We start from the raw sequence: 72,089 nt of genomic DNA, 5'->3' as shown, positions 1-72,089 counted from the left end.
ATGACACATTTCATTACATGAAAATACCTTCTGCTGTAGCAGGGAAAAAACTCAACACTAGGAAATGTGAAAGGAAGATATCAGTGTGAGCTGCTTATACAATGCTGGGTTGCAGTTACATTATTTCCACCACAGCTTCTTACAATGTGAGGAAAAGACACTTGGCTTTATGATTTAGGAAAATCACTACAGGAAAGACGCCCTGCTCCTCTCATCTTCAAAGAGCTGGATTTGGATACTACTTTTAAGGAAAACAAATTCTGGTGAGTGTCCTCCTTAGTCTTAATTGTCACAAAACAGTCAGGGTGTGGCCTGCATGGTGGGTGGTTCCTCAGAGGGTCACCAGACCAAATAGATGCAGTGGTGACAAGGGTGACCACAGCAGTGTGAGGTTCACCTTGTAGGAACAAGCCCCCAAGGGCTGGTCGTGCAGGTGCATGTCTTTGCCTGGAGCTGTGTCTATATTTGCCATGGCTGCCTCTCTTTTTCATACAGGGGTAAAATGGAGGAAATGCTTTCACTTCCTTATTTTACAGTTGTAGCCATCCGACTGAATGCCAGTGGAGCACATTCGGAGATGCTAAAGTTGGTAGCTGACAGCACAGCTCGGGACTGCGAGTGAGCAAGTTTTTCACACTTGGAAAGCTGTTAGGGTGGGATCCAGCTTTCTCTCTGTAGGTGTCGAGTCTCAAATCAGACACTGCAGAGTACCCACTTGGCTAGAGCTGCTGCTGTGGAGCAACACAGGTCTGGATGGGTATGTTAACCCAAGACTGCCAGCCCCATGCATGTGTCTCAGATACTCTACAACACTTTAGGTGGGTTCAGTCAACAAATCCCACCTGTTTTCACAAAGAACAATGGTTCTCATAAATTTTAAAACACTGTCATGCACAAGAAATCATAGAATCATGAGATTGGCTTAGATGATCTAATAGTTAAAAACCCTGTTTTTCTCTGTAGATATTTGGAGTACGTTCAGCTTGCATATTTAAGCTTTTTCTCTCCTACCATATACTCAGAAATTTTTTTCATGTCACCTAATGTGCCCCTGTGCTCATGGAAGTAAAATTAAAAGAGTTCATAGAATTCTTGAGAAACTTGGGCAAATTGACAACAGGAATTCAAACTGTTATCTGTTACCATGTTGTAGGGAGGAATGAAGAAATATTGTAACACTTTAGTATGCAGTATTTCTTCAGGCTTAACCTTCATATGGGCTTAATTCAATTATTATGCCAATGAAGGTGTGATGTTGTCAGTATAACTTAGGCTGAATGCAGTTGCAATGGGATAGACTGTCCCTGTATGCAAATAAATTGTTCTGTTTAACATGTGAAATGACTGTACCTTACTCTATTCAATTTAGTTAGGTTGGTTTAATTTCTCTGAGTCTTGATAACAAGCTGTCCCTGAACAGGCGTTAGGTAGAGCCTACACGTTCATTTCTAGGTTTAAGATAAATGATGAAAGGCAAGAGTCCCATTTTGTGTCCTTCCTCAAGTCAAATGTGCTCAAAAGACAAGCTACATAAGCAAGTACAAGTAACTGAGGATTCACATGGAAAAAAGTGGTCAGCCTTAAGCAGATCTCAGTAGACTTTCTAACTACAGGATGGGATAGAAAGCATTTTCCCTTTCTATTGACCTTAAAAGTGATTATTTTATACTCATTCTAGAGGAAATAAATAAAGTCGAACTCTTCTCATAGAAAATCAGTGCTGTCCTCTGAGGGTCTGAACTTCCTAAGGTCAATCACTGGACTAAATCCCTGGGTTGATGGTACTGTCTGCTCTTCATCTGTCTTCTCGGAATCCATGGTAAGTGCTTATGGGCAGCAGTAGAAGCATGCTGGAAACCCCTGCTGTGGCCTGTGGACTTTTTGTTTTATTTCCTTTTAACTCAATCATGGGAGAGGCTGGACTTACTCAAATCCAGTTTTATTTGGAGTTGCAGGTATGTAAGGGGGACTTTTGTTTGTTGTTTTTCTGCCCAACTTATTTGTTAGATTGATCACTCTGGGGTCCCCAACAAAAGAAGGATGTGGACCTGTTGGAATGAGTCCAAGGGAGGGCCACAAAGATCATTAGAGGGCAGGAGCACCTCTCCTGTGAAGACAGGCTGAGAGAGTTGGGGCTGTTCAGCTGGAGAAGAGAAGGCTCCAGGGAGACCTCCTAGCAGCCTTTCAGTACCTAAAGGAGGCCCATAAGAAAGATGGGGACAGACATTTTAGCAGGGCCTCTTCCAATAGGACAAGGTGTAATGGTCTTAAACTAAAAGAGGGTAAATTTAGATTAGATATAAGACAGAAGTTTTTAAAGTGAGGGTAACAAAGAACTGGAACAGGTTGCCTAGAGAAGTTGTGGATGCCCCATCTCTGAAAACATTCAAGGCCAGATTGAACACAGCTCTGAGCAACCTGGTCAAGTTGAAGATGTCCCTGCCCGTGGAAGGGGGTTGGACTAGATGACCTTTAAAGATCCCTTCCAGCCCAAGCCATTCTATGATTCTATACAGAGAGCCTATAAAGCAAATGAAACCAAATTAAATCCAATTGTCAGCCAACTTGACCCTTTCTTACTTGCAGCCACTCTGTCAGGTGTAGCACAGTATGGATTGCCTGAACAGTGGCAGTAGTTTCTTCTGAGCATACTTTTCTGTGTGGAGGCAGAACAGAAATATGCTACTACCACACAAAATTCAGGCCTTTTGCATTCAGCCGCAGGCTTCCTGTATAAGCAAATGGAGAGAGAGTGACTGAGGCTTTGCTGGAGGACAACAACATTCAACTTCTAGGCAGGATTCCCTCTTCTGAAGCCTTTCCAGCCCTGCAGCCTATGGAAATGCCTAATGTGAGTCCTCCGTCAAGCTGGGGCACACAGCAAGGTGCCATGCATTCACATTCCTGCCTCCAGATCTTTCTTGCTCTGTGTTTCCCCCGAGCTTCTCTTCCAAGCATATATGCATCATGGGAACCCCATGCCACCTGCCAGCTTCTGTGCCTTTATTTTTGTCTGAGAGTGGTTGCTTTTTTAAAGCATCTTATTCCCCTTTTCTTCCTTTCATTCTAGAAATGATACAGGCTTTTATACCATCATATGGTTGAGGAGCACATCGTGGTCCTTGCACCATTGCAGCGCTTTAACAGGTGCAATGAATTGTTTTATCTTGCCATCACAGACTGAGCACACTGCCTGAAAGGTGAGGAGATGATTTGTAAGTGACCTGTTTTACAGTAATCAAATACCTTACCCCACCACTACATAAGTACATTAATATGAATCCTTTACTGTTTAAAGAAACTTCAGGGGGAAAATGTCCTCTTGCTACTTATGAGTAAAGCATTAGCCAATCCTGTCCCAATTTGTGGACAGAGGCCTGATTCTGCTGGTCTTTCTTAGGAGACCCTTGGATCCAAATTAAGAGCCATGCTGCACTTGAGTACACAGAGAAGTTCCTTGCAAGGTTATGAAAGCCTGTGTGAGTCACTTAAAGTAGGAATGACCAGATGGACTTCATGGCTAAAGCAGGAAACCACAACAGTCTAAGCATTTAAAGCATTGTTTAATTATGGATTTCTTTTGCATGGAAGGTAGAGTGGTCTAAACCTTCATGGAGAGTATCTGAGTCTCATGCAAGCAATGTCTCATCTGCTCTGTCCAACATTTTATGGTCAGGGAGAAGAGAGATGGAGCTGGCTGCAATCCAGGCTGGCTGCAAACAAATACCCACTTCAGCAGCAGAAGCAGCTCCCTGATTATAATTATTTGACCAGAGAAATTTTCCAGTCTCTCCCAGTGAATGCTGTCCACAGGAAAGGTTTTGATGAGAGCTCATGGGTATGGTGGAAACCCAATGGAAAGCAGAAGGTGTAGAGCAGCAAGGGGACATCATGCAGTGAGGAGCCAGCTGGTGGAAACTAAGTGCAGTATAATTATCCTCTTATTTGCCTCTCACCTCCATCTACATCAGATGTTCACTCTAAAAGGCGTTCCACCACTTTCTTGGTGAAAAGGACTTTCTTTTAGACCTGGCATTTTGGAGTTTTACATCTTTTCTTGTTTGTTTCCTCTCCCTTTGTTTTAATTTTAGCCATAATGCAGATGATCTGCTGCCATATGAGACCAGCCTTCAGGCTTTGGTGAATGCAGCAGATAATTACTCCTGAAGAGGAATGTATCAGAGGAACTGCTTTCAAATCCAAGTTTCCTGTGCAATATAATCATTCCTATTTAAATAAAGGACTCCAGCAGTGCTACTCAGCAACGTCTCTATACAAAGTGAGGGTTGTTTCCTCTTGACACAGCTTTTTCTGCTCTTCTCAGAAAATGACTCCATTAGAATCAAACGTTAGTCCATCAAAGTGCCTAAAATCAATTATCATTTTATATTCAATGGAATCCTTTCTAAAAAATATCACAATGAAACTGCTCTATTGTCCTTCCCCTTATTGTTACTATTATTACCTCATGAATACTGCAGAGAGAAACAGCTGCCTCTCCTTTAGTTTTCAGCTTCTAAGACTTAGCTGGATGTGGCTTCATGCTCCAGGAGTCCATAGAATCAAGCCAATTTGCAATAAGACTGATAAAGAAAATGGCCCTGATAAAATATGGTATTTGTAGAACTTGGATTTAGCTTGCTCAGCAATGCAAATACATCCCAAGGTGAATTTTATCCAGAAATGCATGTTGCAGCATTGTGGTGTCAGAAGCTCACATTAATGGGGCTGATGCCCATTGAAACATCCAGACTTTGTAGTGGGGCCTCTCTGCAGCAAGACCTGCAGCAGCTGGATTTCACTGGGATTAGAAATTTATTACTGGAGCTGGATGCACAGCTGCAAGGAGTAGACTCAGGTTGAGTTACTTGAGCAGGGTATTAGGATAAGCTAGTGTGTGGATTTATGGAGACTACCTGTGCTCTGCAGGAGCTACGGGTAGCTGCTCTGGAGTGAAAAGTGTTCTGGTTTCAGAAATGGAAGCATCTCATCTTTTTAAACTTTTTTTTTTTTCAGGATCTCAAGGTGTCTACCTGTCAGTGGCAATCACCACAGGTTGGCTGTGAACAAGCCATAGAAAGTCTTCTCAGGTGCCTGGTGCTTTGTCCACCAGAGAGATTACTAGATTTACTACAGGAACATCCTACAGCCTCCTGGCAGAGCTGCAGGCAATGGGAAGGCCCAGAGGAGGAGACTCAGAGCCACAGCTGGGGGGATGTGTCTTTATCCTGAGCAGTCCAACACATCCCTGTGGCAGACACTTAACAGCCTCACCAGCTATCCTGTTCCTGCACATGCAAATTAGTATCACTGTAAATAAATAAAACCCTAAGTCCCCTAACCTTTGGCATCAGAAGTAGCAGGGCCCCTCTGGGAAGCTAGAAGGAAAATCTGTTGTCTCTACAATAAGTTCTGTTGGCTTCTCCTTGTTGGGATTTCTGCTGCCAAATCTCTGGTGGAGAACGCTGGCTGCCCTGTAGCCATCCCCTTCTGCCATATTTCCTCCTTTAAAAATATGGGGGAATTGGAGCAAATGCAAAGACAGAAATATAGAAATGTCTCTTTCTACCACACTTGGAAAACATCCTTTGGAGGTACCTGGGGGAGCGAGTAGGTTTTACAGGGCCCGTTCAGCCAGCTGAGTTACATGGGAGTCTCCTCAGCTGCAGCCCCTTAAGGAGCCTGAGGCTTTTTTTAAATCAGTAAAATTAGGAAGACTGGGGGCTTGGGAGGCTGATTAGCTCCCACAGGGCATTTACAGATCTTGGAGGCAGCTGAGGTTAGACAAAGCTTGCCTGCAACACACCTGCCTGTTTCTGCCCTGAGCTCTCCTTGGCTGTTGATGGCACCTGCTCTGCTACTGTCACTGACAGCCAAAGTGCTGTCGAAGCTCCATCCCCTTCAGAAGAGAGACCTGGCTGGATTTGTGTGCCTTAGGCCCTCATTCTTGCAGCCATCCCGCTAACTTAATGCTGGTGACACAGGCTCACGTCCAGCTGTTCACTCAGCTTCAACCCAGCCCTCTAGCAATTGCTCCTCAGCCTTTCCCAGTGTCTCTCCACACACCTTACCTACACATGCACAGGACACAGGGCTTGGCTCACTGCATCTTTCCCGTGTTAGAGAAAGCCCAAGACTCTTTTAGAGTCTGTTTAGAGGCAAACTTTGAATTTGTTTTGATGAAATGAAAATAGCTGGAGGTTTATGATGATAGCAGCCTGCAGATATGCCTGCTGGTACAGCAAACCTGCTGCGGGGAGGAACGGCTCTGTGCCTCTGCTACTGCTGCCAGGAACATCCCAGGCACCTCAGACTGCTGCCTGTTTTCCTCTGGATAAAGCTCAGATTGGCACCTTTTGCCAATTCTCAGCTCTCAAGGTTTGGATTCATCAGTGCCTCTTTTATCTCAGGGGAAAACATAAAACAATTTGAAAAGCCCATTATTCAGGCATTTACATTCCTAACAATTTAGCCTGCTCAGTTCTGTCCCTGTGTGTCCATCCACCCACCCATTGCAGATGGGCACAACTGCACAGGTAGAGCTGGTGGGGATTATTTGTTTGTCCTGACCCTAAGGAAACATCTGTGTGGGCACGGCGGGCGGGCTGCAGCACTGCAAGAGCAGCACCTCGCCCCTTCGGGCTTAGCCTCTGGAGGACTTAGACAATATATCAACATTGTTGCTGCCGTTCTGCATTTCTCCGCCTCCTTCTGTGTCACTCCAAAGGCAAGTGAGGGGCTTGGAGAAACTGTAGTGGTTTGAAACAAAGTTTTCTTGTCGTGCTAGAGATTCCCCAGAAGTGTTTGCCCCCCTACTGAGTACTGAAAAGTCCTGCCACTGCCTCTTTTGTCCACCAAAAAAAAAGGTGCATTTTTTAGCATGGCAGTGAGGAGACAGCTTCTCTCTTTATCAGTTTCTTCATCTGCAAGACAAAAATGGCAAAACCCAGGTGGTGGGTTTGCTAGGGAGAAGTGCAGAGCTGCTTCACACGATGCTGCTTAAATCAAGCAGTGACACATAAGCATGGAGCCAGGACTGTACCAAAAGCATTATTTATTTTGACCCTGGCAGGTTAAAGACTCTGGTATTTACACAGTGGTCCCACAAATCCTGGAAGTCATCTCCTTGGGTCACATCAACTAGCGCAGCTTTAAGATATGGAGTTCGTGCCAATTTATAGCGGCTGAGACATTGGCTGAAGGCTTTCAAGTCCATGGAAAACATTGCAGCAAAGATTGTTCTTGTTTTTTAATTTCATTTATGTGTTCTTAAATACAGACACACACACTTACACATATACACACACAGTACTTAGACAATATATACAAATTAAATTATCACTTTTTAAAATACTACACCAGCACACTTTTAATAATTTCAAAACTTTACTTGTAAGAGTGCTTTATGAAAAGCCAGTCCTTAACTAGACAGGTGGTGGCTGATTTGTATGGTTAAGAGAACATTACAGGGCCACAGCGACCGGTAATTTTGCTGCTCATATCTCCCTCTGTGTAAGGAAAAATATGTTGCCTGATAGAAATGTATTTTCTCTAAACCGGCGTGATGCATGCCAGCACAGTAGCTACACATATAACCACAGCTAACACACACACGCACCCACACCACCTTCAAATGAGATGGAGCTCCAGTACCCAGACTACAGCCCCGTAGAAAGCAGGGGGACACACATTTATTCCCCCTGGACACAACACAGACACACCAGGGTGCATCGCCACACTCCCCACACGTGCAGTTAGCCCTAATATGAGCTACAGCCATACCTACACCAAAGTGGAGATGAATAGGTATAGCCCTGTTCTGGATATATCACCACCTGATACGTAGCACTTTTGTTCATGGCTGATCTGGACCTACCACTGGCTTGGTTTCCCTTCCTCCCACATTAACCTGCAGCTATTTTTTCTTGTGAAGAATTATTTTGGAGCCCTAAATGATTATTTTCTGGGTTTTGTTCCAACTTTTAAAATCCCTGAGGGACACAGATGCCCTACTGTAGCCCATTAGAGACTGCATCCAGAAAGCTATACAGGATAACATTTCTCAAACACTCGAATGACTTAGGAGCTCTTGAACAACCTTCACAGATGATTTAAGTACCAAAGACCAAGAGCCACAGAGGGGTACTGCAGGAGACCCCTCCACACCAGGGCAGTGCAGAAATATCCCTTACCCCATGCTCTCCCAGCTCAAATCTGCAGTGATTTATTGCCAGCTGTCATCCACCAAGCAGGTCTCATTTCCTTTTAGACCACCAATTTCCATGATTCCTCCCTGGGTACTTATGTGATGTCCAGATTATCTGCTGCCTGCATACGATCTGATGCCCTCCCAGCTGAAACTACTGAGAATGGCCCATTAAAATGTTTTTAACTTAAAAGAATGACTGGCATAAAGCAAGGGATCAGCTGAGCAGCCTCCAGCAGACACTGCCCCTGCCTTCAGATGTCCTTGCATCCAATTGGTGTGAGAAGCATTGATGGGGGCCAGGATCAGCAGGAAGCCTGACCAAAGAGCACTGTGACCACACAGCACCGACCTCCACAAAACCACTTACTCCCTTAGTATGGTGCAAGCACCACTGCATTGCTTCAGGTCCCAAAACAGAATATTTGGAGCAAGCACAGGGAGTCTGGATCCTGTGGCCCCAAGTCTTTAGACTCTGGGTAGTCTCCCACAGGGATAACATAGGTCGCTGTGGCCTCTGTATTTACATTGGATGCTTGTATCCTCATCCAAAGATAGCAGTAAACATAACCCGGGATTTTTTCAAGATCTCTCCTTTGCATGGATGCAAATCAAGAACATCACTTGTAAGCAATCTTTAGGTTTGATGCAAGAGCGGTTTTGATGAAACAGCAATGCAAATTTTAGGAAGTAGAAATAAATATAAGGAAGTTATATTGCAACACATATTATTAGGCTTTTTTATTAAACAATTATATTTTACTAACAGCTGCCAGGATGGGATGTAGTTGTTGGGGTGAATTACGTCCCAGCTCATGAAAAAGTTGAGTCATCATAATTTTTACCTAAAGGTTGGGGGTTTTTTTTCACTTTTACAGTGATAGGATAAGGGGGAACAGCTTTAAACTAGAAGAGGAGAGATTTTTGGTTAGATATTAGGAAGAAATTCTTTACTGTGAGGATAGTGAGGCAGTGGAATGCATTGCCCAGAAGTTGCGGATGCCCCATCCCTGGAAGCGTTCAAGGCCAGGCTGGATAGACCCTGAGCAACCTGATCGAGTGAGTGGCATCCCTGCCCATGGCAGGGGGATTGAATCCAATAAAAAACATTCTATGAATCTGTGATTCCATGGAAAGAAAAACAAACAAACAAACAAAAAACACAAAGAGGTAACACCCTTGCACTACTGCATCAAACTTTTTCTTTAAGTAAAAATAAAAAAACATTGTGTATTTTTCCCCCATTGTTGAGTAACTGGAAAAGAGATTCAAGTGTGAGAAAAGAAAATTGACTTGGAAGATGACAGGAGAACCAGAATAAAGACAGAAAATCACAGACACTGACTGCCTTGAGAAGATTGTCATGCAGTAGTTCTAGCATTTTCATCAGTCATCTAATATGCCCACTATGTTCATCCCAAATCCATGAGGAAATCTTGTTGGAATCTGTCCCAGAAAAGCTATCCTGATAAAGTTCATCTCTGTGCAATGAAAGTTCCAAAATAATTCCGGAAAAATCTAATATTATGGATTTGTTTGGTGTGTTATGGATTACTCCCAAATTATTTTGCAAGCATCTATCTGTGATTGTATCAGCCCTCACTGAAACCCCAAGAGGAAGTGCCAAGAGGGGCTGGAGCTAATTGTTTGTATTATTTTTCTCAAGCAAATGAGCTGTGTTTCTTAAAGCTGCTTGCACAGGCCTCCCACTATAACATAGCTCTAAAAGTTTGCTGGAACACAGTACTCATAGTGTTGCATTCATGTACAGCACTGAAGACCTAAAGAAGAGTATGAGAGCTTTGTATACCTTACAGATTCAGTTCCTTTTGGTTTTCCCTTTCATGAATTTTTCCTTCAGCCTTTAGAATGGTTACTTATTTTTAGTACATCCATATTCACTGTTGCCCAAACTTCTGATTTTATCATAAAGTTATGATATTGGGTCATTTTAAAGCACCAGATACTGGAATCAAGAACATGAGATTCCTGGCTTCTGTAAAAAAACCCAAACACTTAATCTGTAAGGAAGCAGCAAAAAGAAGCAACACTATCTAAAGACCAAAAGGCAAATCCAATAGTCAGTGTTGGGACACAATGACTTTCAGGCCTTTATGTTTATCTCTGAAGGCCAGCAGTTAGTAACTTCTGTGTTGATAAAGATCATATATAAAACTCATGATTCTGAAGCGTTTAGTTAAAATTTCCCGTTCCACTAACTAGAGGTTGGGCTCAATAAGCTCCTAGAAGTGGAAACTCCAAAAGACCTTCAGGTAGAAAGAGACAAGTTACTCTACAGGTGATACCTGCCTCCCCACAACCATGTTATCCCCAAATTACCTCCTCTCTGTGCAATCACTGAGGAAGGGAGGGCCCATGCTTGAGCTGGGTGCAGTTATCCACCTATTTGTGTATGGAGACAGGGTCAGCATTTGCTGGCAAACTGGTTGCTGAGTCTTTTTCAGGGGGTCTCACATCCCCCAGGCAGTGGCCAACCCCCTTAACACCTGCCTCTCTTCAGGGACCCTTCAGGGGTCTTTCACCCTTTGATCTAGATACTTGGCAGAGCAACTGGCTTCACTGCCTACAACAGACGATGTAAATGCAAACATCCAGGACAAATCCATGTGTTCAGACATGCACCAAAATGACCTACTCAGTTATCAGTGCATGTAGTGAATTGAACTCATCTAAGTTATGATTTGAGTACATGAGATGAAGATTAAATGCTGCCCCTCTTTATGTGAAAAGCATATTGGAAATCTTATTTTACTTTACAGTGTAACACAGCAATTAAAGCATCTTGAATTTCAGTTCTGAATATTTTGCTAAAAATAACCATGTAAAAAGAAAATATTATTGTAACTGTAATATTATTTTTTTTATTGATGCTTACAAAATCTAATGTTTATGAAATACAAGTCCCCAATGCTCATACGCTGATTATTAAAACAAATGACTTAAACTTATTTCAAGTCTGACTCAGAAAAAAATGGCTGTGAGACTTGTGACAGATATTGCAAGACTTTCGTACCTTAATCAAGACAGGCTATCATCGTCTTCACTTTCTCTTAAGTCTTGAGATTGATCTATTTTTGAACATCATAAGGAGAAAGAATGAAAGAGTCAAATGGAATAATAAATTACCCGGGTTTAGTTTATTTTGCTGTGCTTTTTTTATATCCTGAAATTGACTTCCCCTGTTTTGATCCTACATCTGAACAACAGCTATTTAACTTAACTTTACTGGCAGGTGAGTATTTCTTACAAAACTTGAATATGCAATGGAAGTTTTCCTTAAAATTATAGCACCATCAAGGTTTCTTATTTGCTTTACAGGAGGCAAGGAAAACTTTGTTGTGAAATGCCATAATACATCAGCAGAAGTCCACCAAAATTCCACTGAAAACAGTAAAAATCAGGTGACAAGCTAAATCATACTATTTTCACTTAGATTTCTTGGCATTTTGGGGAACAGTTCAATCAAATTTTCACTATTAATAAAAAGAGGGGCCAGGAGCAATTATTCTTTTTAAATTTAATCACCATCTTCAAGTAAATACAACCACCTTATTACATAACAGGGATGGCTATCTGACTGCATAAAATAGTTATAAAAACATCAGTCCTCCCCCTCAACAAGTGATCCCCTTCCTTTGAACAGTTAACCTGCAATGACAGGAAAGATCAATAATGAGAAAGCTGTGGGGATCTGCAGACCTATCAAACTGGCCCTCCTCTGAAATTAACCCATGAGACTAAAGCCACCTTAATGCTCCTTTCTGGTTAGAAAATTAAATTATGACTGAGAGAAGACTTTGGTACGCCTATTCCTATTGTCTCAGTCTCTTTCAAAGTGTAAAAATCAGAAGAACCCAAACCCTGGGGACTGGAGCACACAATTGAAAGTGGCAGGTACAGCAATTTAATAAGTATCTATTGGTGGAGCCACAGTAATTGTGTTCACACTTGTTGTCCTCTCTAGTTGTAAGGTAAAACGCATTAATTGGATCTCATTCTGCTGGAATGTATTCTAGTTTGTTTTCCTTCACAACACAAAACAGTCTCTTGGGAATCAATAGGTGGGGGTTAAACTGTTTCAGGTTGAGGATGGTGTTAACTCTATTCCTCTTTCATGGCTGAGCCCCCAGCAGCTAGCAATTATATAACGATTTGTATTTGTAGTCTGGATTCACTTTCTACAAATTCAGTGAGCTGAAATAGCCCAGCACAGTTTTAAGAGGGAGAAAAGTGGTGTGTGTGGGTCTGGGCCGACTGGAGGAGCTAACACAGCAACCTTGCAAGGTTCCCCTATGTAGTCACAGGAAGTGTAAGAGACCACTTCAGATTTTGGCTCCCTGACTCTCAATATGCTTAAGTGAAGGCTATAAGCAATACAAAGTGAGGAGAAAAAAGCTGCCCACAGAACATTTCCAATCAGCTGTTTTAAGATATTCCCACTCAGCATGCTTGATTGCTGGAAATGTGAGTGCTAAAGTCTCAATTTTGCCAAGATTTACCTCAGCTTTGTGAATTGACATCCCAAAAACAGAACTAAAGCATGACAATGCTGATGACCATCACGCTTGCTTCACTTCATAGATGATCTGAGCCTCAGCCTCTGTGCACCCTAGTTTACCATCTTAGGGCTCTGAGCCCAAGATGCTACAAGGGAACTCCCTGCACAAAGGGAACTGTTAACCCCAACCAATGCTGATGACTGCAATTCATCACTGCAAATTTTGACTCTGATCTTACAATGAGATCTATGGAGAGCTGCTACCTCATCCTTCACAGAGCACCTCTGACTTCAGTAAGACTTGACACAGACACAGAAGTCATCTCACTCAGAGCTCACACAAGGCTTCATCACCACAAAAAACTAAAGCACACCTACTATACCTTCAAAAACAAGTGCTTAGATTTCTTCAAGAACAAAACAAAAAAATCCAGCAAACCCAAACTGGCCTGCAAGTAGTGAAGTTAATGAAACCTTACTTCTGTAACATGCACTTTGAGCATGGTAAGTTAAATCTCAAACCGTGCACCCTGCACCAGGCTGGTGATGGTACTGGCTGTCCCTGGTTGGGCTATTGGGTGATCATATTGTCACCTGACTGCTGCCAGACAGGATGGAGGAGGTCCAACCTCCTTTCCCTTTACAAGTACACTCAGGTTTTTTCTGCTCTGATTTAGAAAGCATGAACAAAGACATTAAACACGTAAAATTTTGCAGTTGGTAAAAAAAAAAAGGACAACATTACTGCCAGTATGAAAGGGAAGTTAACGGTGTGATCACCTGAAAATGCTAAAGGTAGGACAAGCAAAGTCAGCTACACTTCACTACAGCTAGTTGTGTCCTGACTTTGATAACAACTTCATGGACAGTACTAATAAAATAATTAATTTAGCAAGAAATATTAAAGACTAAGCAAAATCTCAACCCTTAATGCTTCCTGAATAATGTAATGACACATAGTTAGGAGAAATCAGTGTGATGACAGAACTGCATTGATAGTCTGAATGTAAAGACACGATGGTAAGCAAGGACAGGAAATCATGTTGTTCTACTAATAGGCACTTAAAAGAAAACTTGACAATGGAAAACAAAATATACACCAGAGCAGTTTGTTGAACAGACAAGCTTTATTTCACACATTCTCTTGTGCTTCAGTGTTAGAAGACCATCATCAGTTCTCAGGGTGAGGGGGCTATGGATTCCCTCATTTTTTATATTGCTACACTTTACATCTTGAGACTGATACTGTTAGTAGTGAAGAATTAGCAAACCCTGGCTTTGGAATGAAAACAGATGTTAAAGGCCTTTTTCCTCTTTCCCTAATGTATAGTCAGAGGCTACCATAGCTAGCAAAAAAAAAAAAAAAGAAATATTGTGTTTGTTGCTGCATAAGATAAACATTTAATATTTACTGAGAAACTCCAGGCTATCGTAAGATGGTGCGGTTAGCCACAGGCTGCTGAAGTTTGAAATAAGACAGTTCAATATAAGACATAAAAAGACTTGAGAAGTGAGCAGTAAAACTGTACTTCCTAAATCCTAGGAATCCAGCAAAAACCCAGCTGTCCAGCACAAAGGGACTAGATGACTCTTGAGTCTCCTATGAGAAGCTACAAAGGAAGTCATGCTGGGAAAGCATGCTGTGGGCTGAGATACTTGCCTGCCAAGCTTTGCCCAATTCAATCTTTTACGGCAGGAAGTTTCTCTTTCCCTGAAATTTACTACTTTTTTTTTTTTCTCCTACTCTTCAGTAAAGAATAGCAAAAGTATAAGCAACATGCATAAAAGAAAGACTGGCAACACCTAAGTGGCCCCCTATTCTCCACCTCGCTATAAATAACTACATAATTGATACTGTATTTGTTCTTAGGGCTGAGGCTGAGCCTCCAACATTTATTAGCTGAATTTTCAATGTTGTCGTTCTCGTCAGATGATTCAAAACCAAAAAAGAAGGCTAGAAAAACAGAGCAACAGCGAGATGTTCAGCCTAACAACTGAATGGTGAGATCCTTGGTAACAGCCATCCATTCAAGGCATCCAGCACCTCCTCCAGTTGACCATCCTGCCTTTTCTTTTATATCCTCCATGCTATATACACCCTTCCTCTGTATTTCCAATCTGTAAATTTCTGAGGTCCCGGCACACCCTATTAAGTGAAATAACATTTTGCTGCCCGTCAAACCAATGAGACTGAACACCTGGTGAAAAAATTTCCAGTGGTAGCATTCCTGTTACCTCTGTCTGAACTGCTGCCTTCCCACTAATTACAATCCTAGTCATGACCCGGCAGCCGACAGCTTTTTTTCTGAGAATCTCCAAACATCGGGAGGTTGTTCCAGTCTCAGGATGAATAAGAAGGTAAGCCCAAATCTCCTACCTTCAGCATTGATCACTTAAATCTATTTTGCATGATTGCACATAATCTTCCTATTCTGATATGCAATACATTTTAAAGCCTGCTAGATATGTTCATCTTTCACTGTTCTTCACAACGTTGAAACCTTCACTGCACTGAGATAGGGCTTAATTTTCTGTCTAGGCTATAATCAGTTTAGATCCATGCTCTTCTACCGATGTTGTTCATTAGTTTAAATGCCTACTCGCTTGAGCTTGACTCCACCCTGCCTTACTGGTTGCTCATAACCCTCCCTTGCATTTGCTTTTCCTAGGTTAATCAGACAAATACTCCCAGAGTACTCTTGTAGATAAGCTTTGTTCATTTCCAGTAACCCTCCCAGATGTATTTCTGTACAAGTTTCTCTTTCTTGGACATGATTTATCATTACTGGACACAGTAATGTCTCACCAGTAATCCGGAATCTTGACTGTATGGATACCACAGTTACATTTGTTTTTCACAACCACATTAAACTGGCAGCTTCCTTTCACTGTTGACTAATAAACCCAGGTATTTTCCCATTACTCTGATGGAGGGTTCCTGGACTTACACTACAAATAGTTATTAATCCATACATGCAGTATCTTGCATTTTGTGCTATTACATGTTCTTGTAGGCTCATTTCTTTTACTTGAAGGTCTCGAGTCACTAACAGAAATTAGATTATTCATTGAAACTATTACTCAATTCTGACTAGACTGGCCAGGCTCTGCAGCATTTACAAAGGGATTCTGACAGTCCTGTACAAATTCTGTATACCTCCTTGGTACTGAATATACTTAAATCGCTCAGATGTGTGTGCTTTCCAGTTTGCTTTGGTGGTTTTTAACTGCATGGGCATTGCAAGAAGCCAGCAAACAGTCTTCTTTCTTCTAGACAGACCTAAGCTATGGGCATCCTACTAACATATATTTGTTTTAAAGCTTTGTAGTTAAGAAAAAAATAATCAAAAGTCAAAAATTGACAGAAGAAAAGCCAAACAGAATGCCCAAGCAAAACATTGGAAAGCTTAAAATACTGCACATGGCAAGCATTTAACCAAAAGACTTGGACAGAGGTCAAATGTGCTCCAAAAAGCCAGAAATATATTTGCCACTGTTAGATCTGGAAACATGAAAACAAACCAACAAGGAAGCAAAACCAGACTTGCCTGGAAAGCAGGCCGACACCATGGGCCTTACTTCAGATGAAGATATGACAGCACAAAGGGAAGAACAGCACAGTCAGAAATGCAGCACCAGGAGCGAGCTCCTTTTCAAACAGCTTTCGGAAAGCATCTGAATAGCTGACTAACCGCTCTGGCTGACCCTTAAGCCTTTAATGGAAAGCAAGTCTTTACTCCCTGTATCAAATCATTCCAAGCAGTGATGTTTGAGAAAAAAAAAAAAAACAATAAAAAAAGAAAGGTTAAGGATCTGTCTCATAGCAGAAAGACAATCGTACAAGTGTGAGCATCTTTCCAGAGCGCTACTGGTTGCCATGAGGAACTGTGAATGCCATCTCATCAACCATTTTCATTTTCCTTACTGTTTTGATTGAGCGCTTGTCCCAAACTGTACCACCACCTCTCCTGTGCCCCTCTCTCTGTCAGAAGGGGACGAGAAGGCAGACACCCACTAGCAACAAACGCCTCTGGCCATCCCTTGCAGGCACGACCGCAGTGCGTCCACATGATCCAAGGCGCACTGGATCGCTGCAGTGGATTTTATGGATCCCATTTGCTTTTATACCCACGAGCAGGATTCACACGGTGGCCGTGGGCACGTCCGGACAGCCGCCAGGTCGAAAACTGCACGAACTTACCGCGCCGCAGCCACCTCCCTCCCCCAGCAGACAGGAAAGCGGAACCGTGGGAGCGCCAGCCCGCGCTGCCATTGGCTCGTCCCGCCCCCGCGCGTGACCGTCGGTTGGCCCTTCCCGGTTGGAGAGGCCCGCGCGGCGGCGGAGCCGGGCCGAGCACGGGGGGCGGGTCGCCGGTCGCCGTGTCTCCAGGGCGACAGTGCCGGACGAGGGACGGGACGGGAGGGGAAGGGACAGGACACAGACACAGACAGCACCAGCACCACCGCCACCGGCATCACGTGCGACCGCCGCGCCCGGGGGGGAGCACGGGGCCCACGCTCCACGTGACGAGGCAGTGCCCGCCCCCCTCCTCCTCCTCCTCCCCGCTCTTTCTTCCCCCCCGTCCCGCCCCGTTGGCTGTTGCCGTGGCGACACGGGAAAGAGGAGGCGGGGCCGCTGCCCCACCCCGGCCGCGCCGCAGCCCGTGAACGCGGCCCCGCCGCCGGCAGCGCCGCCCAGGAGCCGCCGCGGCGGCCGGGAGCATCCGCCGGGCGGGGAGCGGAGCGGAGGCGGCTGCGGCGGCGGGCACAGGGCGGGGCGGCCGATGGCGGGGGGGTGAGGAGGGGCCGTCGGCAGGTGCGAGTCGGGCGGGCGGTCCGCGCTGACAGGAGGATGCGCGAGTACAAGGTGGTGGTGCTGGGCTCGGGCGGGGTGGGGAAGTCGGCGCTCACGGTGCAGTTCGTGACCGGCACCTTCATCGAGAAGTACGACCCCACCATCGAGGACTTCTACCGCAAGGAGATCGAGGTGGACGCCTCCCCCTCCGTCCTGGAGATCCTGGACACGGCGGGCACCGAGCAGTTCGCTTCCATGCGGGACCTCTACATCAAGAACGGGCAGGGCTTCATCCTCGTCTACAGCCTGGTCAACCAGCAGAGCTTCCAGGACATCCGACCCATGCGCGACCAGATCATCCGCGTCAAGAGGTGACTTGCCCGGCGGCCGCTCCTCCGGCGGCCGCGCCCGACGCCCACCTGCGGCCCGGCCCGCCCCGCCGGGGCCTGCTGGCCGCCCGCCCCCCCCCTCCGTCCCCTCCTCCCCCGCCCCGGTGCCCGGATCTCCGGCCTGGGGGCTGCCCACGCCCGCTCAGGTGCTTGCCCCGCGGCTCCCTTCCTTCGCCCGCCTCCCTCCTGCCTTCCCCCGGGCGGCAGGACGAGCCCCCATCCCGCCGCCCCCTCCGGTGCCGCGCCCGCAGCCCCAGGCTCCCCGGGGGCGGGCGCCGGCCCGGGGGCGGCAGAGCGGGGACAGGGGCCGGGGCTCCGGCGGCTTCCGCCGTTTGCCCTCCCCCCGTTCGCGTGTGCGGGGAGTTCGGAGCGCTCCCCTGTGAAATGCGGCGGAGAAGCTGGGCAGAGGCTGGAACTGGGGGGGTGGAAAAGCAGTTCCCCGAATGTTGTATCAGGTCAGCCCTCGAGTGCACTTTCTTCGGGGACGTGCCGTGGCCGATGTGTAAGGGGAGTACCTGGATGCTTTCGTGCGGCAGACAAGAGATCTGCCTGTTCGCATACCTGCATAGGTATTTCCATGAACTTCCCACTCTTAAAAGTGCAGGACGGCAGCCTCTTTCTCAGTGGAAGTGCCGGCTGTGAGCTTTAGGCCTCATGTATGCTGGTGTTTCCCTTAAATTTCCCACGGTCTCGTTGCCAGCCGCTCTATTAGGAGCAAACCCACGGTGGTGAAACACTGGTGCCTACTGCCAGTTTGTTTTTCTGATCGTTGCGTTGTTTAGATGTACATCAATCAGTCAGATGTCAGCGGCTGAAATGCAGCCGATCGCGCTAAAATAAGGGTAAATGCACCATTTGAAATCATAGCAACCGTTTGAACCATAGCATAGATGAGAAAATGCCGCTGGCCAGATCGTCGCAGACAGGGATCTGTTATTGCCCGTGGAGAGAGGTTGTAATTATATCGCAGAACTGGTTGTAGCTTTGGCTTGGACATCTGAAGGGGAAGCCCTTGTAAATAACTTAGTTGGGCCACAGCCGTTGGATTTGCATCTTAATGTAGAGTAGAGCATAAAAGGGGATGATGATGATGATGATGATAATAATGGCTAATTGTATGGTCGGGTATAGTCTGTTCACAGAAACTGCCATTCCAGACCAAGGCCTGGGGAAGATGTATTTTGAAACTGGGGAGGAGAGTGAGTAGGGGAAAGGGGAGGGAGAAAGCAAAGCACTGCTATTTTTAGAGACTTGCAACTTTTTCATAGTGGGTATTTCTTAATATGTGTCCAAACTTTTTCAGTTAGGAGATTTCTAAAGACCAATGTAATGGAGTTATTTTGAATTCATTTTGAAAAATCCATTTTCAGTATTGTTGCCGTCCTTACACTGCACATACCTTACAGAAGAACATTTTTTATTTAAGCATTAGGGTAGACTTTATTCATTAATAAATGCTTTTGGTTTTCCTATATTGAGTCAGCAATATAAATTCATTTAGTCTCTGAATATATATGTGTAGCTTTTGCAGCTTGCGTTGTACCTTGCAGTGGAGCATCTGCATTCAGACCCCAGCTGACAAGCTGTAGATAGGTGAAGCAAAATAGGAAGCAAGTTTTACTTCCATAGTTACATTGACTCAGCACTGATGAGAGTGGGTCTAAATGCTGCTCTTATTTTCCTTCTCCAGCTCTTTCACTCAACACTTCAGCTTTAGGCTTTTGGTTAGTTACTTTGCGAAACATATGAGCAACATTGTAATCCTAAATTTCACTTATGCAACGTAATTTAGAAGCCCCTGAAATCCTGAAAGTTTTAGCAAATCCAGATAATTTTAGTTGAGTTGTAGTTGAAAGGAGTCATGGCAAGGCTTCGCGAATGAAGATTTGGGAAAGGCTCTATCCACATTTGTTACAAACATGCTGTTGGCTAATAAGGCCAATATGAGATAGACATGTCCAATTGGAAAAGGCACAGCAGAAAGACTCCTTAGGTGGTGTATTCTGCAAGACACTGTTCTTTCTGCGTTGTCTTTTCTCCTCAAGAGTGATCCTTCATGCCTTCGCAAAGGAAGCAGCAGCATTATAGATGGTGTGTCTCCAGGCCTTCCGACTGGAGGCCAGAGTAGACCAGTGATGTTGATCAATATGGCCAAGGCTGAGATGTTGTTTCAGGGAGTCCTTGTATCTTTTCTTCGGGGCTCCTCTCATGCGGTAACTAGTGGCAAGTTCACCATGAAGTTGAAAGGAGTATGGTATATTAAAAAGATGTAGTTTCAGCAAGGGTACCAGATTTTTACTTGTTAACTTCCCTTATCTTATATTTGTGGGTTGTGGTGGTAGTGTTACGTTTGAAAAGTTAAGTTCACAGGCAGTGTAAGACCTACTGTGCTACAGACTTAAGCTTGCATACTTTTTACCAGTTAAACTTGAAAAATGCATATTTACAGATAAAATATGTATTTGTACAAGGACTCCCAAATTGTAATTTACGGTTGCACAAATGCATTTAATCCATTGTCCTAATCATCTAATCATAGTCTGTTTACTTAGGGTTTTTCGATGAGATGTACCTGAAAATGACAACTTATATGCTATTCTTGATACAAACCCATGATCTAAAGATCTCTGAACTTTCATTGTACTTGAAAACCAATTGGCCAAGTCTCTAACTGGTAGGTATTTCTGCATTTTACATATTGTCCTTGCTATTTTGTTTTATTTTTGGGTGAAAGAATCCCTGTGTTAATACATAATTAGAGAGTAATTTTGATTACTCTCCCAAGAAGTAGAAAAGCCAGGTGAAAGTCCCTCTTCAGGTTAAGAGATGCACGCTTGAGTCTTCTACTTCCCTTGTCTAACCACCACATACCAGGCTAGCCAAGCTAAGCGAGTCCTTTTCTCCACCTGATGAAGCTGAGTGACCTTAGAGGAATGAATGACATGTTTATGAATGAAAGAAGGGAAACAAGTGGACCTTCACTTAGCTCTGAAGTGTAGTGGTTAGAAGAGATTGAGATCACTCTTGCCGCTATAGTTTCTGTTCTCATTAAATGGCTGTTTAATATTAGTGCATAAATAGGCTTAGAAACAGGTCTGAAATCCACGTCTTCCAGCTTGCAGAGAACGCTCCTAATGGCAAAACTATAAAGTTGAACTTCCTTGTGTAGTGTATGTAGGCCTTGCATCCCTTTCAGTCGTGGTGCACAGCTTTATCAAGAGTGGAGGATACCTCCATAGCTTTTAAACAGGTGATTGAAATTCTTTCCTGGGAAATGTTTTAAATGTAAACAATATTCCTCTTTTCAAAGTAAGTAAAACATTTTTGTTTAGATCTTTCTAAGAGTGAATCTGAGTGCTTTAATCATCAGTAAGGGAGCCGTGTCAGTTCTGAGTGGATAGGTGCACCCCCAGCAGCTCTGCCTAGACAGAAGATGAGGAGGAGGGAAAGATTTCAGAAGTGCACACTGTACTCTGGGACAGAGTTTCCCGCTGCGCAGAGTGCTGCTGCTGTTGGATGAAGAATCATAGTGGTGCAAAATCACAGCTGCCTCTCTTCTTCCTGCAGATGCTGTGTCTTAGAGCAGTACCTACCCAAGGAGTGGCTTGGCAGTTTCTTGTGCTGTACAAAGCAATCACTTCTGCAATCAGCTGTTCTTGCAGTGCCTGCAACTGGCACTGCTTGTCTGGAACTTGTGTGTTAGTATCAGTATATGGGGGACAGGATGGTGGTGGTGCCCTAGGTGAGTGAAGCTGTGGATACCTTGTTTTGCTGGATAAGGAGTGTAATCACAAGGTAGGAGGACAGAGGGATTGTGTCCTAATGTTGGTCGGTGGGTTGTGCAGAATGATGCCAAAGGTGTATGTGCATATAAATATATACCTTTATATATATAAGTACATATTTAGGAACTTGGGAGTGCCTCCATGCTTCTTTGATGCTGTTATCCCTAATGATGATAGCTAAGCAAACAGTTTGGGAGGTCTTATTCATTGTACAATTGGGTGCTTATCTGAAATGCGCTGTTCCAACCGCATTTCAGGCACCTAATACCAGGTTCTGGACCCTTCTTGTGCCAAATATGTCCATTAAGCATTGTTTCTTCTGATTCTTCCATATGCTGAGGATTTGTACTACAGGGAAGATGGAGTGTACGTAAGCATAATATTTTTATGTGGTAGCTTTGAAACCTACTTACTTTCTGTATTCAACTGGTGCTTTATTTCCTCCTGGTGAGGTAATACACAATGTGTGTTACCTGTACATTGGTAGGTGCTGCAGCTCCGGGACCTTTCTTAGATTTACAAGCTTGGCAGCAAAGAGCTGTCTCGTTTATGCTGCAGACAGAACTCCCTATAGTTTCAGAATGAGCTGTTTTCTGGAGAAGCCTTTTATTTGTGAGAGCGAGGCTAAATTGGATGAGTGGGCCTGTGCCAGTGAAGGTCTGCAGTGAAGGAAGAACAGAAGCTATGAAAAGAAGCAGGTTGGAAGTGGTACACTCTAGTTAGATATCAAGGTTCAGAAGTAAGTAGTGAATATGCAGATTAAGCAGTGTAAATTTTATTTTTGTTTGTGGAAAAAGGAGTTGGGTAACTTCTAACATTTTTCTGTTTGTCTCTTGTGTGATTAGAAAGCTTTCTGAAGAGAATTTGCTGATATTTGCCAGATACTGAGTTTTAATTTTGAACATGACTTTGCAATGTTTTTCTATTATAAAGCTAAATTTAAACCTCACTGGGTATCTATTCCAGTTGCTTGTGTAGCCTTCAATAATGTAATTACTCAGCTTGTCCTACAGGCATTTACTTTTTTTTTTAAGTTGAACCCCATGAAATAGGGAGTATTATTATTTCTATTTAAGAAGAAAACTAGAGCATAAAAATAGAAAGAACTCAAAGTTAACTCAGAGTTCTTCACTTGCAGTAGTTTCTCTAGATGTCTGACCAGCGCTTTAAAGACAGGACTGTCATGTTCATGTTTTAGAGACTAACAGAGGCTACTTAAAGCATTTCTCAAAAATACTATTTTATTCCAAGTAGTGGAAAAAAAACCCCTTTTCACTGATCTGTTGCTTTTTCTCTAGAAGACAAAGACTAGAGAATTTATTTATTTAGATTGGCTGAAAATGCAAACTAAATTATCTAAGTATATTGCTATGAAATGTCACAGAAACATTGAGTTTCTTTAAGAATGTTCTTTGTGGCAGTGGAGTTTATTATTAGGATGACAGTCTGACTCCCAGTCTAGGGATTCTGTGTGGTAATTTAAAACATTTCGAAGTATTGAAATTTATTAATTGTGAAATCATCATCTTCAGTCAGTAGTAACTGATGTATTTAGTGACTTAATGGGGATTAAGTCTGGAAGACTATACTTGAAATTACAAATTGCTCAAATTTCTAGTTGAAAATATTGCTTTCTTAGTAGTATGAAAACTAAGAATGGTTTTTATTCAAAGAACATAAGTCCTCTTTAAACAAGGTTGAATTTTTTGATTTTCTGAAATTCTATGTATTTTGCATCTTTATTTTAAGAAAATATTTTCTAATTTTAAGAACTGATTAGAGAATTCTTCATAGGCACTGCTATAACACATTCAACCACAAACATGGCTCCAGCCTTCCAGGAAGAAACACTGAAATGTTCAGTAGAAGTGAAACTTAGAAAATTCTATTTCTTCAGTAGTGTACTGTATGCAAAGCTTGACAAATGTCTAGGGACTTTCGTAGGTGGTAGCTGTGTGGAAGTGGTAGAAATAAGGGCAGACTTCAATCCTGAAGTCTTTTTAAAAGCAAGTGTTCTTTTTCTTGCAATAATCTTGATGTAGTGTATTGTTTCAAGTACAGTACTCATCTTTACATGAAATAGGTAATAACCATGGCCCAATTTTCCACAGGATGCTTGGCCAAGCTGCCAGCCACTCTTGTGCACCCATCAGATGAAATTTAGGACTTCATTGGAAGAACAGAGTAACAGATTTTAAATCTCAACAAACACTTGGACATATTTCTGAGAAAATGCAGGAAACTGGATGAAATTCTGACATGGTGCAAACTTTGACCATGGTGTTAAAATATTTAAGTATAATAGAAAAGCTCTACAAGTCTCTCTCTTTTTTTTTTTTTTTTTTTTTGTTAAGGGACACCTATTAATGGCTGTTTCTGAGGTGAGAACCTTATCGATTTATAAGAACAAAATGCAAATATTTTAAGCATCAGTCACGCATAAAGAGGTGGTAAACACAAGTAGTCAGTCGTACCTAATTGACTGTATAACCTTCAGCTGTCTGGCCACCTCTTGTGTCTTATTGGGGAACTGATACATAGACTGTGCCCTAGAAAGTGTCTGTAACAGAAAGAATGCGACTTAGATTTATGCTCTGGTGTTTTCAAAATAACTAGAGACAGAAAGAAGTGTTGTATTGAGTTTAGATTTTTATATGTTTTTTTTGTGAATCTACTTTTGTTTTAAATTTAAATTAATGAACTGATTCTATCAGATAAAATTATAGGGTTCTACATACATTCTACAATTCATATATGGACAATCCTCTAAAAATGTCTCGGACGGTGTGCAATTTTAAGCTATAGAAGGTTATTTTAAAGATGCTTGACTTAGTCTTAGATATTTCAATGTGCTTGTACATCTTTGGAATATATAACCTTTAATGTTTTCCTGTAGTAGCATTTGAATTAAATTACGTACTTGAAGAGATTTTTTGACTCTTTCCCCCCACACACTCTCCCACTCTCACTTTCTTGATAATCTGAAATATTCATAATACTTTGGGTTTCTTTTCAGTGGAAACCATGAAAATTGGAGACGATGCTTGTAGCCAGAGTCTTCTCTGGGATTTTTTTGCATGTTCCCAACCCCCCCACCCATCTAGATAATTGTATAGGTATTCCTTTCCAAGTTTTACTTATTTTTCTTTGTAAGGTAAAGTGACATAATAGTTTCCATGTGAGGACACTGAAAATAAATCTTTTTATCCCCTCCTACTTTTTAGGTGTTCTTTGGACTTTTATTGAAAAAGCCAGGTAGGCAAGCTCCTTTTTATATGTGTGTTTAGTTTAGATTGTGCTAGTTTAGAGTGTAGCTTTTTTTTTTTTTTAAATGATACCTGTATTATTTTGCATCAAATTCTGGTTTTGGGTCTTAATTGCTGCTGTACCTTATGTTGTAGAGTTGTGTGAATAAATATGGATAGTTGCAATTGTCAAATAGTAGAACAGTATGTGGCAAGACTCTTAAATATGTTTTTGGTTGTGCAGTATTGCTTGATTGTGCCTGTGTTGTAAAAATGCTATTTAATGTGTTAAAGACCAGATATAACAGTGACTTTAATGGCTTTCATAGCTTAGTTCAATAATATAGCATTAATGCTTGGAGTTGAATGTGTTCTGTCTTGCTCTTCATTAAGTTGTTTTGGCATACATTTTTTCAATGAATATTTGGAAAATTTTATTTTACAAAATTGTTGCTTGTTAGAATTTCTGGTTTTCCTTCTGAATTTCTGTTTTGCTTAGAGGACAGTAATTCTTTAAATATTGTTTTTTATAGCGAACACAGTTGGGAGTAACTTTCATCTTTTATTTCAAAATAATTATTCAGTTGGATAGTGTGTGGATAGAAGCAAATTTAGTTGTTTGGTCAAATATAAAACATTCTGGGTAATGTTACGTTTAGTTAAAACTCCTGTTAGCAGAGATACTTTTTAGACTGAAATTTCAAAAATAGACATTCTTTGGCTATTGAAAGTTTTTGGATGAAAATGTGGAATATCTGAGAGGGTAGATCTCCCCCAAAAAAATCATTAAATTTATCCCTTTTCTAGTTTTCTTCTTAATAATTGAATGTCAGGTTTTTATTTTTTGCACCTAAGAATAAACCTGGAGTTACTGGTTATTTAATTTCTGAAATATTGCAAGTGTTGCTCAAACTTTTTTTTTTCCTCCGTGTAGATTGTGTAGGTGGTATGTGATAACGTTTTGAGAGAGAATAGGGAAGCAATTGGGACTGCAATGCTAAATTATCCTGACACGTAGTGACTTGTACAAAGATTTACGTGATTGTTAAGGTAACAAGAGCTATAGCTATCTGCTTCTGTATGTTCTCTTATTCACTAACTTCCTGCTGCTCTGTTTTTTTGTTTTGGGTTTGTTTTGTTTTGTTCTTGTTTTGTGTTCCAGAGGTTTCTAGTACAGGACTAGTATTCAGTTTTTGCTGCACTAAGGCAAACACTATAATTTAGGTACAGTTCACAATGATGACTGCAACTCGAACACTTTCTTTGTCAATGGGTTGGATGCATTTTGTTGTCTTAAATCCTAGTCTAGACAAGAGAATTAAAGGTGTGTTATGAGCACGTTATCCTTTCTCAACATTAACGTCATGGGACTCATTCAATTAGTTGATGCTGGACTCTTTAAAAATGCAATGGTGACAATATTTTAATTCTTGTCTTGATTAGCCCTAGAGTAGGTGAAGGACAAAAAAAAGCAGTGTGCGTTTTTGGAGTTGATTAACTCTTTTTGAAATACCACTTTTGTCTTGTAGATAGCGCTTTAACAACTTTAAAAATATTATCTTCTGCAAAAGTCAGGGTAATGAGGCAGACATTGAAGCATTTTTAAGATATTAGAATGTAATAGCATGGAGTAGTGGTCTGGGGTAAAATAAAATACAGCTCTTACTTTACAGAATGATTTAGGGACTTCCCATTATTATTCGGGGTAACAGGTAGCCAACTTAACTAAAAGATTAATAGTGTTTGAGATTCCCATGCGAGTTTCAACTAAACTACAATTTAATTTGAACTAGAAATGAATTGGATAAGGATGCTGAACTAAAGTGCTTGAATGTTGTGAAGAAGAGCTTTGGTCCTGGTTTTCTGTTTAATTGCAAGAAAAGGCACTTTCAAGAAATAGCCACAGAGATCACTGCTGGCCCTATATGCATGTTTGCTGACTGATGAGCAAGTTTGGGTAGGAGAATGTTTAAATTATTTTCCCTCTTAATTCTAATATATTTTACTGTTTGAAGTAGAAGCTAGGACTGATCAACCTGCTTAATCTGATTAGATCTGGTTGCAGTTTCCAGCACTTCTATGACATCTTTTTAACTGATGTACAAAATGTTACTTGAAACATTTTGTAAATGTGCAAATAATTAGAATGCTTTTCTCTTTTTCAAAGCCATGAGCTTTATTAGACCTAAGTCTTTCAAGAATTTGTTTTCTTCTGAATTTTCCTTACCATGTTTTTAATTTCATTTACAAATTTTAGAAACTCCTTGATTTTTGTTAGAACAAAACAGTGAATACAAAATGTTGGGGTTTTGTACCATTTTCCCCAGAATTTATGAAAGAGTGGGGAAAAAAATCTGGTTTTTATTCACCCACCTCTGTATTTAATGATACAGAATTCTGAATGTGTGTATTTTTTTGAACTACGTGACAGCACTCCTTATTTATATACTGCTACTGGTACATACCTGTTTTTAAGAAGGTATGTTTTCAGTGTGTGGGTTACTTTCTACTGCCAAAAGGACTTGATGTATTAATGGCTTTTCCTGGTAGTAGTCTTCTATATCCAGGTTCAGAATTTGACCCCCTTCTACTGTAATAATTCTGCTGAAGGCCGGTCACACAGTGGTGTTTTAGTTTTTTGGGGGGTGGGGGTGTTAACTTCAGGAATACAATTTCTTTTTTTGAAAATGATTTGGAGGTCAGAAGATAATCATGTTGAACTATTTCTTCTGGAGCATTTTATCAGATGCCTTTCATACCCCTCCAACCCCTCCACCCTCACAAAGGAAAAATCTAACTGCTCTGAGTGTTTCTCAGTCTCTGATCAAATCCAGGCTCCCCATCTTGCTGCTTAAAGAAGGCATTTGCTCTGTTAGTCTCAGATGCAGTTAGATTCTTAGTAGCTGACATGCAGGTTACTCCCTACAATGCCTGTAAGACAGAAGAATGACTCACATTCTGCAGGGTTAATGCTACAATCCACTATCGAAATTCAAGCAATAATGTGGAATGAATTATCCCATTGCTTTTGTCCATTTGGGTGTGGTGTTAGGGTTGGGGGAAATGGAATGGGGGATTGTGATTGTGGTACCATGTTAATCCGTGTGATTTTCTTGGGTTCTTTAACAGATAACCTCCTCAGTAAGCAGTGAAGGTTTTGGGGGTAGGAAAGGTTGGTTTTGGTTTTGTACCAAGTGTGCAGGATGCAGGCAGACAATCCTGGCATCGATCTTCCAGTGCTCTGGAAGAGATGCCTTTTTTTAATTTTTTTTTTTTTGCCTCAATGCCAGCCTTCTCTTTTCTTGCATTTCATTGACAAATAAATGAGGAATGAGTCTTGCAAAATAGCTTAGTGTTTCTTTTCTGTATTATTACTTTAGGAATCTGCTTTGCTTTGAGGGGTGTTTTCCTGTTACAGCAAACTACTCGAAAAATCAACTTGTATGCAGAATCTCTACTCTTGAGACACAGGCCCACTCATTGGTCAAAACACTTAAATTCTGAAAGAATGGGAGAAAAATGCAAGTCAGTATGTCATCGTGGAGCAACATCTGATCTTTCCTGAAATATTGTGGTCACGTGGACTAGGGAAGTCTTCTGGTGACCACTAACTGTATGGAATATCTATTTTGCATTTTTGCAGTGACTTCTTAATCTAAAGTGAATAAGCAGTTCTGAGAAATCACCAGGTTTCAATCCCTGATATCTTTCTTCAGCTTGTACATCTGATCTTTTCCTGTTGCTCCCCTGGGATTTGTGAATTTGCTTTCATGTACTTGTATGTACCTTCATAGTGGCTTATCTTCAACAGGAAGATTGAAGAGTATTTTCTCAACCTCACTTGTAGCTTAGTGGTTAGAACAGTCTGCTGGAAAAAGCAGATGTGAAACTCCTATGACCAAAGAAGTTGTATGGTGCAGGTCTATCACCTCAGTGATCAGGGCTGTAGTTGCTGTACTGCTACATTAAATGTGAGAAACAGCATTTGCCACTATTTGCTTTTATTCTCATGGCTTTCTGTGGAAGTGATATCTGTTCTGTTTTTGTTGAGTATCTTACTGTTGTTGTGTTAGTAGACTCATGGAACAGTGTTTGGTGAATTAGGCCTCTCGAGGGACTTGGCTGCTTCCATGCCTCATCTGTAAGTCCCCAGAGAGCTTAGGTGTGTTTTGGTTCCAGTAGATGGCTCAGCTGGGCTTGCACAGCTGTAGGCCGTCAGACTGCTTGCTACCTTGTTTTGACAAAAAAGCTTCAAGTGGGTGCAGACTTCCAAGAATTTAAGTGGGTAGGTAAGAAATTTCATGGGCCTCTAAATTATTCTGGAGTCCCAGTATATTTAGCTGCCTCAGTTTTGCTTTCAGACCCAGAAATATTTGTCATCAAAAATGAATTTTTCTCTTTACTTCCTGTTTCTTCACATCAGTTTCATTCTGTATATTTTGAGCAGTGAATTTCTGAATGTCTTTGTATGGATCTTGTTAGTACAGAATATTGAGTAGACCACAGACTTGATGATCAGGTCATCCACAGCATGAGCTTATAACAATTCTTGTACTTCAGATAGCTTCCTTCTCTAAAAAAAGAGTTCTATGCACACATTATATTACTGATTGTAACATTTAATTGGAGTAGAATCTGCTTAGGTGGCTATCCTTATACAAATAGCTGTCTGAGGGATGGCAGACTCTTTCCTAGGAAGAACCTGGAGGAGCAGATGATATCAAGATAGCCTGTTGAGAGTCCATGTAGTTTTAAACATTTTTTAATTGATTGAACAATCAATTAATCTATTTTTTAATAGATTGAACAAAGAGTTCCATGTTAAATATCAAACAGGAAGAAACTTTGAGTAGTTTTCCTTCATAGGCATCTCTTCTGTCTGTCATTAGTTTGGTTGTCTGCAGCCTCACTTAACATTAGATGCTGCAGATGCTCAGCAGTCTATTTTCATACCATCTGTTTCTCCAGTAGCTGTTAGAGGTTGGCCATGTGAGAGAATCAATAGCCTTCTGCTCTTTGGCTCTCGATGTTCCAGAAAATTTAGGCATGGTGTCACATTCTAGAATTTCACTCCATTCAAATATTCCTAAATTTCATTCAAACTGTGGAGAAGCTAGGGTGCTGGTTGATGTGGTGTATTGGTGGCTATGTTTTGATGGGATTAGGGTCGAAAAATCCTCTCCTGCCTTTAAAGATAACATTATGGATCAGCTGATAATTTTGGACTGGATGACTGGATATCTAATGGTCTTGCCTGTAGTCAGGCACCATAGACAACATAGTTGTTCCATGTGGGATTGTGTAACCTCCGTTATTTACTGAAGTATCAGTCTTATGTAGCTGCTGCAAATTTCTGATTAGTCTGTTTACCATCCAACAGTTTTTAGTCAAGCGTCTTGTAACTCTTTTGAGTGCTCTCTGTAACCAGATTTCATAGCAACCAAAGTCAGATACTTGCCATCCATCAGATCAGTCTGACAACTGTTGGCAAGGAATGCTGTTCCTATTACCACTCTTGAGTACCAGTTTTTACTTAAAGGTCTGGCATTATTGTGGAAATGGTCCTGCTGCCACCAGGACCTTTGCCTCAGATTCTGCACTGACCACTTAATTGGAGAATTGCTGGACTTGTTCCTCATCTGTGCAAGGGTGGTTTTCAGAGACCATGGTGAGCAAATCCCATCCTTGGATAGCCTCCTGATGGACTGGAGCTACTGGTCTTTTAATCTTTTTGATTTACACTTTTGATTACATTTGTAATTGCCAAGAGCTCAACTACTGGGCAGCTGTAGTGGTTCGTAGACAGGATGCGTTATGTGAATGTTTACCCGGACTGCTTCGTCTTAATGCTTTTGTAACTCTTTGATTGAACAAATCCACATAATTCAGGTTTTAGCTACCAAAGTTTACAATGTAACTGTGTTCTGAAAGGGAAAAGAAAATATATGGAAAGCTAGAGTCAGGGTACTTGAACTTAAAAAGTCCAAATTGGTTTGGAACATGAAGAAAGAGGGAAGGAGGGTGGCATGTATTGCAGGGTTTACAGGTGAGTCCCTAAGCTTGATAGGGACACACTGAGAAGAAAAGAACAAAACCTCTGGTTACAAAGGTTTTGCCTCTGGGAAGAAATGCTACCTTGTAGACTTAACATGGGAAAGAAGAATGATTTTTTTGAAAAAGAATAAAGTTTTCTTTCTGTGGCTTCTCAAGAACTTGGTCGTTCAGTATGATTTGCTATTTATTGCAGAATAATGCTGTTTCTTTCTATATCTTGTTCTCATAAACAATATTTGGCAAAAAATATACAAAAAAGCGCATCCTTTATTTAAATGAGATGGGCATATTCAAGAAAGAAATCAAGTAACTTAGTGAATGTTGAATTCTCCTTCGGATGGTTTTTAGTCAGAAATAGTGATTGTCATCATGGTAGCTTCATCTACCAGAGAGGGACAATGGAAAGCTCAGTCTTGGATGAAAGCTGAGAAGGCACACCTTGGAAGTCCCTTATTACTTTAAAATTAAGCAATTGTATTGCCTGCCTAGCTGGGATAATTGGACTGGTAATTGAAGTCTACATTCTTCTCCCAGAGATGATCAAAACGCCTTCCTTTGAAAGACTTTCTGTCTGTCAGCAAGAAATGTGGTTAGATTAAAAGAACTGGGAACAGTCTGGGTTTCACACCCCCGCACATGCCTTCATATTAATTGGAATGGCCTTTCTGCATAGGATAACTTAATGTGGAAAAAATAATTAGTGGACTATTTTCAGGAAATTCTAGTTACCAATTAGTGATTCAATGAAGAAGGTGTAATGGACACTAGGGTGTGTGGTACCTTTAAACATAGTCTCTTTCTTAAAAGGAATTCAACTTTTTCAAATATTTTCTTACCATGATTACTGTTACTTTTGAGGGTTAAGTATACAAATTATCATCCTTTCTGTACCTAGAATGTGACAAGCAGACATGGAAATATTGAGGTAGTATTTTGTCTCTTAGAATAAAACAAATTACATAGTTTTTTAAAAATAAATTTTTGCTCAGAAAGAGAGGCAGCTAAAATGTACGTTCATATACACGAATATATCTATATATGTGCAGAGAGGGTTTTCAGTCTTTTAGCTTATGGGTTCAGGAGTCAGGATAAAAAAAAAAAAACAAAATACAGATTTTACCAGGTTCTGCAGTCATCTTCTATTCAAAATCATTTAAAATAGTCTTTGTCCACATGTGAAAATTTTGTCACCAAGTTACTTCTGAACAAGTTTGGTTAAACCAGTATAAATCCACCCGAATTGTTTCCTACCTAATTTAAGCAGTATTGAAATTGGTGTCCATAGGGGAATTCGCAACATTTTAAAGTTACTTAGGTTGGTCTGGCCTGTTGGTGTTTTCTCCCTCTGAAAAAAAAATTGTGTCAGTAAGAGACATAGCCTCTTGTTTCATTCTTTTTCCCTCTCTCTCACGCATGCACGCACGAGTTGCTCTTTCTGTCAGCCATCGAGGCCTGTCCTCTCCATGAATTCAGCTGAGTAACCATCTCTTTGGGTGACACAGGCCATCAGCCAGCACACAGCCATTGGCAAAATGCCAGTGTGGAGGCGCTCCAGTGCCCAAGGGATGCTGAGAGCCCAGAGCCTTAGGCTCTGACCCTGGTGCACCCACACGGCTGCTGACACAGCTTTGGCACCGGCCAAAGCAGCCAAGTGCCTAAATCCCCAGAGGTGCAGCAGCCTGGTGATGGAGTCTCAGAGGCTGACCTTGCTGGTGCAGGCACAGCCTGATAGCTGATGGTGTTAACGTCTACAGGATAAAACAGTCTCCAGGGTTGACTGAGTGCCACAAAGTGTCTTCATGAACAACAAAATGGCTGTCAGGCAGGTTAGTAAAGGTCTTCTGGGAAAAGGGAGCTTTTTTTAACCTAGACTAGACCTGAGGAAATTAACGTTTATACAGTAGTTAAAATATAAATAGCTCGACATCTGATATGATGAGTATATCTGAGCTCCTCATTCTACCTGGCTTCGTTTTGGTATTTAATCCAGTGTTAGATTTGAGATATACATACACACATGTAAGGAAAAGTAAAATGTTTAGATTTTACTGTTTTACTAGGTATCCTGTATTTACTGTCATTTTATAAACAAGTTCTTACTCAGAAAATTCTGGTTATTAGAATGTATCCACAACACTGATTTAGAATGAAATCGTCTTGTTTTTCTCTAATTGGTACCTGTCCTATTGTAGGAAGAATGAAAAAGCTCCTAAGAAAATGATTTCTGGAGTTTATGTTCAACACAGAAGAGAGGTTATAAGTAAATTATTCTTTATATTTGCCACACAGAGGTAGTATGCTGGGAGGCGGTATTTTATATTTGAAGATGAACCAAAATTTCTTCTAATAAGAACAAACAAGTAACAAATCAAACAACCAAATAAATCCAAACATGACTTCTGAAGCCCTTATTTCAGTCTATTCATCTTCAGATGTGGAAAGAGTTTCACTTAACAAGCTGATGTACTCTTTTTGAATTAACTTTCTAGAATTAGAAAGTTGAGTTGTTAAAGATGAAGGCGACTTCTTATACCTGTGGAGAAGAAAACCTTCTTAGTGCTCTGTTTATTCAAACATTCCAATTATTTATACCAGGCACAGAGTAATTAGATAAATTATTCTGTAAGATAAGGACCACCAACTTTCTGAAGTCAAGAATGTTTTTCTTTCTCAAGTTGAAAATCAAATGTTCTGGGAGAAACTCAGGAGGAGTGAGCATTATCTAAAGCCTTCTTGTAGTATGTTTTTAATATGTAGTTACAGAATCACAGAATATACCAAGTTGGAAGGGACTCAGAAGGATCATCGAGTCTAACCCCTGGCCCTGCACAGGACCATCCCCGAGTCACACTATCTGCCTGAGAGTACCATCCAAACACTTCTTGAACTCTGTCAGGCTTGGTGCTGTGACACTTTCCTGGGAAGCCTATTCCAGTGCCCAGCCATGCTCTGGGTGAAGAACCTCTTTCTAATATCCAACCTAAACCTCCCCTGACACAACTTCAGGCTGCTCCCTTGGGTCCTGTCACTAGTCACCACAGAGAAGAGATCAGTACCTGCCCCTCCTCTTCCCCTCACAAGGAAGTTGTAACTGCAATGAGCTCTCCCCTCAGTCTCTTCTTCTCCAGGCTCAACAGACCAAGTGCCCTCAGCTGCTCCTCACAAGGCTTCCCCTCAAGGCCCTTCACCATCTTCATTGCCCTCCTTTGGACACTCTCTAAGAACTTAATATCTTTCTTTTATTGCAGTGCCCAAAACTACACACAATATTCAAGTGAGGCTGCACCAGTGCAGAGCAGGACAATCCCCTCCCTTGACTGGCTGGCAACACTTTGCCTGATACCCCCCAGGACACAGTTGACCCTCCTGGCTGCCAGGGCACTGCTGTCTTATATTCAACTTGCCTTCAACCAGGACCCGTAGGTCCCTTTCCGTGGCACTGCTTTCCAGCATCTCATTCCCCAGTCTGTACAAACATCCGGGGTTGCCCCATCCCAGGTGCAGAATCCTGCACTTTCCCTTGTTGAACTTCATATGATTGGTGATTGCCCAGTCCTCTGATTTGTTAAGGTCTCTCTGCAGGGCCTCCCTGCCTTTGAGGAGTCAACAGCTCCTCCCAGTTTTGTCATCTGCAAATTTGCTTAGTATCCCTTCCAGTCCTGTGTCCAAGTCGTTTATGAAGATGTTGAAGAACACAGGGCCTACGATGGAGCCCTGTGGAACCCCACTAGTGACAGGTCACCAGTCTGACATTGCCCCATTCACTATTACCCTCTGTGCTCGACCCACGAGCCAATTGCTCACACCCACGTGATATGTTTATCCAACTGTGGGCTGAACATTTTGTCCAGAAGGACAGTGAGGGGGCTTTCAGAGCATCTGCTAATGATGCTAGTCAAGGCCTTTGGATTCACATCTGTTTTTTCTTTGTTGGTGACAATTTTTATTTTGGTAGAAGAGGGCTTGATTATAGTCAAAAGGATTTGAAATCAGAATACTATTTCTGAAGTAAAAGAGAAAATTATAGCATTTATACTATTTTCTCCTAAATTGGTTCACTGTATCAGTGTGGTCACTTGCTTAGTAAAATAGTCCATCCTCTGAAAAATACCTAGAGCTGTAACCTAATTACTGTGAGGCAAATCTGTCTCAACAGAGAATTTTTTGCAAAGTTTTGTTATATGCATTGTAGGATGTTTTTATTAGCTTGAAGGACACTAAGCTGTATTCTTGTTTAGTTTCTAGGGCAACAAAGAAGTCTGCTTCGAATATGAGTTCTTTCCAGGCTATGCAATATCATATAAATTCTGGTATCTACCTGCCTTACATTCTACATGGGGACTGATGAAAGAGCAGAAATTTAGGCTAGGTTGTTTGCCTCTTAGTCTCATTATTTTTGTTTTAGTTTTTCTTAAGTTTTAGTTACCTGAAGCTAGGTTCAGTGGAAAAGGTCAAATTCTTTAAAAAACAAATAAATAAAAGCCACTATGGAAATGCAGTTTATATCCATACATTAAGCTTGATTCTGCAGACCAGATAATGGCAGTCAAATTGTCAGAGGTGAATTTTTTGATCTAGGCTTGCATTTGTTTTCAGAGGCCAGATCTGGGTAGTGCTGGAAGTCAGGAGCACAGACTTCTTGAGGTAAGAAGGTTCTTAGCTTGACATGAAGTAGAAACTGGTTTTTTCTGTGTGGTTCTGATTGGACAGCATGACACAGTCGTTCCTGAACTCTAATCCTTTGGAAGCAGGTGATGCTACTAAGAAGGTTTTGAATTAATTGTTAGGCCTATTCTTGAAGACTGTAAAAGTGTAATTTTAATGAGCTAGAGAAAATCCTATTAGAATAGTTTAAACAAGTTTTGCAGTGGAATTTTTATCAGTGATTATAAATTGGTTAAAGTAATATAAGAGTGTGTTGGCTTTGAAGACTACAGGACTGTAGTCTTCTGGCCCTTTTAAAAAGCATATGCAATTGGCTAGTTTTACTAACCAAAGTTTTTACTATACTAAAAAGGTTTGCTTTCTATAGTTTAAACAAACAAGAATAAAGAGTTTGAAGTTGTCATTAACTTATGCTTGAGCTTTAGTTAATTCTGTAAAATCTGGTTAGTTCACTTTGCTTTCAAAATTCTAAGATATATGTCTATCTTGAGGTCTGTAAGTATGATTATCGCTTCCTCTACATAAACCAATAGCTATAAATATTTATATAACTTTGGCATTTGTTTCTCAGCCCATTTTCTACGTAAACAAACCTTATGCAACTCAGTTGTCTGCTTCTGTCATCTTCCTCCATTACCTGCCAGTAAGTTTTGAGGTCTATAACAAAGTTGAACTAAATTTAACATGAGGACAAGTTCCCAAAGAGATAGTGGAAGGCCTGTCCTTGGAAGTTTTCAAGACTGAACTGTGCATGGCCCTGAGCAAGCTGGTTGAGATCTGGTTGGTCTTGCTCTGAGGAGTGGGTGGAACTGGAGACCTCCCAAGGTCCCTTCCTGCCTGGTTCAATATCTGGAATGAATTAGAACTCTAAATAATGATTAAACTCTGTCAGAATTATTGGTGGGAAAGACATGCTGTCAGTGTTCTAGTTGTGGAAGAAACTGGCACATGCTTAACCCTAATTATGGACTGCAGAATGGTGAGGGGAAGAATTGTAGGCAGAAGATAAAACTAGAGCTTTAGATAGAAGCATTGATAGACTCTACAAGAAACTAGGTCTACCATTGTTTTCATAAATTACTTTACAGACTCTGCTTTATAAAAAGGCTGGATGCTGTTTCAGTTTTTTTCAAATGGAATATTAACAACATCTAATCTGAAGGATTTTTCTTTAACCCAGCTACAGACATAAAATTTGATATATCTGAATTGGTACAAATCTGTTCGGTCACTTTCTTTCTCTTCCCCCACCTTTGTCAATGCTTGCTTCTACAGGAAGTTTACAGCGTATTTTAAAATATTACAGTAGTTCATCTAAGCATTTGCATGTCAAGAGAGATGCTTGTGAGAGAAATTTCTTGTGACAAAGCATGTATTGATAGATAAATGGTAATGCATGTTAGGGTGACTGTTAAGTTTTTTTGAACACAACAATGTAATAATTCAAAACTATGAAACAATTAGAATCCATAGATTTGTATGATGTGCAAGAGGCTTACATTGCTTTTAATAGGTATCTACATTTTTCATTGCCTTTGTAAGGGGACCTATTCAGTCCCACAATCACCAGAGTAGGCAGGCTTTGACCTTGTAGAAGTTTTGTACAGAAAAGTGAGGAGGAGGAGAAATCCCTCAATGACAGCATATGTTTTAAGATATTGTGAGCCTTTGCAGTTTCTGGTCAAGCCAGCGGTGTTGAAGTGAGGTAACAACCTCGACTTTGTCCCCCAAGCTGGTGTCCTTGTTTCAAGGCACAGCTTATCCAATAGCTTTATTCTTTCTACTGACAGGCTTATGTTGGCACACAATCTGCCCTAACATATCTGTTCTCAATACTTGCAAGTAGAACCCAAAGTTTTGTGGTGTTACATAGCATATTGCTGAGAATAGCTGGGATACAAGATCCTTTTTCACTCGAAGAAAAAGCAAAACTGCTAATGCATCCTTCAAGAAGTTCAGGTTGCTCCATCACTAAGGATGGAAGAACTCAGAAGTGTTTATGTACCATCAGAGGTTAAAGCTGACAACTGTTCTCTTCAGATGGAGAGTGGAGCTACAGAGTTCAAGGGACTTGCTAGAAATTGCACAGGATGTCTGTAACAGGGTGTCAAATTGAACCCGTGTCTCTTAAGTCACATGTCAGCACTCCTCTTGCTTGATGTTTAAAGTGTTTTCTGTAAGATATCAGAGGATAAAATTAAATTATAAGTGGTTGCGTCTGAAAAAAATGGTCATTTAAAGGGACTGTCCTTAAGATTTCAAAATACAAATAGAAGATAGATGGTAGTCTCTTTAATTTTAGAGTCCTCCATATGTTGTACATTTGGTACGTACTGAAAGCTCATGCTCATTGTATTGGAGTAAACATTAGTATATTAGCATGGATATGGCCTAAAAATATTTAAGGTAAGAAAACTAATATGGTTATTAAGAATAATTTTCAATTATGGATGCAAAGTTTAAATACTGAAATGTGAAGCATAATTTTCAAGATGTTGAGCCATTCCTACAGCTAGTAGCAGCAATTTAAAAAAAAAGAAATTAGATGCTCAGCTTTAGTGTCTGGAAATTTTGAGCAAGAACTTTTTTACATGTAAGCAACTATAGCATGCCTCAGAATCTGTTCATAGTTTTCTTGACAAGGAGACTTCTTTCAATGCAAACTGAGTAGAGAGATTGTAGTTTAGTAAAATCAGTGTACCTGTGAGAATCTCAGATTTTTAGGACATTCTGATTTTCCTGTTGCTTTTAGAAATGAGAGAACTAGTCATGATGGAAAAAGTCAGGTAAAACCTTTGCCTTGTATGTTATTGCTTCTTAAGCTACACCAAAGAACAGAAAATTCCTATTTGAAAATTCTAGTGTTTCTGAGTTGCTAAATGTGGCAAGTATTTCAGGATTTCAAGAAGATGATGTTGATGCTCAGTTGTGTAAGACCAGAATTTTGATTGTCATAGAGAGGGAACTCAAGGATTAAAATCTTGTTTGGATATGCTCACAGCAAACCTGCTGCTAAGCAGGTAGATTTTATATATCCCTTAGAGTCTTTTCAGTCTTGATAATAGACTTCAGTGTTAGCTATGAATTTTAATGATAGATACTAGGGAGAAGCGTCCTGTTTAAGGTGAAAATTAACCTTGTTTGTGAAGGCTTTTGAGCATCTGAAGTGGCAGTAGATGAGAACTGCACCTACTTTTGTCATTGGCTCCTTGTTGTCATCCCCAGCACTCAGAGTGCTGTTTGCCTGTCACCTGTGCCAGAGCCGTACTTCCAGGGGAACTGATAGTGTCATGGGACATAGTTTAAACATTCATGGAGTTCTGCAAACTTAATGAGAAAACGTCTCCCTAACATCTTAATGATATGGAGTTCTTTTTAGGACTTTAGTGAATAGTGAACCCTTCTCTCATAGGACATGTTGCCAGGCCTTTGAATTTTCAGGTATTCTTACCATTTTACCTTTTGAGCTGGAGGCAGAGCTGAAAATAGACTGTATCTATAATGACTTGCAGAAGCAGACTGAAGAAGTTTATTGTTGTTCTAGTTTCCCTATAAAATCTTAGATGTGGAAAACCCTCTATAGATAAGAATTTCTCTCTGAAGTGATTGGAAATGACCTTGTAAAGTTCTTTCGTGTCCTTCATACAGAAATTATGTGCATCATTCTGTTGCCTCTGTTTCAGCAAGGGAATGTAGATTTACTAGATAGCCTTTGAGTATGTGTATTGTGTTGTACCATCCATAGTTCTTGTCCCTTGGAAGGTCTTATCTGTAAGCTGCCTAGAAACAATGTGTGCAAGTGCCTTGATTGAAAACTGCTAATTGTAGCAGTGGGGAAGCAAATATTTATAGTGCTTCATTGTGTTGGGGTTTGTTGTTGTTTCTTGGGTTTTTGCTTGAAAGAGAACTATTTACTCTAGTTTCTTACAAGTACAGTACCAAGGGTGAACCAAACTGCACTGGCTGAGACTTTTTCTAGACCTTAAAGCGAACTGGAAAGTGTAAGCCAACAACCACAGAAAAGCTGAGGTGATCATCTCCAGAAAGTTTCATATACAAGAATAAAGATAGTTTCTGAAGCTTCCTCAAAAGTGATATGGTGTGGTGTTATTTATTATTCTAATATTATCCTCCAGGTTGTTTTATGATTATTATTTAATTTGCTGTCCTATGAGTAAGTACAATTATTGTGACATTATACCCCAATCTATCCATCTGAAGAGTTGTTTTCCCAAAGGCTATGTAAGGAGTTCATGTCAAAGCCTAGAATAAAATGTTAGATTACAGTCCTGCAATTAGGTCATACACTGTTCTTTATAGCAATCTAATTCATGACTCAGCCACCTAATTGCAATGGGAATTCCAATAAACTCTTAAACATCTACTCATTTATAAAAATTATTTTGAGGCTAATTTTTTAGTTGCCAGTTGTTGCTTAAGAAATTAAATCATTACACAATATAGCTTACAAAACTAAATAATTAATGTAATTAATTAGTAAACTGAAATTACTTGTTTGCATCAGAATGGTGAGGGTTTTACAGCTGTTCTGTATGGACTTACCTGAGAAGCTGTAATAATTTTGGTTAGAGGGAAAAGTGCTCAAACTTTGCAGAAACATACTTATTTTTAGATTTGCCTATCTATCTCTGTCACATTCTGTACATGTATACAGGCATAGGCACATCTTCATTCATGTATATTTGCAGGAGTCCATGGAAACAGATATAGCTCTGCAGACTGAACCTCTAATGGTAACATTTTTTAAAGCTACAAGAATAGAAAGAATCAGGGTTTGGAAAAAATCAAATGTCTTCTCTGTCTGAATTTCTTAAGGCAAGGTAGTAATAATTTTAGAAGTATGTATATGTTTTTCTTGCTTCTTTGGTTCAAGAATTGGTAGCTTTCAATAAAGAGTTAAGCTTGTTTTCTCCTTGACAATTCTGTGGCATTGCTTCCTCTAATCCTGGCGTTTGAGAGGCTCAGAATTAGGCTGGGGAACACGGTGTGTATTTTTTTATCCTCTGTAGCTGATGTGAGTTTTAACTATTGTGAATTCTGCATTAAATACCAAGTAATTATGTGAAAGAGATAAGAAAAAGTCTTGATAGTTACACTTGGAATATGTTCTTCCTCTAGAAGAGGAAACTGCTAGTTCAAGTGATGAGATATTACTGCAGGCAATCAAAGTTTGCAAGTTATATTACGAAAGGATATTTAGTTATATATATGTGTGAATTTTTAAACAACCTAAGAGATTTAACTGTCATCTCTGATACTTTATTTTATGTTACCCAGAATTCTTTTGCGTTGTATTTTGGCAGGATTCATACCATAAATTTTTTATAAGTCTAGAATGAAGAATAATGATTTTTACTGACTTTCTGATGTTATTTGCATCATTGTAGCATCATTGTAATCACTAATATCTTTATCCCTTAAACTAATTTTCTTCTTGAAAAACTATCAGAAGTGCCAGAAATGCATTTTAAAAAAAAAAAAAGAGGAAGACACTCTGCATGTAGAAGGTGATAATGGTGGTTTAGTGGTGGAGACACCTTTTGATGATTAGGAATAGTTATTATGGATAGATACCTTTTGCATTTTAGTGATCCCAGTTTTTATTATATAAAGCTGTAATCATACATCTTTCCAAAAACTTCAACAGGACTTAAGCTACTTATAAGAAATAGTCTGTAAGAATATATGGTATTCTCTTAGGTTGTTTTTATTATGCAGAATGTTTTTGCATTAGGTTGAACATATTTGGATCTGGTATAAAGCTTTGGAAAAAATTCTAGAAAAGATACAATGCTTCCAGAATGTGAAATTAGAAAGCAGGAACCTGTTTAAACTTTTTAACATCATCTATACTGACTAGTACACCATGCTTCGTGCACACACACACATACATATATTGGATACTGGGCAATCTCTAGCACTGTCTAAGGCAATCAGATCAGTTTATTAGCCTTGGTGTGTGTTTTGGAGTTTTTTTAATTCCTGTTCTTTTAGTCTTCATTGTCTTTGTTTTTGTCTTTATCCTATGACAACTCTAGCCAGAAATCTGATAAGTACCTTATAAAAGATATTCAGATGTGATGTTAGGTACTGCCTGTGTTTTTCTCTTTCTGAGTATGATTGGAGGTAGAAAAAATGGGAGGTAAAAATCTCTGAAGATCATTTATATACTGTTCATCTTAAAGCTTCCTAAATATTTTAAGCTGTTATTCAAAGTGTACGGACTAATCTAAACAGAAATGTGGATGATGTGTATGCTGTGTGAGATAAGATAAAATATAGAAACTATTTATTGCTATGTGGCATGTAAGGCTATGTGATCAGTAGTGCATAGCTGTGTATTTATTGATTTCATGTGGCTATGGTGCCCATCCGCAGGAAAACAGAGGGATTTACTGTGGCCTGTTGGTCTCAGATGCTCATTAAAGATGGATAATGGAGTGGCTTTTAGCATTGAATAGTTATCTCAGACTGAGAAATACATTCTGATTGTCTTTTATGGAGCAATGTACCTTGCTAGTAGTGATATCCTAGATATGATGGCATTTGACTCTGTACCAGTGTCTTTCATAGGGCTATAAATGACTACAGTCATGTTATCTCTTCAGGAGTCATCACTGTTCAGTATCATATTGGAGCAAAAGATAGTGAGATCATTTAAACAGGGTGAAGTGCCTTGTTCTTTAAATGTGTGCTGCAAACGTGTAATTGATCTTGCAAAAATTTGTTTCCGAAGAGGTCTTGAAAAGTCAAGCCTTCCCATAGTACATTTGAGTATTTCTTACAGGCTCTGCTATGATGTTTGCCCTAGAATACATACTGTGCTGCTCTGATACTGACAAAAGTGGCAGCAATTCTTTTTTTCAGGTGGCCCTCATGCTTTTCTTTAGGATTGATCAGTGCTGCTCAAAGCTTTTCAGCCATACTGAGAAAATGGGATTTTCCTGCTCCAGGAATAAGGAGCAGAACTGTTCCACTTTTCCATTGCCAAGAGGACAGGCAGGGGGATATCGGCTGCACCAGGAGGCAAAACCTCTGCCCAGCTCCCACCACAGTCTGAGCTGCCATCTCACAGATCCTGTGATGGGAGCAGAAGTCTGGCTTTTCAGGACTTCAGTATAGGTGGTGGGGTTTTAGCCTCTTTTGCTCTGCTAAAAGTATTTGTAATTAGGTTAGATCCTACTAGAATCCTTTGGAAGGATTTGTGAATTCCTGAGTTTGATTTCTGTGGTTGTACGAGAGGTTTCTGCATTACTGCTTGGGCATCACAAGGTGGCTCTTTTTTTTTTTTTTTTCCTTTGTAAAGAAGCTGTTTTCCTTTTGGGTCACTGAAATTCAACAGAGTGAAAAGCCTGTGAGGAAGAGATGTTCTTCTTCGCTTCAGATTTCATTAGAATCATGTAATTCCAGCATATCTGAGAAATCGCCCTTTTCCTTAGTGGGCCTGTGCTGTTGCACACCACCTCAGTGGTGCCTGTGTGGCATGGGGCAGTCAAAGCTCTTGTGAATAGGGAGTGGAGCCTCCTAATGCAGGCAGGAGTCACCTCTGTTGAGATCAGCAACTGTGGTAAGGAGAGCATTGAGCCAGGGAACTCACCCATACTTATCAGAAAAAAATAGCCTGGTATACTAAGGCAGGAAATTCTGACAGTGTTGGGAGGCAAAGCATGGAGACCTAGCCTGGACTTCAGAGCTTGTAGAGCTTGATTTAGTCAAGAGCTAGGTTTTCCATGAGGTGTTACCTGAACTGAAAAACTGGGAAGTACAGTCCACTTAGGGATTCTGAATGAAGACAGCCCTTCTGAATGAAGGGCTGGAACCATTACATGGAACCACATAGATTGTGTAAGACCTTCTAGTTCACCTATGGCACTGTCTAACGCACAGTCAGTTCATCATCATCTTGGTACTTGGAGAATATAATGCACAGATGTCTGATCTGACTCTCCCATACTCAGCTTGGGTCTGGCAGGATGTACTGAGCTGAAGCTCATAAGCCCATACTGGAGCTAGTCTTTTGCTCAGTATCCATGGATAGTTTTCCCATTATTTGCTATATTCTAGATACTGCTGTATTCTAGATTCTAGACACTGATTTTTCCATGTAGAAAGACAAATTGCATGACTCTTGATTGTGTATATAAATATTATATACAGGCATAAATATATATATATAAAAATATATATGACACACTATATGTATGTCACACTTTATATATATATATATATATATAAAATGTAAAGCTGACTACTCAAAATCTAGGTAGTACATGGAAGTATTCTGCAAGAGCAACTTTATTTTTGATAAGAACACATAATGAGAGTTTTGCAGAAACACTTTTCTTACACAATTTAATGTTGTAAAGTTATTGGTTATTGAACGAGTCTGAATTATAAAGTGAATAAAGCTATTGACTGTAGGTTCTCATTTTAGGTGGTGAAGGTAGGTAGCGAATATGGTAAATGCAAGAGGCAAAAGCAGGAAAAAGCAATACAGAAAATTGCTTCTGTCTGTTTCACCTAATAGTTCCTAGATGATCCTGTGCAAATAAATTAAATTAGGCTTTTCACATCTTTCCTGTCACCTCATCAGTTCTTGTTTCTGTTCTGCAATATGAAACTTCAGTGTCTCCACTGCTTCATTTCCCCGATGCTGAGTACTCATAGTATACAGACTCTCAGGTATTTAGTTGTCCAGCTTTTCTAGGGTTCCTAAACCTTTTTAAGCACTTGAATACTTCAGTGGAACTGGCTATAACTCTGCAACGTGTGTGTGTGTGTGTGTGTGTGTGTGTGTGCTTCCTCATATATTTCTCAATAAATTGGAGTGATCTCACAGAATTACAAGAGGTGATCTTGTGTTTTAATTCTGGTTCATCTGCTTCTTTACTGTGTGTTTCTCAAGTGGCTGCTTTGAATTTCTCAGTTTTACCAGGGGGAAGAATTGAGAAGATACAGAATGCAAGGACAAGCTAGTGAGGAGTGAGAGGAAGTGTGAGCTCCTCAGATAGCATGCAATGAAGTGAAGGTGTACCTGATTTCACTTTCACTGAAGGGGTTTTTGTGCTGTACAGCAAATGCAATAGGACACATACATCTGAACAATAAAGATAAGACAGTAATTCAATATTTCTTTTTATCTGTTGAATGCCATCCATCTTATGTAATTAAAGACTATGCTATCTTGTGTTTAAACGCGGGAGGACAGATTTCAAGATGCTTGTGTGTATTTTGGTACTTAATTAATGGCAGCTTAGCTCTTGCAAGGGTTCCAAAGGTATCATTGTGCTAAATACTGCATATCCACAGACTGAGAAATGGATTGTGTCTCTTCAGATGGTAAATGAACCCAGGATAAATGGTGAAAGTGAGGGGAATTCTCTGCGATTACTGACCACAGCCCTAGACTGTGGATTAAATTACATTCCCTTAGTTAGCAAAGAGGCATAAAAAAGTTTAGAATTTCAGCTGCATCTTATGACAGTTGGATGAAGTTTTGACACTGCTCTGGTGATGTAAGAGTTGCTGAGGTGGTTTGAGATGTAATTGCCCTTTTATCCTTTCTGACTCTGTGGGAGCCACAGTCCCTGCTGCTCAGCCTGTTCCAGTGCAGAGTCTTGACAGACAGGGAAACAAGTTGTTTCCCTCAACCAGCTGAGGCAGATGCACCAGCACTGCTCTACTGACTTGCCTGGGAGGCAAGGGGGACAGGTGGGAGGGATGAAGGAGGTGTAATGGGTGGCTTTAAGGATGGTGTCATCTTCAGCTGCTGCAGGTGTCCGCTATAACTTTTGTCTGTCCACAGCTCAGTCTTACTCAAGTGATTTGACTCAATGCAGTACTACTAAGCTAATATGAAGTAGAAAATCAGGTTTAAATTAAGAAGGAAGCATCTTGCTTCTCTTAGATCTTCGTCTGGTTTAAGTGCTAAAAGTCATAATTGGTTTTTCTCTCAGTCCTTGTTGCTTTCATGAGAAAACTTGTGTAATGGTATTTTGGAAATAGGCGCAGTGTTTTCTTCTCTCTTCTTTTCTCTATGGCAAATATGTAAATTTAAAATCTGATGGAATACTTAGCTAGTTTCATGTCTGAAGAAGGATTTATGCATGTGAGGAGAGGAAAAAAAAAAGACATTTTAATTTTTTAAAAAAATTTGGCAAGGATCACTTTACAAGGAGGTGCAAAGTAATGAGTTCCTTCATAGCTATAAGATCTGTTGTGCTTGTGCTGATTATGAAGCAGAACTGTGATAATATTGCATGGAACTTAATTCTTTTTTTTTCCAAATTGTTTAACTGGCATAATGATGTGAATACTGCAAGGGAGAGATATACATTCTGTATTGTCTAATACGTGGTTTTATATAACAGTACTTTTGTGTGTATACAGTACTTGAAGGGGACTACATTTCCTGAAATTTGGAATTAATTTACTGGCCCTTTGGTTTTCTCCCTTTTTATTGCCAATCAGAAAGTTCCATATGTATTGACCAAAGATAAATGTACCCTTGAAAGGAGAGTGATGCATCCTTGTCACAAACAGGAGATACAACATACCTGTTCATGGAAAAGGATGATGTAATATTGAAGGAAGGGTTTGACTTCCATCCTGTTCTTACACACTGTGATTACAAACATAGAAAATAATACTATATTCCTTATTTTTGTAGTGTGGAAGTATTCCTGGCAGGTTTCCTGGTGAGAAGGAAAATTCAGAGGAGAAAACATTTCATAGAACTCTTGAAGCTCTGAGGGGAAAGAGATGCGCAATGAATCTCTAGAATGTGAAATATGCATTTTTTTCAAATGTAAAATTTTAAGATCATCCAAATGTCTCTTTCCTGTTGGGTCTGTACTGTTTGCAAATAGATTTTTACTGTAAGAATGTTGCCATTTTTAAAAATATAATTATTGCTGTTGTTTCTGTTTTTAAATTTTAGGTATGAGAAGGTGCCAGTAATTCTGGTTGGTAATAAAGTGGACCTGGAAAGTGAGAGAGAAGTATCATTAAGTGAAGGCAGAGCCTTAGCTGAAGAATGGGGCTGCCCCTTTATGGAGACCTCTGCTAAAAGTAAAACAATGGTGGATGAGCTCTTTGCGGAAATTGTTAGACAAATGAACTATGCAGCACAGCCAGACAAAGATGATCCATGCTGTTCTGCATGTAATATACAATAGCACTAAAAATGACCTAACTTGGACTTAATTTGCAGAAATTTTGTAAGGTGGTAAAACTGTCTACTTCACTTCCTGGTTTGTGGGTCACTTGAAATACATCTGTAGTGAAGTAGCAACATTAACTCAGAGCTGAGCATTGGAAGTCAATCACTGACTCTGAATATAATTGGGTTAAATGACCACATCTCACCCGTTTTTTCCCTTTGAGCACCTGCAATTTTATGGCACAGTCAGTTGATCTACAGGGTCATTCCAGTCGAACATACATGTGTTGTTGTATCTGACAGCAACAATAGCAACTATTTCTGAAGAAGCTGGAAAACTTTTGGAAATGGGAAATGGAAGCAGTTGAGAGGATATCTCTGAAGACCGTTCACAACTAGCACAAGCGTGAAAAGGAGAGCCAAGTCTTTCGGTGTCTAACCGTGCTTCAAGACGTGTGCTATCACATGTGGCCAAGTTTTTTCAGTCAAGTATGTTGATTTCACCAGAACTTGTGACAGTGTTGGAGGAAAAGGCTACCAGAGACCCATATAGTTTGGATTTTTTTCAAAATCAATGCTATTATTTCTACACTTTATCCCACATCTTGAAATAGAAAACATTGAATCAGTGTGTGAAATGAGAGGCGAGATCTGGAAAAAAAAGATGGGTGAAGAAACAGTCTGGCATTGGAATGTTTTAAATCTTTCATTTTGCTGCTCAAAAATGGAGGTTCACTTCAGGTTTTGGTCTACAAAAAGCCAAACAAACCCTCTGTTTACAAAGCAGGAAGCATCTTTATTTTCACTTTACTGAACCAGGAGGAAGCAACTGTGATGAAAAAAAAATTGCTGAGCCTTACTAACAAGGAACACTTTAATAGATTAACTAGTACCATCTTGTAAGGAAAATTAAGCCATGTTTCATCCATATGTTCCCTTCTGCAGAAACCTCGTGGGACAGTATGAACATCCTGCATTTTTAAGTTTGTTAAAGACAACAGTTTTTCTTGCCTTTAAGGGCTACGTTCTCTGGTGTGATCCCAAACTAACCTTTGGAAATCCAGTTTGCTATTTGATAGCTTTAATGTTGAAAATTTAAATTGAATAACCATGTGAAATCATTTGGTTCAGAGGTGAAATAGTTACAGCTGTAATTCCTTAGGTGAGTGTGGAAATGGCTCTTTAATTGCCTGACACACTATTCAAAGGTTGCCCCAATTATTGGAGTGTTAAATGGTGGGAGCAAATATTTTATTTTGAAAGGATGCTCGAGCTCTGACTTGCTAGTTTCATAGCAGTGAAGTATTTATCATTTGCATGACTAATGGCACAGAAATACCTATTTCGAAGTCTTACAATCAAAGTATAGAAAAGTTTTCAATCGCAATGTTTAGATTTTAAATGCTGGAGAGATTGTCTTGAGCTGGATCTTCTATAGGTAAAATTGGCCATAAAAATACAGTCACTGAGCCTGTGGTCTAAATAACACCATGCGTTTATTAGTTTTCAATCTTGTGCAGTAACAGTGTAGTTCCTTGTGTTTAAATGAGTGAAATCAGGGGTGCTGGGGTGTGTGTGTGTGTGTGTGTGTGTGTTGAGTGTGTATGTGTGTGTGTATATGACCCTTAGAAATGCTGTAATTGGAGTTAGGTTCGAGAGTTTTGCCTCCATCTGCAGAACTTCCTAAAAGCCCTCTCATCTGCTACAAAGGACACTGGAGTACAAAAACTTTGCAGATTTTCATACATAAATATCCTTAACATTTTGAATTATAGTTCAGTGGATGATAACTAAAGGAAATAATATTAATGGAAGAGAACTGGCCAACTCTGCCCTTAATCTTTCAAGACGTTTCCACAACCAATGTATCAAAGGGCATTAGATGTCGCAAAACATTAAGCCTTACTAGAACATAAATGTAGCCCGTTTCCCATCTACCTTGCAGAGCTTTTGTTACTGTACTTTATTCTCTTAGGGAGATAGGCACACCATTTATTTCTGGCATCTGAATGCCCATTTTGGGTGCTCTGAATCGCCCTCCTAGAGGCACCTACCTCTTTCCATTCACTATATAGCAAACTTAGGCTTTTAACTTTGGTCCTCTGAGTCACACAACTTACATGCCTAAACTAGATGGTATGAATGTTCTCTTACCACCCCCCGTCTGCCAATTGTGTTAGCCACCATGCTTAATCAAGATGTGAGATGTTGGATTAATGATATTTCAATGTTTAAAGTAATCTAGATTGGGAAACAGTTTATTGAGCAGCACAACCTATCTGTAAAACAGCTTGTCAGTGTGAGATCCACAGCATAAGCACTCAAAAAACAAAACCCACAGAAAACAAACCAAAGCCAGACTTGAAACTGAGTTGGAAGTGCATGTTATGCAATGTTTAATACAGAGATGTTAAAAGTCTTACCTCACAGATTGTTCAACAGCCAAGAAAGTGGCATGAAGTATAGTATGAACAGCCTAATATGAAGTTCATAATTTAAAGCAGATAGGTTTTAAATATAAGAAAAATTGCACAGTAAATTTTTAACAGAAAATATTAAAGAAAATATCTCCCAGTCTCATTTCTTCATCACATTCTTACATTTTCAAAAGCATAGGCTATATGTAAGCTACCATGCAACTTGGCTGGGGGGGAGGAAAGCGTAAGTGTTGTTTTTCATTGTATAGTTCTGAGGAAGTAGTTATGCACTATTTGTATTTCCACTAATGTGAAGGTAGTGGAGCTTGAATCAATGACAGTTGCACTCAATAGATTTTTCAAATTATAGGGGGAGCAGAAAGGGAGGAAAGCGAGCCACGTGGTGGCTGTGTGGCCACTCTGCAGGATTCATTGGTCTTGGGTCACTGTTTCATTTGTACCCTGGTAGGATTATCAATTATAGTATTTGAAAGTTTCTTATAACATGCCTTAAAATATTATGATTTGTTCCAAAGACCCACTTTTCCTTTGGCTGTTCTTGTAGAACTTTGTACTTTTCTACAAAAACAGCATTTCTCCAGTTTTGTTGTTTTTTTTAAAAAAAAACCATAAGTTGCAACTTTTATTCTTTTAAGCTACGATAGTGAGAGCAACTGTTTCCTCTTTCCCTTAAAAATACACATAAAAACTAGTAAAAGCAAACAAACAAACCAGAATCAGATCAAGAGTATTAAAAATAATTTGCATTGGATTTTGTTTGTTTTTTCTGTTGTGTCTGTCCTTCTGCCCAGCCCTTCAGAATATGAAAAAAAAATTTGATGACATTTTCTGTTCTGGTTCTAGCCTCTCCCTAACCCCAGTGCTACAGTTGCCATTACTTTTCTGTGGGAAAACTACTGGTATTTGCTTTCCTGTATAGAATGTTGCCTAAAGATGTCAGCCATTTGGTTGGGGGGTTTTGTGCATGTTTGTTTTTAATTTTTTATTTTTTTTTATTACCAGTGTGCCCTCAAAGCACTGGTTAGGCTTTAATTGTGAAACTCCGCAACAAAAGCAAATGTTTGACAACTGCAGGAGGCTTTTATCTGCATTGTTGTGCATCTGTTAATTCTTGATCAGGGTTTGAAGAAAGACTGAAGTGGGTTCTGGAGTCAGACTTAATGCTGTTGATTTGGAGTTTCCTAGGGATGAATTAATGTATTTCGCAGTTAATTGTTGAGCTCTAATACAACTGGCAACTTAAAATGGGGCAACAGTTTGTTTTGTAATAATGTCAGTTGTTTAAACCTTGATGTTTCAAATAAAACAAGAATTGTACATAGAACTCAATGCAAACTCAGCAGTTGTATTTGGAGTTAAATTATTTTAACAAATAAATTTATTTAATGAAATCTCCCTTGCATTTTTTTTATTGTCCATTTTGATTTGATCAAAAAGTTCATCCAGGGCTGATGAGGGCTACCCACTGATTTGAAACAACACTGTCAATTATATTCAGTTCAGCTAAGTATTTCCTGCTAAAGTGCTCTTCTCATACAAATTAAATGGCAGTAAGTAAAAATCAAATATACTTTAGCTTTTATGGTTGGATGCATGTTGTGATTTATGAACTTGATAAAGAACAATAGCAATGCAGGCGGTTTTTTATTCACTTTTCTTAGAGGGATATAAGTTGACAACATTCAGTAAGACTCAGTATTTGATAAGATACAGCTCTTGCTATGGCAAGAGAATAGTGCTTATTGTAAAATATAACAATTTTTTTATATTTACTATATAAAAAACAAAATTACTGAATAAAAACTTAGTCAGTATATTATATAGTTAATATGCAGAATTACTTTTATAACATTGAGGCCACAAAGGGTTAAAAAGGGATTGTTTGTTATATCAGCTGTTCAACTGATGAGTGTTTTGAATGCTTTCAGCACCACACAAAAGGACTTAGTGTTAGAAAGAACTCCAAATACAATTAGAGTTGCAGAGATTTATAAATGAACAGTTGAGCTAATGCTAACAGGATTATTCTAGCTAATTGGCACTGATCAGCAGTTGCATTTTAGTCATGCCAGTATTGCTAAAATACTCTGTTTTCAGTAATGATGGGTGCTTGGTAGTCTCCTATTTTCATGTCATGCATGCCTTAAGGAGCAAGAAACCTGGGACTGGCACACCTTAAAAAGTTGTAGTTCTATGGATCATATAGAAGGCTGACACATGCTGCTAATTTTATGGTTTTGATTTGCCCATACATTCTGTAAATCAGTTCCAGGGGGACTTTTGCTGATGGATTCTTCCAATCCCATGAATTTGGTAATATCCTTTTGTTTTGTCTAAGATGATACCCATAGAGGGATAACAGGAATTCACTGAGCTTTTCCGAACAGTTGAAAAAAATGCCAGTGTGTGACATGCTCTTTTCAAATAACTGAACAGCTAGAAAACTTTGAATTTTTTACTCCTAGCAAATGCCTTCTCTGTCCTGCACCCTCCCCCCTTCCTTTTTTTCTTTCTAGCTACTGCAGGAAGCTTTTTAACTCTGAGAAAGCTTTGTAAAATATTTTGGTTGGATATAAATATCTTGTTATGAATCCTCCACAAGTATCAGTCTTACTGGATAACCAGTCTTCGGTCACTACCTCCGTTGCTTGACCAGGGAATCACTGGACTACATCTTCTATCCCAAGTTACCTTCGTAAGTATTCTGTCTCTTGCTGTTTAGCTGCTGCCTTGTGCTTTCTTCTCCATTAAAACAGCATCTTTTTTTCTGAGAGAGGAAGAATGATTCTGAAATTGCTGAAAACTCTGTTTATTGCTCTATCTGGCTCACACAAGTGTACTCCTTTTGCAGGAACCATCTTGGTCATTCTCTTTTAACAAAGAGATTTCCAACTTCCAATGACTCTGTTTGATTGCACTACTGCCCTAGTCAGTTGCCTTAAACCTAATTCCTGTTTTGCCATAAAACCTGTAGAAAGAACTTCTCTAGTGTTTTTGTGCTAATTGACAGAATTTGCAGACATTTGGAACTACAGGTTTCTTTTCTTCATACTGAGGTCAGTTAACACATCTGGATTTTGACTCCGGTTGTTATTTAAGCTTTTGTTGTCTGATGTTCAACACAACATGTTTTTCTTCTCACATTGGAGGTGAAAAGTATTGAGTTAGAATCACAGATTCATAGAATGGCTAGGGTAGAAAGGAACATTAAAGGTCATCTAATTGCAGGCCCCCTGCCTTAGACAGGGATACCTTCCACTAGACCAGATTGCTCTAAGTTGCATCCAGCCTGGCCTTGAACACTGTCAGGGATAGGGCATCCATAGCTTCTCTGGGCAATCTGTTCCAGTGTCTCACCACCCTCACAGTGAAGAATTTCCTCCTTAGAAACTAATCTAAACCTGCCCCTTTCCAGTTTGAAGCCATTCCCCTTGTCCTATCACTACAAGCCCTTGTAAAAGGTCCCTCTCCAACTCTCTTATAGGCCTCTTTCAGGTACTGGAAGGCTGCCAGAAGGCTCCCCGGAGCTTTCTCTTCTCCAGGCTGTGGGTTGCATTTACAGGCTGGATTGCAAGTGGGTGGAAGAAAAAGCCATGTTGATGTGAGCCAGGCACTGTGTAATACTGGAACTGCTAACAGCAAATCTTCATCCCACTCTGCTAGAACTGTTTTTCTGTGTACTTTGGTCTGACTGGAATATGAAATAGTTTGTGGAGCACTGAGAATTTGTTTCAAACTCTTCACAGTGCAGTGACCACATATGTAGGCAACTGGATAACAGCTGAGAGACCTGCCTCGTCTTCTTAGGAGTGTTTGCAAGGCCAGACAGCCACATAGGAGTCTCACTGAAGAATGGAAAATGAGGTGGTTAACTGGCCAAAGTGGAGGAGAATGGGGACAGATCTAGGTTAAAAAAGTGAAAATATGAATCTGAAAGACTGTTGAAGACAAATATGTAGGTAGACTGAGTGTTACATTGAATGGTAGAAGTACAGTATTTATCACAGACCAAGATTAGGAGTATTCTTGCACAAAAGTGCTTATTAGGTTGATCAGAGAGCTGAATCTGAAGAGTAGCCTTCTACAAGACATTTTGTTTAGTTAAATACTAAGCTGCTTCTCAAGATGTTGTAAGGAAAGATTCTGAACACTTAGATTTTTTTCTTCTTTCAGAATCCTTGTACAATTTAGTAACCAAAAGACATTAACCCCAAACATCGTCCCCACATACTTGAGACATGGCACCTTAGCCTTCCAGTTTAGAAAAACAAAAAATGCTTTCATTCTACAGCCAAGAATATACTCTAGATCACAGGTCTTTTGGTTATTACATAGGCTTCATTTTACTCTTCACTCTTTGTTCTTGCAGATGGAATAATCAAACTGAATAGAGGTCGCCTGGCAGTTTCCACTATGAGACAAGGTGATCAGGTTTTTCTGCTGCCTTCCAAACTAATTAGTAGAGCTCCAGTTTTCTCAGGATGATCTATGTGTCCCAGATTTGGGGGTGGTTGGTTGTTCTCTAATTTTTAATGGTTCAGCTGTGTCTAAGGATAAAACAATGGAGGATGCACCATTCTACATGTGCTGAATTCTTGAAAACATTCTGTTAAGACCCAACACCCTTCTGGTTTGAACTACTGGGAAATTGCCCAAAAAGCCTACAACCTCAGGACATGGGTCTAAACTTGGCAAAATTATAAGCCTCTGAAAAAATGGTTTGCCCAATATGAAGTCTGCATCCAGACTCTTCAGCTGCCACTGGATATGCTTTCTGCTCTTTGTATTTCATATGTAGTAACTGCTGGGTGCAAGGCACAGTCCTTGTCTGTACACACTGGCTAAGAGCTAAGAAACAGACTGGGTAAGAGTAGGAACGAGACTGTTCAGCAGGGAAGATTTCCAACTGTAGATCTTAATGTTTCTTGCTTAAGAAAGACATCAGCTCTGCTGACAGTCTTCTAGGAGCAAATTTGGAGGAGGCTTAATTAACACCAATGGTGAAGCACTGGTCAGAATGCAGGAACCTCATAACTTGCCTTATGGCTTGTGACCGATGCAGTGACACAAGAAAAAGTTTCCAAAAGTGCTAGTGTGATTTTGCTTTGAAGTGTTTCTCCCTCTAAGTAAGGCAATAATAAGTTAACCTTTATAATATTTGCTGTGTGAGATTGTAATTACGGGAACACAAATAATTGATTAACCCAAAGAAGATGGGACTCTGCAAATTAAAATGAATGACACATAAGTGTCCTATTGATAGTAAATGGATGAGAACACTCAGTGCAATGTGAATTAATGTGCTTCTCAAATTCTTCATGAAGCGTCAAGACTTGTACCTGGTGCTGTTGTAACAAGGTAGGATTCCTTCCATGCCTGTTTATTTCTTAGGTAAAGCTTACATTTCTCCTGCGTGCAGCTATTGTAAATTTGTTTTGGGGATGGGAGCCCTTAAAGTCAGATGCACTACTGATTTAACATAGCTTTGTGTTTTAAGATGGAGATAACCAAAAACTCTTCTAGTTCTGCCTCATTTTCAGAAGACATGGCTGTGAAGATTCAAGGCTTTCCAGAAGTCTTCATAATAATTGGCACCTCTTTATTAGGTGAACTCAATCAGTCTTTCTTGATGAAGGTGGTATTCGTGGTTATTTCTGGGAATGTGCTTATTCAAGCAGTCAGAGATCATGAAGTGTGGGTGTGAATTTACAGTGTGTTGTCTACTTGTTCCCCTTTTCAACCAGGGAATGCTGTGCATGACATGCATGATAGTTTACTGAGATAATTCCTAATCTCTGCATTTAAAGTGACAGTTAACCCATCAGGTGGCTCTTAATCCAGGAATACAACATCCACCTGGAGACAAGTTCTTTGTGATGACTACAGAGAGGGGGCTCTCATCTCTGCTTTAGATCTAAAGCAAAATGCTCATTTTCCTTGTCATTTTTCATGGTTACAAGTAATCTGAAGAGCAATAAACATTGCTTTCTCCCCATTAGGTGAAGGCATCCCCAGTTTCAGAGCTCTGTGGTTTGTCCAGAAATGTACGTTGGTAAAAAACTGTGTTTGTCAGTGTGGAGGAAGGATGGTGACAGGAAAGATTTATTGCTCATCAAGGTACATGGCTCCTCACCCTAGGCAAGTCACCTCTGCCATTGGGTGAGAAAATGTTCAGTTTTTTTCTATGTGGAAAACAACTTGTTTCATGTAAGACAAGAGATTTTCCCCCCTTTATTCCCCCCCCCTTTTTTTTTTAAATCTTGTATTCATTTTGCACATAGCGGCCACTCCGTGTTCTTCAGTCAATAGTTCATGGCAGAAGCCGCTTATCCCCTGGTCTCAGGAGACATTCTGAAATGTATCACTGAAACTATAAACCTACGTTGCTTATTTGTAAGTGGTAGTTTTCCGGTAGTTTTCCAATAATTTATGTGCACCACACTTTCAAAAAGCTTGTAATGCTGCTTCCTCATTAATTTTTTTTCATTTTTTCCAAATTTTGGCATGTTTGTCAAAAGTTTAAAAAAAACCAAATTAACAAAAAATACCAAACAGTAAAAACCAAGTAAACAAAATGGAAAAAAAAAAAAAACACCTATTCAGATTTCATTGTCTTGGTAACTCCAACAAAAAAATTTTCAGCTACTATTTGTCACCTTTATGTGTCCAGAAACCTATAAATGCAAATTAAAAGAAGGGAAAAGGGAAGACTTGGTGAGGGGGAGAATTCTGATTGCTCACTGAGATTGGCTGGCAGTATCAAAATAATCCATAAAGTTCTCTGATCAAGTATAAAAAGATGATGATGGAAGTAGGTGATCACCTGTGGGTTGGTAGTAGTAATGGTAAGAAAAGTTCAAGAAAAAAGAAAGTTCACTGTTCTCTACACATAGAAGTCTCTCTGTAAGGAAGTCCTTGAATGAACAGTGTCTGCCACATAGTGTGGGTGCTTAGTGATGAGCAGCACATTCCTGCAATGGTGCTGTGAGCACCAAGAAAGCTGGATTAGCATTGCAGCAGCTGTTAGATTCACCTTCTTTAGGAAAGCTTCCCTGCAGACCACAGCTGGGACTTAGTATATTTAGAAATACACAGCTACTTTAACTGACGATATAATTACTCCTAAATCTGCATTTTCCTTAAAAAACAACCCTTCAGTTCTGTCCATCACAGAGAAAATGTTGAGTGCCATCCTTCTCTTCCACGTGTTGGTCAGGAACGGCACAAGCAGGGCATGCTGAACACTTGCTCTCCCTTATGGAGCCACCTCGGAGGACGTTTCCAGATAAGCTGGGCTAAGCGGGCCACTGTGATTTCAGAGGTCACTGCTCTGCCACCCTGTGAGAGGGCTATGGCCTGTGTTTCCTTCGACCAGTTGTGTGTCAGTATATTCCCAGCTATCTCTGCTACTGGATTTCTTCTGGATCGAAAGTCTTAACTGATGGAGTTTTCTGCCACATCACCCGATATGTGCTGTAATTGACTGACCCTAAGACCATTTGGTAGCTCTTTTTGCTCTGTGTAAGAAATAATCTTGGAGATCAGCCCTCTTAGACTAATTAAGCAGAGATCCCCTCTAATCCCCTTAGAGCAGACCTCCCATTGCCTTGGCTTTGTGTGGACAGACTCCAGAAAAGCTCTGGCTGTTGCCTGATTCCTGAAGCAACTGCGGACTGGCTAAGATAAATATACTGCCAAAGGTGTATCAGCAGGGCAATTCAGCATCTGTGCTGTGAGGTTTGTAAGGATATTCGGGTGCGTTAATATCTCTGAGAGACACCAAGAGCAAAGCAACTTGATGCCCCAGACTGCAAGGTCCTGCTTGTGTGGGTTTTCAGTGCTGGGAAATGCCCACTGTACTACACAGTGGTCACATTGCTAGCTGGCTTTCTCCAGGATATGCCTTCTGCACACCACCCTAACAAGTCTTAAACAAAACCCATGTTCTGCTACCTGCAGAGGAGCTGCAGACCAGGCCACCTTGCCGGGTGGCTCGGCCTTGGCCCTTGGAATGCCTGCCCTGCCTCCAAGCCAGAGCTGAAGTGCTTGGTGCTGGAAACTTTACGTCACATTCTCAGGGGACCCTCTCCAGAGTGATAAACGAAGCAAGGTGCAGAAGTGAGTTCTCTCCTCAGAGATTTTCTGGGCATGAAGAGAAGACTTGGCCACCCACAAGTCACTGAAGGTACAGGAGGTGATTAGGACACCTTGCATCAGGGCACATAGGATGTTTTCCCTTTCTCTGAATGTCTGTCTGCCAACACACCTGAGGTTCTTCAAAGGATGGGGTTTTTCTTCCCTGTCCATTTTTCAGGAAGCACAACTTACTGCTGTCACTGGCAAAACACTCAATGTTATGTCTTCTAATACGGACTGAAGCAACAAGATGAGAGCACAGTGCAGGAGCTTTTCCTGTAGTTTTCTGAATAGTTATGGAAACTGAAAGATTTCCTACAGAAAAGCCAAATTAAAATCAAACAAAACTTGTCATATAGCGATCACAGTACACTAACATTTAAAATGTTCTGCCAGGACCAGTCTGACACTGATGGTAAAGAAGGCTTTTGAAGACCTATCTTAAAAGTCAGTAAAACTGTCTGTTAAATGCTTTGAAGAAGGTAACAGTTGATAATCCGGTAAAACAAAATTAGTTTCCAGCTAAGGCTGACTTCTGTTTTCTGCACAACAATTTAAAAATACTTTGGAAAAGATTAGCACTTGGTTTTTCCTCAGCTGAGTGCCTCGAAGTTGAGTTAAACTTGAGTCCCCAGAGTTGGAGGATCTCAAGTGACCTGTTCACAGCTTTTCTGGGTTGAAGCAGGGAGACACCTGTGAATGTGTGCCACATTCAATGCTGGGAATAAGAAATCCTTTCCTCTGCTGATGCTTAACAGACCCTTTACTAGTAATTTATCCAAATGTACATGTAAGCTTTACCAGCAGCCTTTTGTTTTAATGGTCTAACAATCTCTTGCAGTGAAATAACAGATTTTTTTGTCTTCTCTTTGTTGAGTTTATAGTCTATAAATATATCATGCTCTCAGGCAATGAGCGAAATATATGCATTATATCCTCATTTCACACTTGTAGAAAGGAAGTCGTAGAGACTGTTATTCATTCTAAGGAATGCACCATAGCACAACAGATCCCCAGACTCCTGTAACTAAAAGTTACTACTCTGTAGTAACAATAGATGAAAATAAAAATTAAACCCTGAAACTAAAAAAAAGGTGAAAGACCATTAGTTCTGAAACCACCCTGCTTCAGCATATACAGAATGTAAAGCAACAAGAGAGGAAATTAAGTTTGCATTATTTTTGTTTGTTAAAGGAACTTGGAGCTTCAATCTTTCTTTTCCTGTGTTTAAAAATCCTGATGTAGTAAGAAGTGACTCTGTAGATCTTGTGCTTATAGAAATAGTCTGGGTAAATATAAACTCTGCTCTAGTCCTTTTAGGGCTGTATGTGGCCAAAGAGACAAAAAGCATTTCAAGAGCTCGAATGGGGAATCTCCTGGAAAGGGACAGCCTGAATAGAGCTGGCCTTTGTGATGTGAGGGAAACATGAGGTCAGGCTTAGTAAATTGGCAGGAATTATTTGAAAGAGCTGTTGCAAACTGAGAAGGGTACATTTTTTTTTGCAATAGCATGTTTCTGCTCAAAACTGTAATCGTCAGAGGGAATACAAGATGCTTTCTGTGGGGTATCTGTGCATTCTGGCTTGGTGGATGGAAAACAAGGAAGTGAGGAGGGAACTATTCTCTTCTACACATCTTGGTTCTAGATGCTGAATGCTTTTCCGGATCCTCAACTGTTGGGGGAGAAGGAAAAAACAGAGCAATGCTTTGTGAACCTGATCTCGGAGGCCAAATATGTAAAAGCAAGCTGACCGGTCTGTTTGGCAGCGTGGTAGTGAATAACAAGCCCCTCTGGGGACTCTTCAGACCCCACCAAGGGAGACAGATCTTCCTACAGCCAGTTATTTAAGCAAAGACTGTGGTGCACTCCAGTTTATGAGTGAGTTCTGGGATACCCTGACCAGAACAAAGAAACAGTGATTCCACAGATAGACTTCTGTTGTCATGAAAAACCCAGGAGAAACGAGGAGAAAAGTTTGTAATAATAGTAACTGCTTTTACTGATAGAGGGATTTGCAGCTGGAGAGAGAGCAATATGCAAAGAGCTCCAGGAGAGAAATCAGTATGTGAAATTTCCCCATGTAAACAACGGCAATCCAACAAAATCCATGGGGGGGGAAAAAAAAAAAAGCTAGATGTCCATTCTTTCCTAAAGAGGAAGGCAAAAGTGATAGCTGAAATGCCTGTTCTCACTATCAAAATTGCCTGTGTCTGAAAGCTGCTCTGAAGGATCCATTTGAGGTGATTCGAACAGGCAGTCTCTGCTGACATGTACCTATAGGGAAATGCTTTCTTAGAGCTGCTAAAAACAATTTTGAAAAACCTCCACATTTTCAGGCTGAGGACAGTAAAATTAGTTTTCTGAAATGGCCTCCAAGGGGGGAGAAAAAAAAAGGAAATTCAATATTTTTTCAGACCTACGCACCTTAGAGTTGGGCAAGGAGGAGGAAGGCAGACACAAAAGCATCTTCCCAGATGAAACTGTCAGAGAATTTGGACAGTGTCAAATGAGGGCTAGTGGGAGCTGGCTGACCCTCCAGAGGAAGAGTTTGGCCGTGGCCTGAGTGAAGAAGATCAAGTGATAAAGGGGAGGAAACACCCAAGGAATTGTGGGGTCCCAGATGGCTGGGATGGGCCATCACCACAGCAGAACCAGTGCCCCTGTGGAGGCTGCTGGCCACCTCTGCTGATGACAGAGTAACTGTGGAGCAGAGACCTGGGAGCAGGGCCTCCTCCCTGAGAGTGTCTGTTTGCTGAGCTGCAACCAAGGGGCACTTGTCCCTGCTGGTGGAAAAAGGCTGGTAACCAGCCCTCTGTGCCTCCATCCGCACCAGTGCTTGGTCTCTTTTGTGGGACACATGCTAGCATTCTTTCTTGGCTGCCAAGTGGAGTTTTGTTTGTAACCTGTTAAATGAAGGCTACAGTCAGGGAGGCTCTTGTACCTGCATCCCATGCCATATGCTCATTTTGCAAAGCATGCCCATGTGTCCTTGCTTTCTTCCTCTTCATCAGTGAAGAAAGACATTCGCTTTTCAAGGGAGAAAGAGAGTTCAAGCTCCTCCGAGGCCACATGAAAAACCTATGCTCACCACCTGTCATGCAGGCAATAATTATTAGAAACTGGAAGCAGCAAAGCATGGCCTTCCTGCCTGACCTCCCTCAAATGCAGTAATCAAGGACAGCCTTATGAGGGTGACAGTAGCTGGGCTCTTTACTTCAGTGCACTCTTTTTCTCTGCATATTTTTGAGCCAAAAGCATTTTTTATTGAGGGCCTCACAGACTCTGTCACTTTCTCCTTTAGACAGGTGATAAGTTTTAGTGACAACTTGCTCTCTCTTCACCCAACAGCTTTGAATGAGCTGTTCCAGCCCAGGAGATGCTCTTTTAATGTTTGCTCTGAGCATCGCTGGTGCTAATTGAGATTCTCGGCACTGAGGTAGTGTTGATGGGATGCAAGGTCGTGGGGTGTATCTATTCCCTGATTGAGTGTGGCTTTTGGAAGCAACTTCCTTTTGCCAGTGCTTGATACGAATTTGAAATTCACTTCCAGTGCCTGTCCTGCAGGCATTTGAAATTCACTGTTTTGCAAGCTTTCCTGCTGGTAGTAAGAAATGTGCTGTATGCCTTTGCAGGCTGCCCTCCTCTCCATGAGCCTCTTCTATGGCTGTGGGATGGGTAGTATCAAGCATCTCTCACCTTTAGCTACCCTGGACATTCATGAAAACAGTTTTTCCATGTCTCCAAGTGATTCCATGTCTTCAAGGCTGGCTGTTGGACTGTTTGCCCAGCTGTAAACATAAGAAATAGTACTGCTAGTACTGAATGGGGGCTACACTCAAGTGCTTCCATGAAATGCCATCCTATTTACACCACAGAAATCTGCTAGGTTTATCTTCCTACAACTCCCCACTCTGCTCAGAGATGGGCACCATGCCCTGCTGGGGCCCTCTTCAGTCCTAATAGCTTCTCTGGGATTTGGTCAGCAAAAACTATCTGGCAGAAGTGCTTGATGGTACTGTCAAACTTGTCATGCCTACTTGCTTAGTAAAGGTACTCAAGGCAAGTACCAAAATGGCAAGAGTGGGCAAAAGATGTTTCTGATTATCAACTGAAACAGGCAGGAGACAAAGGACAAAGGAAAAATGATTAATTTTAGTGCAACGAGAGGTGAGGAATTGGGTCTGCTCTCCTTCCAAACTGGCAACAGTGATTAATAGAGTTGTTAATGATCTGGAACATCAGTGCAGAGGCAGAACTGTTTGGTAGCAAGATATACAACTAGCTTCATAAATACCAGGGAAAACTGGGAGGCTCTGGTGCTAGCTGGGAAAACTAGATACATAGCACAGCAGTGGGTGGAAATCCTTTTTGAGATGCATGTGGAAAGGAAAGATTTGAAAGTTTTCATTAGGACCATATGTCCTAGACTAACTCAAGTTACCTTGATCCAGGTATCATTGCATTTCATTGTGTTCAATAACCTGGACTCAAAATAGATAGCAAATCTGAAAACTGACAAACTATTGAGCTTTTTTAGAAAATTATTGTACCCCCACTTGAAATATTGCAGAGCGTTATTAGCGTGCCATTTCACAGCATACATTAGAAACACCAAAGTGAGCCAGAGACAAGAACGACAAGAATTATCAATACACAAAAGTTCTGCAGTCAGCAGTGTAAAAAAGAGAATTGTTCAAGATAGAGATGAGACTAATACAATGAGACTAAGAAGTGAAGATGTGGCAACTAGTGAGTAGTACGGTGAATGTAGATCCAGCAGAGTCCGTGCACCTTCTCATACAACACCAGAAAACATCTCAAGATAGCACAGATACAACGCAGTGGACTTAGTGCATGGGATAACCACATTTGGGGAATTGATAATGCTGAAACTGATACAACACTTAAATGCATAGTGATGGGAAAGAATAAAAGCACAGCAACAGCCACAGTACTCCAGAGCTGCTCAAACCAATGTCTTGAAATTTCATTAGCCACTACTGGAAACAGGGGAAAAGACAAAGTCCATCAAATAGTCTGCCTTTGATGGGATGGTCCAGTGGAGTCAGTCAAATGTTCATTATATGTTGATGCCAGGAATGTCTGCCCTTTCTGGTGACCTCCTCACCCAGTGGCACTGACAGCGCAGGTATGGTATGAACATGATGAACAGAACCTGAAGGAGGGTGAAGGTCCTTCCAGAAGCACCGTCCATGCTGGAACTGGATCCTGTAAGAAAAAGCAAGAGTCAGTAAGGCTGAGAACCCTGGCTCATTCTGGAAACATAGTTGATGCACTGCATTTAATCCTGCTATTATTAATGATTAAAATACTCTGCCAGCTGGTTGGTATCTGGCAACCTGCATGTCTGAGTCAGATCTCCGTGCAGCACCAGCTCCAAGCTGGCAGCAGCACTGAAGCCATCTCCTTGTTGGAAACCTCCACAGAAGAGCCAGCCAGAGGAGAGACAGCAGGTCCTTCAACTAAAAGAGCTGTTTCTTGCAAGCAGGTTGGCTCAGTGCTGGCTGTGTGCACTATGCCCATCCTCACCCAGCCCTTGCAGCCCTGCGGCATCCTCAGCAAAGCTCAAGTGGGGACCCACAGGCAGTGGCAGCTGAGACAGAGGGCAGAAGTTTCCTGGGGTCCTGACACAAATGCCTCACCACTGTGGAAGTCCTGTGTAATCGTGCATTGCAAAGTGCCTGAGATGCTTACGCCCCAGCAACTGCACCGCTGCCTGCGTGTTTCTCCTGGCACTTTTTCCCTGGCTTCAGAGTCAGAGGAGAATGGGGTGACAAAGCACACACCTGTGCAAAGACAGGCACAGAAAAACAATGTCAAACCCTTAAATTACAGAGATCTTCAGAGTTTGTGGGTCCGGCTTGCTCAACAAAAGGCATATTTTACACTATAAGAAACTGCCATGTAACATTAGCTGCATAAAGGGGTGAGAGAGGAGCAATGGGATGTTCAGCATGATGAAAATCAGGATTTTTTGGGATGCATATCCTGCATCTTGTCCCACTAAAGCTGATGGGAAATTGGTGGCCATCTCCTGTGTGTAGCAACAAGTCTTAGAGTAAGAAAAAGTATAATAATGTATTCTAAAACTCATCTAAAAGTATTCAAGTATTTGCACACATGAAACCAGATTTCACTGCCAGCCCATTCTGTAAGCTGATCTCTGACAAGAGCAACAAAATCTTGGAATGCAGCTTCTTGGTAAACAGATGCTGTGCAGGGCTGGGACTTATTCTGATGTATGCCATATGCAAAAGGCAACGCTGACCTTGCGTGCCAAAAGAGGCTCATTTGAGCCTCGCATTATACTGTTCTGCTTACAGGCAAATAAAGATAATTTCTCTGGATTGTTACTATTTGCTTTACCAGCTCTCTCTCAAAGCACTGAAGCAGATAATCTGAATGGCCTGGCAGCAATTCTGTTGCAAAATCATTGCTATCCAGTTAGCTGCCATTAACAGCAAGCAAAGATCAGCCCTGCTGGACAAAGGTGAGCTGACCATCACCTCAAATATCCCCTCAGATGGTTGTCTGTGTTTGCACAAGGGAGGAGGCTTTTATGGTGGGAGTGGGGACTAGTGTAAGGAACACCTGTCTCTTCAGGGAAGGGGTTTTCAGCACCTGGCCTGTTCCCAGTAGTCCAACCAGTGCCAAATGGTGGGCAAATACAGGCAAGTACAGCTCTCTGCAGGTTGTGCAGTTAATTCCTGGTATCAGCACTACTACCCTAAGCAATGCTGCAGGAGGACATTGGCTAGGATGGCAGCTGATGCCAGATGTCTGCTCAGGGCAAAAGAACCCCAGAGAAGTCCTTTAGCCCAAACGGTAAATCAGAGGTTGATGCTGCCTCAGTTTTCACTCCGAGGCTGCCTGAGTCCTTCAGTGTATTTGGGTAACAGAGGATGAGCAGACAGTCAAGGAAGGCACTCAGACCCACTTCAACACATCATCGAAATAACCCATGAATTTACTACCTGTGAACTGCACTTTCCCCTGCAGTGCACAGTGGCATTTGGCGAGGTGTGGGGAGAGGACCGGCAGTACCCAGCACCATATGGCCTCATACCAGACAGAATTAAGAGGGTGGCATGGTGGTGCCTTCGTGAAGCAGCAGATTTTTTTAACTTGAGTTCCCGCCACTCTCCACTCAATGCTGTGTGAGATGATACATTAAAAATAGCACTGTGTACAGAAACAGGCAAAACAGCAGGGTTAGCTGCACTCATTGCTTTTGCTCCTGTGAGAACAGAAGTGTTGTATTCAATGTACTCATAGAAAAGGTGGGTTTAGCACAAACACCCAGACCTCCTCCCTCTGGACCTATTCTACCTCCTTCCATTCCCATCCCCAAAATACTTTAAAAAGTTGCTTAAGAAGTAATTTTTCAAGAAAAGAAAATTAATACTGAAGGAAAAAAAGCACACCACTTCTTCTGCTATTTAAGCACAACAGGGTGACCTAACTACTGTTCCAGCAACTTGTGAAGTTAAAGTAAAACATATTTCCTTCTACCTCCAACTCCAGTTTCATGTCTTAGAGTTAACATTGGTGAAATCAGCGGCTTTTCAGAAGAGAATTTTGTACCACTGGAAAAATGTGCCTGGCAGTTTCCCCAAAATCCTCATCATTTTTAATACAGTGTTCATGTTTGTTTTCACTTTCCCCTTTGTTAAACGTTTCAGACAACTCAAATTAAGCCCTTGCCATCAAACGAGCCTTTTAGCAGTAATGACATAAATTACATTGTTCTCCTGGGCTTGCAGCACCCAGCTATTAAATCTAACCATGGGAATTTGGCAAATCTTTTCATGCATGAGGCAGCTGTTTCCTTTCTCCCCTGCTTCCACCCTCCACCTCCTTTTTTTGCCTTGCATGAGCATGATGTGCACTCTGAGAGACATACTGTACCCAAACCCCTTTGCTAAAAGCACTCTGCACAGAGCCACAGGTCTCTCTGAAATACTTGGTGCCCATGTAGGGTGCAGACCAGGTCTTGGTCCCAACCTGTCAAAATCCCCCAGAAGCACAACCTCAGGTGCCCAGAGTGGTTTCATGGCACAGAACTGTCTGAAGCACCATGACTAAGACAACAACCTCCATCACCCAGGGGCAAATCCTGGCTCCTACTGTTGGGACACCCCATCTCAGTGCTACATGGTTCTGGGACTGATCATACCAGTGCTTGGAACATGCTGCCAAGAGTCTGTGCTCAGTTAAGAAATCCTTAGTGTTTCTTTGTTTTCCTCAGGGTCTGCTGGAAGCATTTTGATTCGTATTTTCTCAGCATAGTTGTCTGCCCAGGTTGGACTACCCTAGGAAAGCCATCAGCTTGCAGAAGATCTATCTGTGCCTATCCTGCTTTAAAGGGCACTTATTTTCATTCTTAAATTGCCCTGCCATCAATGGCAATTTTCATGCTAGGCACAGTTATTCAATGACAATACTCTAATGTAGGCTAAAAGATTGTTAATTTGCAATCAGTGCTGTTTAATATACACATGCAGAGGGTATATTAAACTTCCCCTCAGGATGGTTGTTTCCCACAGGGATGCATGGCACATGGCCCTGCTTGGCACCCAGTGCAGCAGCATGAGCTGGCTGGTGCACAGGCCACTCCTGGTTATCCTTGTCCCCAGGCCTTAGGACAACCTGCCAGATGGATCAACATACCTGGGAAGACCGACCTGCTACCCACTGCCATCCTTCCCCAGTGCTGCTGTTGCATCATTGCCAGGTGGTCAAGAAATGGATGGGAAGCTCTCTGTTCCCAGACAGCATCACCCAGAGGGCATCAGCTGCAGAATCAGTGAAAAAACTGAGGAGCTCTGTGAATGGTTTGGGCCTCTTTGAAATGAAAAAAATGAAACCCAGACCCAAACCTATTTTTCTTCAGTAGGTTCTGGCACGAACAGAGAGTCTTTTCTCCTGATGAACTATTTTTTGTTGTGCGAGAGCAACTTAAATAAAAAGAACAGCACTTAAATGGGATTTGTTAGTAGACAAACAAGGTTAAACAGGTTAGGCTGTGGAAATAAAAGTCTCTGTGTTCATATCTTAGAGCAAATAAATGCCTGAATGTTCCTGTGAGACATATTTGCTGCTGCTGTGGTGCAGAAAGACAGGCACTGCAACCCTTTGCCTCAACAAGCCAAACATACCTGTGCTGGGCAGGAAGGGAAATGTTTTTCCCCCTGACTTTCAGAAAGTTAGTTTTGAAACAGAGATCAGAGGTGGCAGTAATGGCAAAGAGAATGTACCTCCCTTGCAGTTTAACTGGACAAAAGGAGCAGCAGCAGCAGTAAGCCATTCTGCTCTAAGAGAGGAAGGGGTGGGGCCACATGTTGACATGGATACCATTCTCAGACCAACACATGCGCTCTCTCCAAGTACTGAACTGCACAACTAATAAAAAGGAAATATTTCCCAGCCACTTTGTCTACCACCCAACTGTTTTGCTGACCTGCCCCCGCTGTGGCACAGCGTGGGCCACGAGAGAAGCTGTCACTGGTCTCCTTCCAGCTCTAGCACAAGAGACATGAGATGAGGAGTGGAGTAGCTTCTCCAGTCCAAAGATGGATACAGAAAGCATGTGATGGGGGAATAACCATTAGTTTTGGCTAGATCTGTGATTGACCTTGCAGAAAAGCCTTCACTTGTTTACCAATTGCCTGGGTTTACTGGCATAGTGATTTAGGAAACTTTTGGAGATGATGAAGATTTTATCAGTCATCAAAGGTGAGATTCAGCTTCAGTTGTTGGACTCCTAAATTTATTTCTCTCACCTTCCAGTGGATACCTAAATCTGATTATCCGAGTCACTCTTCAGGCTCCATTAACTGCAGTGGCATGTTTGTATCTGGTTCATCTTTAGTCATCTATATTTAGATGTGTATATTTAGGTGACCACTTTTGAGAGGGAATCCCACCCCAGATGTTCATTACTTCCCCTTGATGGGCAGCCACACAGGCAACCTTATTGTGTGACTGCTCCCACTCCATTTCAGTGCAACATCCTCAGGGATTTTAGCATAATGAAGGGACACCACAGCAGCATGACGAGTGTTCCCGTGTCTTGTGGTAGGGTCCTGCTGTCATGGTGAAAATCCCAGCAAGTGGGGACTACAGTCAGCTGCCAGGGGGTATGATGACTACTCAAAGACCTCAGTCAATGTCTGCAAAAGCCTTTTGGCCTGAAGGCTTGTTTTGACATCATCACACCAATTGGATTTGCTGCTTCTCTCCTTGGAGCACTTATTTCCTGCCAGGTTGTGTCTGGCAAACCCAAGAGGTGCAACTGTCCATGTGATTCCAACAGGAGTCAATGGCACTTCTATCTCAGCATTTCCAGACACAGCCAAGGGGCCAGGGGGACAGGGGGCAGGGCAGACAAGCTAAGATGCTGTCTTGTACATCTACTCCTGCCTTGATAACCTTGAAAGATAAAAGCAATGGGCACCTACAGAGGTGGATAATACACAAAGGTTTGTTCACAAGATGAAGTAAGCAATCTTCAAATTCAGCAAATAACTGCTGAAGAAGTAAGCTCCAATAAAAGCTAAATGAAAGCAAATTAATGCAGTTAATCTACTTTTCAGCTTGATTAACTTGCACCAAATAATCAGCAAATTCTTTTAAGTTTTTGATAATAATGTTGAGAAGGACTCAGGGATCCAGGACAAAGAAAGCCCATCGCAGCACAACATGAACATAACATCATCACATTCTTGATGCAATAACAGACATTTCCAGGAACAGGACTTCTTTTGGCAAAAAGACTTCACTTCTCCCATATGCCTAAGCTACCAGTCTGATGGGATAAATGCTGACAAACCTAGAAATAGAAGAGTAAATAAAAAAAAAAATAAGGGGAGGAGGAGACTGTGTGAGACTCAGAAAAGTCATGTACTTGATTTTACTACAGAGACAGAGAAAAGTAATTTAAGAGCAGAGATATCTATGGACCAAGGAACAAGAAAAGGAAGGACAGAAGGAAAACCCTGATGTTGAAAAAAAAGCTTTCAGATAGTCTGAAGCACAGAGGGTGAAGGGCTGGTACATTATGGATAAGATCAGAAACACACAACTGCAGTGTTTGCAAACTCATTGGGGAGCAGGTCACTGAGTGACCAGAGGGAAGAAAATGTACAGATAGTGGTGGAGCAAGAGCAACGACCATGACATGTAGATAAAAGATAATAGATGGATAGAAAGACAGACAAACAGACAGGAGGAAAGAACAAGTGACCTATCTGTCACCTGTTAAGGAAACAGAGAAAACAATGTAAAGAGAAAACATGGGATATTATCAGCTAATTTTGGAAGAGATGATTGAGGAACTAGGTACTGTGAAAGGGGCTCAGTGTGCTCTGCCACACATTCCTAGTAGTGGCATTAGAAGTGGGGGAATACTTTGCAGTTTCATCAGAAATAGGTGCCCTTGAGAATCACATCTTTGAAAGACCTAAAGCCCAGAGTTACTAGCTGGAAAATACTTCTACTAATAGCAACCCCAGGTATTCTTGGATGCAGCAGCTTACTTGTCATCGAGCCAAACAAGGGTGATATTATCTCAACCTGCTTTGTTATCCATACAGCTGCTTATAGAAAAACTCTAGAAGATGACCTTGGACCAAGTGGACAGATTTGGGTTAAGTTAATGGAAAGATTACAAATGCAAATTATAAAATTATGGAAAAAGGGTCTTTGACTTTCTGTGTCATGGCTGTTGTATCTTGCCATGTCTCTTGCTCCTGCTGTGTAGCACCTGATGCAGGGGGTTGTATGGTTGTATCATGGCCCTGGACCAGGGAGATGTCACAATGAAGAGTGCTCAGCAGAAAGTGAGAGGCTGGTGAGCCTGGCTTGGCTGTGGCAGGTAGCAGGGATTGAGGAATGGCACATGGCTGCTGGAGAAGGCATCACCAACACCACTGCTGTCCCTCCGCACTCTGTTCTGGACAACCCACCAAAGGACACCAGAAAATGGTACCCCAGACAGGAAGGGGAAGGGGCATGGAAAGACTCCAGGGTACATCATAGCTGTCTCATAAACGCTCTTGTGAGTGGAGACCAAGAAAGAAAAAATGGAAAGGAAAAGAAAGAAATCACACATTTGAGATCAAACTTTGAGATCATAACGCCATAACCCCATAACATGTGAGAAATAACCCCAGTTGGGTCTGGTTAGACCTTGCAAAGAAGAAAAAGGAAGTAGCAGAGACCTCTGTAGCTATTGCATCCTGCTAGGAGTGTTTGGCAATGAGAAAATACTGTGTACAACTGGGGCAAGAAGAAATATCCTACTCTTTCATAAAGAAGGAATTATACAAAAACTGGTTATTGGATTGCTTAACCCATCTGGAAATCAGCAGCTTAACCTTTCAAATAAGGGGCTTAAAAGAAGCTGCTAATGACAAAATTTTCTCAGAGATTAACAAAATGTTGTGTGGAAGCTTGTGTGCTTGGACTGGAGGCATTGCAGTTGGCTGCTGGTGGGATAGGGTGGCTAGAGTGACAGTAACCCCAGCTCTGTGAGAAGCCCAGCCTGGGCTTGGCAGCTTCAGCACCATCCATATGGGCTTGGGACAGGCAGCCAAGACCCCCTCAGAGTGTGTTGACCTGAACTTTACATCTCCTTGCAAGCAAACAGATAAAACTTCTTCAGAGCCACTTAGTTCCTCCTGTTGATTTACATTCCTAAATGAAATTATCTGTGAGATCCTGACATTCAGCTTCCTGCTCAGGTTAAAGGAGTAACAATTTATTTAGGTCTCAAAATACAAGAGACTAGTGTAGCACTGAAATTCAACAAGAATAATTATCTAGACTGCAGGGTCAGAGCCAGGATGACTAATGGAAATGTTCAGAGAAATGGAAATTACCCCACTACAGATGGAAGCTATACTCAGAGTTTAATATATTCCAGCTAAAAAGACCAGATAATCTCCATCCCCAGTGCTGAGGGAACTGGCCCATGAAATTGGCAGTCTGATAGTAAGGATTTCTGATCTATCAAATCAGAGACAGATACCATAACACAGGAACTCAGCTAGTAAGAGAAACGGGAAAGAGAGTATGATCCAAGCTGTTTACACACTCATTAATCCTACCTCATTGGTTTACAACCCTATAAAAAAAAATTTTGAGTGAACGAATAATTGAAGACATGACAGAAAATGAGGCTAAAATGTAGCACAAGCCAACCAAAGGTCAGGCAGGCAGGCTTTCTGGCTCACTAGTGATAGACCTGTGGGATAGCTACAGGTTACTTGTAAATACAGGAGCAAACTTGCTGTCCTTGGACTCCTAAGCCTCAGTGGCAAGGCAGGAGGGTGGTGGTAGCGCATATCTTGCTGCAGGGAGGCAGCCTGGCATTGCTGGAGACTAGTAACTGAGGGGCATGAGACTAGTAACGGAGACCACCTAGAGACTGAGGCCACCTTGACCACCTTTAGTGTGTTGCAGGTATGTCACCTTGTGAAAACAAGCAGTGCCCTTACTCCAGTAACTCTGGGCCTAGAAAAAACAGCATCCAAAAAATCAAAGCAATTTGATCAGAAACCTCATGAGTATCTTGAACTAGTGGGTGAATGCACAGGCATTACTTCAAACTCTGTGAAAACAACCATCTAAAAGGTAATTTCTGGTTTTGAAGAGCAAAGGTACTTGGACCCTGGACCTGCATTTGTAGCAAACAGGCAACTGTACAATCTCAAGCTCATGCCCTGCTCTACAGTCAGGCACCTTTCTTTATTTGTAGTGCTCAGTAACTCAATTTCTAACACCTTTGTTGATATATCCAGTCTTCGTTTGCCAGCATGAAAAATCTATGGATTTCGCACATAAACCTAACATAAATTTTAGCAACTCTTTCCTTCCTTCCACTCTAAAGAGTGATTTTTCCTTTTTCTTTTTTAGAGGTCACTGGCAGACAGCATTAAAAGAGGCTTACTCTTTTAACATGGAAATTTTGCTTAATTTAACTTTTTTAGCTGTGTTGGGTTGACCTTGGCTGAAGGCCAGGTGCCCACCAAGCTGTTTTATCACTTCCCTTCCCGGCTGGACAGGGGAGAGGGAATAAGATGGAAAACGCCTTGATGGTTGAGATAAAGCAATTTTAAAAAGCAAAAGTGAAAGTTTGCACAGGCACAAGCAAAGAGAGAAAAAGAAGGTTTATTCTTCACTTCCCATCAGCAAGGGATGTTCAGCCATTTCCCAGTAATCAGGGCTTCAGCACACGTAGCAGTTGCTCCAGAAGGCAAACATTGTAAATAATGAATGACCCCCTTGCTCCTCCTGTTCTTAGCTTTTATGTCTGACCTGACATCCTATGGTACGGAATATCCCTTTGGTTGATTTGGGTCAGATGGCCTAGTTCTGTCCCCTCCCAGGATCTTACCTACCCCTGTCCTACTGATGATATTACCACTACCTCCAATTGGCTCAGCCTTGGTAGCACATCCATCTTGGAGCCGCCTGACATTGGCTGTGACAGACATGAAGGAAGCTTCTAGCAACTCCTCACAGAAGCCACCCCTGTAGCCCCCCCACTACCAAAACATGGCCATGCAAACCCAATACAGCAGCCTTATAAACACTTTCCCTGGTTGGTTTCCTGTGAGACCCATGTCACTGGGAGGCCACACGGACATCA

At 41.1% G+C, this 72,089-nt stretch overlaps 1 protein-coding gene across 2 annotated transcripts; it reads left to right on the top strand.

Annotated features, from left to right (window-relative positions):
• The first annotated feature begins 17,482 nt into the window (after positions 1-17,482).
• Positions 17,483-50,669, top strand: RAP2A (RAP2A, member of RAS oncogene family). 2 transcript variants are annotated; one of them, XM_027645107.1, is made up of 3 exons: positions 21,264-21,651; positions 24,919-24,949; positions 46,619-50,669. In XM_027645107.1, exons 1-3 carry the CDS (start codon positions 21,426-21,428, stop codon positions 46,854-46,856), a joined length of 495 nt encoding a protein of 164 aa, XP_027500908.1. In that variant the 5' UTR covers positions 21,264-21,425; the 3' UTR covers positions 46,857-50,669. The 2 variants fall into 2 exon arrangements, with proteins under 2 accessions (XP_027500898.1, XP_027500908.1); XM_027645097.1 differs by lacking the exons at positions 21,264-21,651; positions 24,919-24,949 and adding an exon at positions 17,483-17,891.
• The last annotated feature ends 21,420 nt before the right edge of the window (positions 50,670-72,089 follow it).

Source organism: Corapipo altera, unplaced genomic scaffold (assembly GCF_003945725.1).
Source record: "Corapipo altera isolate COAL_440 unplaced genomic scaffold, ASM394572v1 0, whole genome shotgun sequence".
NCBI classification, from domain to species: domain Eukaryota; kingdom Metazoa; phylum Chordata; class Aves; order Passeriformes; family Pipridae; genus Corapipo; species Corapipo altera.
The sequence above is the reverse complement of the archived record's forward strand: the minus strand, read 5'-3'. Positions and strand labels throughout refer to the sequence as shown.

Excerpts from the sequence above, each read along its gene's own strand:
- RAP2A (XM_027645097.1), top strand. The coding sequence starts at position 17,578 with ATGCGCGAGTACAAGGTGGTGGTGCTGGGCTCGGGCGGGGTGGGGAAG. Across the intron at positions 17,892-46,618 it reads CAGATCATCCGCGTCAAGAG|GTATGAGAAGGTGCCAGTAA; the intron begins GTGACTTGCCCG and ends TTTAAATTTTAG.